At 46.1% G+C, this 72,089-nt stretch overlaps 3 protein-coding genes across 3 annotated transcripts; 2 read left to right on the top strand and 1 right to left on the bottom strand.

Moving 5' to 3' along the window:
• Positions 1–30,568: 30,568 nt before the first annotated feature.
• LOC136525706 (hydroxyproline O-arabinosyltransferase 1-like) lies at positions 30,569–42,508 on the top strand. The gene is made up of 8 exons (XM_066518598.1): positions 30,569–30,826; positions 31,758–31,825; positions 31,902–32,103; positions 32,186–32,283; positions 36,904–36,973; positions 37,072–37,143; positions 37,228–37,341; positions 42,412–42,508. The coding sequence occupies exons 1-8, from the start codon at positions 30,569–30,571 to the stop codon at positions 42,451–42,453; spliced, it is 924 nt and encodes a 307-aa protein (XP_066374695.1). The 3' UTR covers positions 42,454–42,508.
• Positions 42,509–52,554: 10,046 nt separating this feature from the next.
• On the bottom strand, positions 52,555–52,995 carry LOC136525705 (uncharacterized). Its single transcript, XM_066518597.1, has one exon. The coding sequence runs from the start codon at positions 52,993–52,995 to the stop codon at positions 52,555–52,557; it is 441 nt and encodes a 146-aa protein (XP_066374694.1).
• A 3,874-nt stretch (positions 52,996–56,869) lies between these two features.
• On the top strand, positions 56,870–59,841 carry LOC136528127 (putative glycerol-3-phosphate transporter 5). Its single transcript, XM_066521041.1, has 2 exons — positions 56,870–57,937; positions 59,147–59,841. Exons 1-2 carry the CDS (start codon positions 57,043–57,045, stop codon positions 59,656–59,658), a joined length of 1,407 nt encoding a protein of 468 aa, XP_066377138.1. The 5' UTR covers positions 56,870–57,042; the 3' UTR covers positions 59,659–59,841.
• Positions 59,842–72,089: the final 12,248 nt, after the last annotated feature.

The raw sequence follows: 72,089 nt of genomic DNA, 5'->3' as shown, positions 1-72,089 counted from the left end.
CAACTCAAGTTTGAAAAAAATAATTCCTTTTTCTCTTACAGCAAATCCTAGCTATGGCTAACCATTTTGGTACTATACTAGTTGTGATCAGCATTCAGCAGGAAACCCACCAGAGCAAGCAGGGAGAGGACGGAATCAATCAGGTACCTGCTGTCCTGGTCGAGGGAGGGATGCTGCGGCTCGATGGAAGACTTGAGGAGGTGGCTCAGCGCACTACAGCGCCATCACCGGCCATGCCACGCGCACCACAGCGCTGGAAACCCTAGCCACCGTGGGAGGGGGAACAGCGGCGAAAACCCTAGCCACCGAGGGGAACGACGGTGCACAGGGCAGGAGACAGACCAGGGGTTGGAGGCGGATGGAGGGAGGTAGGGCGCAGCGGAGGTAGAGCACAGAGGCAGCGGAGGAAGGGCATAGAGGCGTCGCCCACGGCTAGGGTTCTGCAGTGGGTCCCAGCGGCGGACGACGCTAAGGAAGCTCGGGGGAGGAATGCCAGAGCGCACGGGCCGACAGAGGTGAGAGGAAGCAGAGCTACGGCACGGAGACGGTGGCGGCGGCGGCAGGTTAGGCAGCCTGATGGCGTCCGCAAGGAAGAAGAGAGCGCCCTGACTTAGAAAATTTTCGACCTCCGGCGGGCTCTGGTATATATACCGGAGGTCATTTGTAGGGGCGGCTCTTGAGTTAGCCGCCCCTACAAATAGATTTCTACGGGCGGTTCCTGAGTTAGCCGTCCCTACAAATATTTTTCAATTTATTTTAATTATTAATTCTGTAATTTATTTTAATTTATATATTAGTTTTTTTATTCTATATATATAAATATATGTATATATAAACAATTTTATTATATATATAGATATAATTCTATATTTTCTTCTTTACAAAAACAATATTTTAATATTTTAAAATTTGAATTTCAAAACAACTAATATAATTTTAGGATACTAAATGACCTCAAATGAAAATTTTGTAAACATTAAAGTTGTAGAACTCATCAAGATGTACAACTTATATTTTGGTCATATTTTCATTTGACAAAATTTGAATCAATAAATGGCAACTTCAAATAAGATTTTAAAACCTTAAATGATTTCAAATAAGAAAGTCATGAAATTAAAAGTTGTTGAACACATTACTATCTACAACTTTTATTTTGATCATCTTTTTATTTGACTAAATTTGAACAGTTCAAATTTTGAATTTTAATAAATGGCAACTTCAAACAAGATTTTGAAACCTTAAATCATTTCAACTAGAAATGTCATGAACATAAAAGTTGCTGAACTCATCACTATCTACAACTTTTATTTTGATCATTTCTTTATTTAACAAAGTGTTAGTAAATATTGTTCATAAATCCACATATCACTCATAGTTTCATAAACTATACGAGAGACATGTTGATTTGTGAACAATGTTTACTATCATTTTGTCAGATGAAGAAATAATCAAAATAAAAGTTTTAGATCTTGATGAGTTATACAACTTTGGTATTCATCACTTTTTTAGCTGAAATCATTTGGTGTTTCAAAATCTTGTTAGAACTTGTCATTTTTTAAATTTGAAAATTTGAATTATTCAAACTTTATCGAACGAAAAGAATGACCAAATCAACACAGTAACTTGATAGGGCATGATTTTAGAAAATTTTAGGAAAAAAAATCATCACATTTGAAGTTAGTATGAGGGAGAAAGACTAGTTACAAATTTTTCCCAGAGATTAAAAAGAAAAATCATAACTGTTCATGACGATCAATGATGAACAAGCGTGATTTCTCTTTTTAATCTGTGGCTGAAACTTATAACTAGTTTTTCTCCCTCATACTAACTCCAAATGTGATGATTTTTTCCTAAAATTTTCTAAAATCATGCTCTATCATTTTAGTCTAGTCATCTATCTTTGTCACTAATTTTGAACAATTTAAATTTTGAATTTCAGAAAATGACAACTTCAAACCTGATTTTCAACCACTAAATGATTTCAGCTGTAAAAGTGATGAATATAAAAGTTCTTGAACACATCACTATCTACAACTTTTATTTTGGTCATCTTTTTATTTGACAAAATTTGAACCGTTCAAATTTTAAATTTCAGAAAATGACAGCTTTAACTAAATGATTTCGGCTGTAAAGGTGATGAGTATAAAAGTTGTATAACTCGTCAAGATCTCCTACTTTTATTTTGCCCATTTCTTCATTTCATAAAAGTGTTAAGTGATTTTATAAAGTTTTAGTAGTAATAGAGTGGATGTTGCAATAGGTTCATCTAGATGTTGCAAAGGGTAGTCTCACACATATGCATAAATGTAGTCTCTCACACATACATAAATCTATAGTCTCACACACATACATAAACATATAGTCTCACACACATGCATAAATAAAGTCTTACAAACACACAGACTTACACAAACACTTCACGTTCAACAACTAGCTAGCCCACTGTAACGACTTTTTCCTTGACACCTTTTTTGTTCCCATGGCAGTATGTCTTTGGACGGGTTCTTTTCTACAACACTAATCTTCCTAGGAAAGTCTGTGAATAGCAGAATCTCATCGTAGTTATTGTAAGCTTCAACATCGTCCACACCATCAACTCCGATAATGTGCTGCTTCCCGGAGGCAACCACATGCTTTGCCTTCTTCTTTGAGGGGAGGTTACTTTGTGGGTCAGGCATATAGAAAACTTGTGTGACAGGTGAAGCGAGCACCCAAGGGTCATCTTGGTAGCCTAGATTCTTGAGGTCCAGGACTCTCAATCCGATCTCGTTCAGTTGGTGTTGTTTGATCCAGCGGCATTAAAACAGGGCCACTGTTATATCCCTTCCATAGTCAAGTTCCTATATCTCTTCAATGATGCCAAAGTATTGGATCTTTCGCCCCACTCCATCGAGAGCTTCTATTCAAACGCCGTTGTTTTGGTTCACATATTTTCTATCCTTTGCGTGGGTATAGTACGTATACCCATTGATGTCATAAGCTTTCCAAGATGTCACTTATCTCGATGGCCCCTCCGCCAATCTACTAATGGTAATAGAGTCTATGGTTTCTCTAGGCGGTATATTTTGGTCCTTCAACCATGTAGTTAGTCGTTGCTTGTGTTGTTTCATGACACAATCATCTGAACGACCATTTCTCTCCACCATAATGATAGCCAAGTGTTCATCAATGTATGGTTGCATCAGTTGTGTACTCTACAAGACAGTGTAATGTGCCCGACTCACCACTTTGTAATCATGGTCGATGAACACTTTTCTACCACCGGTGCCCTTCCCAGCCAGCCTACCCTTGTGACGAGAATCGGGTTTACCAATCCCTTTCTGTACTTTTATGTACTCTTGACAGCACTCGATGACTTCTTCAGTACTGTAACCCTCTATCATGGAGCCCTTTGGGTATGCTCGATTATGCATGTATCGACTTAGAACCGACATGAACCGCTCATAGGACCACATTTCATGCAAGTAGCAAGGGCCCAGCGCCTGTATCTGATGAACCATGTGAATTATGAGATATGACATTATATCAAAAAAAGTAGGAGGTAAACACATCTCTAGTTGGTTTTGTGTCTCCACCACAAATGTGCTTCTATTTCTATTTGTCCCATTCGGATTCTTCTTTCCATAGACGACGCATATGTTTTTCACCATTCTGTACACGTGTTCTCCTTTATGACGTCTCTCCTAAGGGGGTTTAATCTCCGGGGTGTTGTCATAAAATCTAAAGAATAATTTGCTACGGTACTTGTGACTTGTCTTTAAGAAGCATCAGTTCCTTAGGTAAACTATCTTCTTGGATGCATCTAGGTGCACCCATGTAGTACAATCTAAGCAAACCAAGCATCCCATCTTCCCTTTGATCTGTCTAGATAAAGCAAACAACATGGGGTAATCATTGGTAGTAACAAATATTATTGCTCTACATATGAAGTTCTCCTTTCAGAACACATCGTACATCAGCTCCCCATGCCTCCGTAGCCTCTCCATTTCTTGCATCAAAGGCTCGAGGAACACATCTATATCAATGCCTGGTTATTTAGGGCCAGAAATAAGAATAGTGAGGAGAAGATACTTTCTCTTCTGACACAACCATGTTGGGATGTTGTACATGGTCAAGATCACTGGCCAAGTGCTGTGGTCGCTCATCCTCTCATTGAAGGGATTCATTCCATCGGTGCTCAAGCCAAACCGTATATTCCTTGGGTCATCGCTGAATTTTTTGTGCTTCTCATTGAACCTTTGCCACTCACTACAATCAGACGGGTGTGCAATCTCATCATCATCCACCTTGCGCTCATCATCCCACCATGTCATGAGTGTGGCTTCTTTAGGGTTTAGGAAGATACGTCTCAAGCGGTCGGTCACTGGTAGGTACCACATTACCAAGGCAGGAATTCTTCTCTACTTTGCATTGTTGTCTAATGGAGTGTCCTCTGGGGGATGAGATTATTGTACCACCTTTTTTGTACCATTCTTATCCCTCTTTTTCCCCGTGGAGGCTTTGTCCCCACCGTAAAGGTCATTGTTCTTGTACCGGCTGGCCCCACACCGGTGAAAGGTCCTAATGGCTAGAGGGGGGTAAATAGCCTAATAAAAATTTCTACAACAACACTTAGCAAACGGGTTAGACAATTATGAGGCGAAGCAAGTGTTGCGCTAGCCTACTAAAATTGCAAGCCACCTACCACAATTCTAGTTTATATAGTTTCTATCCACACAATAGCTATGCCACTATACTAAGTTAGTGCGCTCTCAAATGCTAACTAAAGAGCCACACTAACCAAACCAACAAGCTCTCACAACTAGCTAGACTAAAGAGCTTGACAACTAGTTTGCGGTAATGTAGAGATAATGAGCAAGATGTTTATACCACCGTGTAGAGGAGTGAACCAAACAATCACAAGGATGAATACCAATGAAGACCAATCACCTCGGAATCAAATGATGAACACAATGATTTTTACCGAGGTTCACTTGCTTGCCGGCAAGCTACTCCTCGTTGTGGCGATTCACTCACTTGGAGGTTCACGCGCTAATTGGCATCACACGCCAAACCCTCAATAGGGTGCCGCACAACCAACACAAGATGAGGATCACATAAGCCATGAGCAATTTACTAGAGTACCTTTTGGCTCTCCGCCGGGGAAAGGTCAAGAACCCCTCACAATCACCACGATCGGAGCCGGAGACAATCACCAACCTCCGCTCGACGAACCTCACTGCTCCAAGCCATCTAGGTGGCAGCAACCACCAAGAGTAACAAGTGACTCCCGTAGTGAAACACGAAAACCAAGTGCCTCTAGATGCAAACACTCAAGCAATGCACTTGGATTCACTCCCAATCTCGCAAAGATGATGAATCAATGATGGAGATGAGTGGGAGGACTTTGGCTAAGCTCACAAGGTTCCTATGTCAATGCGAAATGGCCAATTTAGTGAGATAAAGCTGGCCATGGGGCTTAAATAGAAGCCCCCACGAAATAGAGCCGTTGTACCCCTTCACTGGGCACAACACGGGGTGACCGGACGCTCTGGTCATATTGACCGGACGCTGGACCTCAGCGTCCGGTCATGCGATGCGTGCCACGTGTCCCCTCTCTTCAAATGTCGATCGCTCGATCTTAACGGTCATGTGATGACCGGATGCAGTAGCTCAAAGTGACCAGATGCTGAGCCCCAACGTCCGGTCGTTTCCAGTAAGCATCCAGAGACGACTTTTCATGACCGGACGTGTCCGGTCATGCTTGACTAGACTCTCCCAACATCCGGTCACACGGTGACTCTTCTATACGCTGCCACATCAGTAGGACCAGACACACCCCTCCAGTGTCCGGTCACTAAGTGACCCAGCGTCTAGTCAGAGACCGACGCCAGTGTCTTCGCTGCTTCTTCTAACCGGATGCGCCGGTCTTACCGAGACCAGCGTCCGGTCACTTATAGTGACCTCTGTCTTTTCTGTCTAGGGTACCGGTGGCACCATCGAACTATCCGCACTCTATGGGCAAACACTCCATCGGTGAAGTTCCTAACCCTTGGTCAAATGTGCTAACCACCAAGTGTATCACCTTGTGCACATGTGTTAGCATATTTTCACAAATGTTTTCAAGGGTGTTAGCACTCCACTAGATCCTTAATGCATATGCAATGAGTTAGAGCATCTAGTGACACTTTGATAACCATATTTCGATATGAGTTTCACCCCTCTTAATAGTACAGCTATCAATCCTAAATGTGATCACACTCACTAAGTGTCTTGATCACCAAAACAAAATGGCTCCTACCATTTATACCTTTGCCTTGAGCCTTTTATTTTTCTCTTTCTTCTTTTCAAGTCCAAGCACTTGATCATCACCATGGCATCACCATCATCATGTCATGATCTTCATTTGCTTCACCACTTGGAATGTGCTACCTACCTCATGATCACTTGATAAGCTAGGTTAGCACTTAGGGTTTCATCAATTTACCAAAACCAAACTAGAGCTTTCAATCTCCCCCTTTTTGGTAATTGATGACAACCCTTTCACAAATATATGAAATGAAATTCAATTGAATCCATGTTGCTTATCCAAGCATATTTACTATGTGTAAAGGGATATGGACAAGTTTCATGAACCCCAAATGGTAGCAATTTCTCCCCCTACATATGTGCTAAGAGTTTGGATTATAGCTTGCACATATGCTTAGATAGGAAATATAGGAAACAATGTCTACCAAATGATGCTAAGGTATAAAAGATGGACCTTTGAAGTGTGATACCAATCGGAGTGCACCATTATACCATCCTTAGCACCATGGTTAGCTCGATACCACTTAGAAACACTTGGAAATGAAATCACTAGATAACCGATGCATGCTAGATTTTCATTTCATCATTCAAACCTACAACTAGCATACACCACACAAGCATGGATATTGAAATTTAAAACTTATGCCATGCAAGCAAACATATGAAATGCACATTCAATTGAACCATACAAGTTCATGAGCTTGCTCCCCCTACTTGTGTGCTCAAAATTTTAATTGATCCTTTTCCTTTATCATATCTCTTCCCCTATGGCAAATTCTCCCCCTATCACTCATATCTTTGTTTCTCTCTCCCTTTGTCATCAATGACCACAAAGACTTAAATTGTAGATAGGTTAGGATTATCAATGTCAATCAATGGGGTGAGGATCATTTTCCCAAATTTGGTCCAATCTAGATTATTTGCCAACGATTTTTTAACTCAGTTTGATCCAAGGACAAGCTTTTTCACACCTCCAAATAAGGGTTATCTTGTACCATGTCAAGTTAAACACTTAGAGCTCATTTTCTAGATCAAACACTAGGTTTACAAGCCCACAAACATGTCATATGCTACCACTAGATCAAAATAAGCATAGAAGCAATAGTGGTACCATACAATCGTCAAAATCATTTGATTTTCATGAATGAGCCTATTCAATGTGAAAGATGTCTAGATGCACTAAACATGTCCTTAGCAAGGATGTATGTCATGCCAATCAACTTTTACCTTGGATTGCTCGAAGGAGAGGCATGTCATATAAGTGGGGGTGCATCAACACATATTTGAGAAATCCAATATGTTCAACTCATTCCTTAGCTTGCAAAACCTTTTCTCATCCAATGGCTTGGTGAATATATCGGCAAGTTGATCTTCGGTGCCTACACTCTCAATGCAAATGTCCCCTTTTTGTTGGTGATCTCTTATGAAATGGTAGCGGACATCAATGTGCTTTGTTCTTCCATGTTGAACTGGATTGTTGGTCAACTTGATTGCACTCTCATTGTCACATAGCAATGGCACTTTCTTGAACTTGATTCCAAAGTCATTCAAGGTGGCCTTCATCCAAACTATTTGTGCACAACAACTATCGGTGGAAATGTATTCGGCTTTGGCGGTTGATAATGCAACACTATTTTGCTTCTTTGATGACCATAAAACAAGTGATCTTCCCAACAATTGACATGTGCCCAAGGTGCTCTTCCTTTCAACCTTGCATCCCACATAATCCGAGTCAGAGTAACCAACTAGTTCAAACTTTGCTCCTTTGGGATACCACAAACCAACATTTTGTGTATGCTTCAAGTACCTCAATATTCTCTTTGTAGCCTTCAAATGACTTTCTCTTGGTGAGGCTTGAAATCTTGCACACATGCATACACTAAACATGACATCCTGCCTTGATGCGGTCACATAGAGTAGGCTTCTAATCATAGACTGATACAATTTTTGATCCACCATATTTCCACTTGCATCACTATCCAAGTTGCCATTTGTTCCCATTGGTGTGCTAATAACTTTGCTATCACTCATGCCAAACTTCTTGATCATGTCCTTAATATACTTGCCTTGACTTACAAAAGTACCATTCTTCAATTGCTTGATTTGAAGACCAAGGAAGTAACTTAACTCCAATCATGGACATCTTAAACTCATTAGCCATCATCTTTCTAAACTTATCACAAAAGTCTTGATTGGTTGATCCAAATATGATGTCATCAACATAGATTTGCAACACAAATAAATCTTTTCCAATCTTCTTGATGAAAAGAGTGGTGTCAACCTTGCCCATCATGAACCCTTCAGAGAGTAGGAAGTCCCTCAATCTCTTGTACCATGCTCTAGGTGCTTGCTTCAAGCCATATAATTCCTTCTTCAACTTGTACACATGGCCGGGCTTCTTGTCATCTTCAAAACCGGGAGGTTGCTCAACATATACTTCTTTATTGATGTAACCATTGAGAAATGCACTCTTAACATCCATTTGATAGAGCTTGATATTGTGGGCACAAGCATAGGCTAGCAAGATTATAATTGCTTCTAATCTAGCAACCGGGGCATATGTTTCTCCAAAGTCAAGACCTTCAACTTGTGTATAGTCTTGTGCTACCAATCTTGCTTTATTCCTTACTACAATCCCATCTTGATCTTGCTTGTTTCTAAAGACCCATTTGGTTCCAATCACATTGTGTCCCTTTGGTCTCTCTACTAATTCTCATACTTGATTTCTTTTGAAGTTATTCAATTCTTCATGCATAGCATTCACCCAATCAACATCCTTCAATGCTTCATCTATCTTCTTTGGTTCAATGGATGACACAAATGAGAAATGCTCACAAAATGAAGCCAATCTTGATCTTGTTTGTACACCTCTAGAAATATCACCAATTATAGTGTCCAATGGATGATCCCTTGCAATATTGGTTGGTTGGAGCATTGGAACTTGATTGCTTGCATTTACTTGATCATTGGGTTGAGATGATGTACTAGCCACTTGATCTTGTTCATTGCCATGAGAGCCACTTGTACTAACTTGATTTGTATCATCTTGCACATTTGAGTTAGAGAGCACTTGCACTTGATCATCTTCATCATCATTCACTTGCCTAGGCCTCAATTTACCAATATCCATGTTCTTCATGGCATTTGAAGTTGAATGCCTCTAACATCTTCCAAGTTCTCATTCTCTTCTTGTGAACCCTTGGTTTCATCAAATTCAACATCATGAACTTCCTCAAGAGTACCACTATCCAAATTCCAAACTCTATATGCTTTGCTTGTAGTGGAGTAGCTAAGTAGGAATCCTTCATCACATTTCTTGTCAAACTTGCCCAATCTAGTGCCTTTCTTCAAAATATAGCATTTGCAACCAAAGACCCAAAAATATGCAATGTTGGGTTTTCTACCATTCAAGAGTTCATATGGTGTCTTCTCTTTCAATGGGTGACAATAGAGGCGGTTGCTACAATAGCAAACCATGTTGATAGCTTCGGCCCAAAAGGATTGACTCACATTGTACTCACTAAGCATAGACCTTGCCATATCAATGAGTGTTCTATTCTTCCTCTCAACAAGGCCATTTGATTGTGGTGTGTACTTGGCCGAGAATTGATGTCTAATTCTAAATTCATCACACAACTTATCAATTCTAGTGTTCTTGAACTCACTACCATTGTCACTTCTAACTCTCTTGATGGTTGTTTCAAACTCATTGTGAATGCCCTTGACAAATGATTTGAATGTTGCAAACACATCACTTTTGTCCACTAGAAAGAATACCCAAGTGTATCTAGTGTAATCATCCACTATCACAAAGCCATATTTGTTACCACCGATGCTAGTGTATTGTGTTGGCCCAAACAAATCCATATGCAATAACTCAAATACTTTACTAGTGTTCATCATGCTTTTCTTAGGATGGGTGTTTCCAACTTGTTTTCCGGCTTGACGAGCTACAAAGCTTATCCTTCTCAAACACAACATCTTTCTAGCCTCTAACCAAGTCATGCTTAACCAATCTATTCAATTGTTTCATTCCAACATGACCAAGCCTTCTATGCCATAACCAACCCATGCTAGACTTAGTGAACAAACATGTGGATAATTTAGCTTCACTAGCATTGAAATCAACCAAGTATAGATTCTCATATCTAAATCCTTTGAAGATTAAGTTAGAGCCATCTACACTTATGATCTCTATGTCATCTACCCCAAATATGCATTTGAATCCAAGATCACACAATTGAGCCATGGATAACAAATTGAAGTTCAAGCTCTCTACTAGCAACACATTGGAAATACTCATGTCATTGGATATTGTAATCTTACCAAGCCCTTTGACCTTGCCTTTGCCATTGTCACCAAATATGATACTATCATAACCATCATTGCCATTGGTGTTGATTGAGTTGAACATTCTTGCATCACCGGTCATGTGTTGAGTGCACCCACTATCAAGAACCTAATGCCTCCCTACGGCTTTGTAATTGACCTACAAAAGAAGATCAATTCTTTTTAGGTACCCAAACTTGCTTGGGTCCTTGAAGGTTAGTCACTAAGCTCTTTGGTACCCAAATGGCTTTCTTCTTTGAGCCCATCCATGGTTTACCAATGAACTTAGCCTTCACACCATTTGTACCCTTAGTAAGCACATAGAAAGAATCAAGTTTAATGGAGGATACATTAGCATTTTTGCTTTTGTTCTTGCATTCATGCTCTTTATGACCAACTTGCTTGCAACTAGTGCAAAACCGACCATTGTTCTTCACAAAACTAGTCTTGTGAGAAGCAAATGCCACCTTGCCTTTCTTGTTGGTATAGCCCAATCCCTCTTTATAGAGAGAAGCTCTTTGGCTACCCAAGCATATAAGCAAGCGGTCCTCACCGCCATAGGCCTTAGCCAAGGTGTGAGTGAGCTTATTGACCTCCTTCTTGAGGTTCTCATTCTCAACCATTAGTGAGGCATCACAAGTAAAACCATCACTACTAGATGAGGTGGAAGTAGAAGTACTACAAGAAGGGTTAGTGGGAGCAACAATGATAGACATAGATAATGATTCATCAATTATATCACAAGTCAAGCCTACATTGCAAGTTTCAACATGCTTCTTTTTATTTTGCTCATCAAGCAAAGAGGAATGAGCATTTTCAAGCTTCTCATGGGCTTCCTCTAGCCTCTCATGAGATGCATTTAGCTCATCAAAGGTTTGCTTAAGGGCTTTTAGTTCCTTATGCAAGCTTTTGTATTCCCTTCTCTTGATGTCAAAGTGTTCTTTAGCATCTTCTAGCATGTCAAATAGTTCATCCTTAGTAGGTTCATCATCATCACTATCACTTTCATTTTCATTTTTATTATCATGTTCCTCATCACTTCCATCATCACAAGTTTATACCTTAGTGGCCTTAGCCATGAAGCTTGATGGAGTGTCGAAGAGAGAAGGCTTCTCATTGATAGCAATGCTTGCAAGTGCCTTCTTCTTGGTTGTCTTGTCATCATCACTATCATCATCATCACTTGAGGAAACATCACTATCCTAAGTGACCACATATGAACCACCCTTCTTCTTCTTGAAGGTCATCTTGTCCTTCTTCTCTTTCTTTTCCTTCTTGTTCTTCTTGTTGTCATCATCATTGTCGCTATTGTATGGACATTGAGCAACAAGATATCTTTGCTTCCACATTTGAAGCACCTTCTTGACTCTTCCTTATTCTTGGATGAAGATTTCTTTCTTCTAGCATGGTACCCTTTCTTCATCATGAACTTGCCAAATTTCTTGACAAAGAGAGCCATCTTCTCATCATCATCATCATCCCATGAGCCATCATCTTCACTTGATGTATCTTGCTTTGCCTTGCCCTTGGATGATGTGGCCTTGAATTCCACGCTCTTCTTCTTCTCATCCTTCTTCTCATCTTTCTTCTTCTTCTTTTCTTCCTTCTCATCATCATCTCTTTATGTATCATCGGTCATTATATCTCCCAACACTTGGTTTGGTGTCATGGTGTCCAAACCACTCCTCACTAGAATAGTGACCAATGTGCTAAATCTTGAAGGCAAGCATCTCAACAACTTGTGGGAGAAATCCTTGTCCTTCACCTCTTCTCCAAGTGCTTTGAGATCATTAACAAGCACTTGAAGCCTATGAAACATCTCCGGCACACTCTCATCCTCCTTCATCTTGAAGCTTGCAAACTTCTCTTTGAGAATGTATGCCTTTGCACCCTTCATGGCTTGAGTGCCCTCAAATGATTCTTCCAACTTCTTCCAAGCCTCGTGAGCCATCTCAATATTCTTGATTTGCTCAAATGTTCTCTCATCAATTGCATCATGAATGGCACTTAGAGCAATGTCATTGTTTTGGAGAAGCACTTCTTCGGCCACGGTGGGATTCTCCGGATCACCAATCTCAATTTTGGTTTTTACCACCTTCCATACTTTTCTATTGATTGACTTGATATGTGTGGTCATCTTTGATTTCCAATACGGATAATTTGTGCCATCAAATTGGGGTGGCTTCTTGGTGTTGTAGATTTGAGTCATTTTTACACCAAAGGTTGTTAAGCCTCAAATCACAGTGACATCAGCTCTGATACCACTTGAAAGGTCCTAATGGCTAGAGGGGGGTGAATAGCCTAATAAAAATTTCTACAACAACACTTAGCAAATGGGTTAGACAATTATGAGGCGAAGCAAGTGTTGCGCTAGCCTACTAAAATTGCAAGCCACCTACCACAATTCTAGTTTATATAGTTTCTATCCACACAATAGCTATGCCACTACACTAAGTTAGTGCGCTCTCAAATGCTAACTAAAGAGCCACACTAACCAAACCAACAAGCTCTCACAACTAGCTAGACTAAAGAGCTTGACAACTAGTTTGCGGTAATGTAGAGATAATGAGCAAGATGTTTATACCGCCGTGTAGAGGAGTGAACCAAACAATCACAAAGATGAATACCAATGAAGACCAATCACCTCAGAATCAAATGATGAACACAATGATTTTTACCGAGGTTCACTTGCTTGCCGGCAAGCTACTCCTCGTTATGGCGATTCACTCACTTGGAGGTTCACGCGCTAATTGGCATCACACGCCAAACCGTCAATAGGGTGCCGCACAACCAACACAAGATGAGGATCACATAAGCCATGAGCAATTTACTAGAGTACCTTTTGGCTCTCCGCCGGGGAAAGGTCAAGAACCCCTCACAATCACCACGATCGGAGCCGGAGACAATCACCAACCTCCGCTCGACAAACCTCACTGCTCCAAGCCATCTAGGTGGCGGCAACCACCAAGAGTAACAAGTGACTCCTGTAGCGAAACACAAAAACCAAGTGCCTCTAGATGCAAACACTCAAGCAATGCACTTGGATTCACTCCCAATCTCGCAAAGATGATGAATCAATGATGGAGATGAGTGGGAGGACTTTGGCTAAGCTCACAAGGTTGCTATGTCAATGCAAAATGGCCAATTTAGTGAGATAGAGCTGGCCATGGGGCTTAAATAGAAGCCCCCACGAAATAGAGCCGTTGTACCCCTTCACTGGGCACAACACGGGGTGACCGGACGCTCTGGTCATATTGACCGGACGCTGGACCTCAGCGTCTGGTCATGCGATGCGTCCCACGTGTCCCCTCTCTTCAAATGTCGATCGCTCGATCTTAACGGTCATGTGATGACCGGACGCAGTAGCTCAAAGTGACCAGATGCTGAGCCCCAACGTCTGGTCATTTCCAGTAAGCATCCAGAGATGACTTTTCACGACCGGACGTGTCCGGTCATGCTTGACCAGACTCTCCTAGCATCTGGTCACACGGTGACTCTTCTATATGCTGCCACATCAGTAGGACCAGACGCACCCCTCTAGTGTCCGGTCACTAAGTGACCCAGTGTCTGGTCAGAGACCGATGCTAGTGTCTTCACTGCTTCTTCTGACCGGATGCGCCGGTCTTACCGAGACCAACGTCCGGTCACTTATAGTGACCTCTGTCTTTTCTGTCTAGGGCACCGGTGGCACCATCGAACTATCCACACTCTATGGGCGAACACTCCACCGGTGAAGTTCCTAACCCTTGCTCAAATGTGCTAACCACCAAGTGTATCACCTTGTGCACATGTGTTAGCATATTTTCACAAATGTTTTCAAGGGTGTTAGCACTCCACTAGATCCTTAATGCATATGCAATGAGTTAGAGCATCTAGTGGCACTTTGATAACCATATTTCAATATGAGTTTCACCCCTCTTAATAGTACAACTATCAATCCTAAATGTGATCACACTCACTAAGTGTCTTGATCACCAAAACAAAATGGCTCCTACCATTTATACCTTTGCCTTGAGCCTTTTGTTTTTCTCTTTCTTCTTTTCAAGTCCAAGCACTTGATCATCACCATGGCATCACCATCATCATGTCATGATCTTCATTTGCTTCACCACTTGGAATGTGCTACCTACCTCATGATCACTTGATAAGCTAGGTTAGCACTTAGGGTTTCATCAATTTACCAAAACCAAACTAGAGCTTTCAATCTCCCCCTTTTTGGTAATTGATGACAACCCTTTCATAAAGATATGAAATGAAATTCAATTGAATCCATGTTGCTTATCCAAGCATATTTACTATGTGTAAAGGGATATGGACAAGTTTCATGAACCCCAAATGGTAGCAATTTCTCCCCCTACATATGTGCTAAGAGTTTGGATTATAGCTTGCACATATGCTTAGATAGGAAATATAGGAAACAATGTCCAACAAATGATGCTAAGGTATAAAAGATGGACCAGAACATATATACATATATAATTCACAAGGACATTATATGAACATCCAATTCACAAGAAGATACATACATATACATATATAATTCACAAGAACATTATATCTAATAAGACTACAAGTCCAAATCACAAGAACAAATATAATTCATCATTACATTCACATAATCCATAAGTCTGACCGTTCCACAAGTCCGATAACAATACCAATGTCACATTCCATTCACAAGTCCAATCAACAGCCTAAGCCTAGCCTTTCCCACTCATGAAGATGTTGGTACTGAGGATTCCTACCGAATTCGGTCGCTCAGTCATGGTAAATGCCTCTGACGTTTATAATATGGTCCATTATGAAGTTGCAAAGGTCGCCGACAAGCTCCAAGAGGTTGTCATCTTTGTGTGGATCCATTCTAACACCTTTCTCATCTTGCCACTACAAGAAAACAAGTTTAGACATATCTAAAAATAGAGGACATATCTAAACACAGTGGGCATATCTAAACACAGTGGGCATATATGAAAACCGCGAGCATATATGAAAACAGTGAGCATATATAAAAACAGTGAGCATATAAAGGGGTTGAAGAGGTTCAAACTTACCCTATAGGGGTGTCTCCTGTAGATAGTAGTGTTACTCATAATATTGCATACGTAGTATCCACAATGTAAACTCCCAGGTTTCTTCTAGAGGCATTATGTGTTTCGCATATAAAAATGTTAAGTAATGCTTTTAATAGCAACGTAATGGAGTACTTAAGTAAGTTACACTTATCGCACATAGTGTTTTGACACACATGTTATGCTTCCTTTCTAGATCATGCCTCCCTTTGTGAGTATTAACATAGTACATGTACGCCTTGTTCGAATGAATTTAACAAATACAACTTGTTAATATCCAAAAGTGAACGTTACATGGTATATAAGAGGATTGTCGATATGTATACGTCTTGAGAATAGATATGAAGCCTTTGTATGTCATCGGGTCCTTATCTATTGAATCAAAGACCCACGCCATGCCCATCCCGACATCGACGCCTATACAAATCCAGTGGCGGCTGCATGAATTTAATCATAGAAACCGATAAGCTCTTTTGCATCGAACAAAACTATGTTTATTGTTAAAGCTTTAAGTATGTAGTTGGACTTACTCGAAGTTGTATGACAGCCATATAACTTGGTTATTTTAGAGGTATTTAAAAGCAAGGGCTATGCATGCCGCTGTCTTAAGGGCCGCCGCCCTTATTTTCTTGTTCTGGATTTCCTCTTTCTCCTCAACGGTCTTTCTAACAGCTAGCTCATTGCAATCTAGTGACCATTGTTTGGCATAATTTAAGTTTGGCTGTGTTATACATTGAGGGTCTACGTACCTTGATTGCACACTTGGCATTTGCTTTGAAGTGTGCACTTGCATTCTACAAATCACACCGTGGGTTAGTTACAACAAAATGCAAAGATTAGAATCATATTATATCAAGAGGGCAAGGACTTACAGGCACCATGTGCGAACTAGATTCATTTCCATTTCTCCAAGGTGAAACATTGTCTGGACATCATTGAAGTCAAAGGCAATTACCCCTTCTGGGCCTCCAAATGTGTTGGCGGGGAAGTGTGCTTATATGATTTGTATTTTCGTCTGGAGAGCACGCAAGAACCAATCATGGAACCTTTTCATTCCAAGTGGTAGGCGCTAGATGTCTCGATTTGGTAGGAAGGGCTTGTCTCTTTCATAGGTTTTTGGGCAATCCTTTGACCATTTGGTGGCATCAATATTTGGATACCTCTTTTCCGGTTCCTCACAAGTTCATGATCATCAACTCATATTCTAGATATTTTCTAGAGTTAGACAATTTCATCATTGGCAAAAGAGAGAGGAGAGGATAGGAGAGGAGAGTTGGCAAAAAAAACAGCTGCTGCTTCCCAAACATAGAGGAGAGGAAAAGGTGGCCAAAAAAGCAGTTGCTGCTTCCCAAACATAGAGGATAGAAAAGGTGGCCAAGAAAAGCATATATATGCTCACTATGTTTATATATGCTCACTGTTTTTATATATGCAGGCATATACAAAAATAGTGAGCATATATAAAGATAGTGGGCATATATAAAAACACAGTAAGCATATATAAACAGTGAGCAAGAGTAGTATTAATAGTAGGATAGCACTAGTAGTAGTAGGGTAGAAGTAGGAGTAGTAGGAGAGGAGAAGAGGAGAGTAGTAGTAGAAGTAGGAGTAGTAGGAGAGGAGAGGAGAGTAGAAGTACAAGTAGTAGAAGTAGGAGTAGTAGGAGAGGAGAGTAGTAGTAGAAGTAGTAGAAGTAGTAGTAGTAGGAGAGGAGAGGAGAGTAGAAGTAGAAGTAGTAGAAGTAGGAGTAGTAGGAAAGGAGAGGAGAGTAGTAGTAGAAGTAGTAGTAGGAGAGGAGAGGAGAGTAGTAGTAGTAGAAGTAGGAGATGAGGCTCTACAAAGCAGTTGCTGCCTGTCAAAAGAAGCATATATAAACACAGTGGGCATATACAATCACAGTGGGCCTATATAAACACAATGGGCATATATAAAAATGGGGGGGCATATATAATCACAGTGAGCATATATAAACACTGTGGGCATATATAAAAAATAGTGGGTATATACAATCACAGTGAGCATAAATAAAAACAATGGGTATGTATAAAAACAGTGAGCATGTATAATCACAGTAAGCATGTCTAAAAACAATGGGCGTATATAAAAACAGTGAGCATGTATAATCACAGTGAGCATGTCTAAAAACAATGGGCATATATAAAAACAGTGGGCATGTATAATCATAGTGAGCATGTCTAAAAACAGTGTGCATATCTAAAGATAGAGAATTATCCAAGTGCCTACTCCTATAACAACATATATGATAAATGATACAAGTTGGCATGTGCAACATGAGAGCAAAGTCAGAAACCAAAAAAGTACAATGCCATATTCATTCACCCAAACCAGAGTAAACTAGTTGCACATGAAGTGTCTAGCTTATCTAAACTCTCTAGTGGCAAACAACAAAATAGCATATCATATTCTCATTCTAAACACCTCAAGTATCCATTGAAACAAACTGGTACAGAACACAGCCTTAGATTAGATGATCTGATTCACATGCGAAGGCTCTAGTTTATTTGAACTCTTTGTTGTCAATTCTTCCTAACCTCTTAGCTTTGGTTACTGATCGCATAGTTTACGCGTCAAAAATAGAGCACCAAGAAGGAATTGAAGCTAACCATCATCATCATCATTTAGAGCCCAAAGTAAAATAGCTGCACACTAAGTTTGCAATGAATTATCAAGTGTCTACTAAGGTATATATAAAATAAATGATTCTAGTTGGCATGTGTAGCAGATAACATTCAACCACCTCAAGCATCCACCAGAACAAACAAGCAAAGAATGGCTATATATAACATCCACCAGAACAAACTTCATGTTCTTTAACAGCACACACATGGTGCTCAATAAAAATCATTCCTAGCATCCAATGGCTATCAGCTCCATTTCACAAGGCTACCAGCACACACATTCACCAAATGCAAGCACTGCACAAACTCAGTGGAGCTGGAAGGAGGAGAAGGGGTGGGGGATACCTACAGAAGACCTAGCCAAACAAAGGGGTGGTGGGCATGGGGCGGTGGAGGGCTCGCACCGGGGCAAGCCCACTAGGGGAGGCGGCGCCGATGCTGGAGCACACTAGGGTAGGTCGCTGGGGGAGGAGGCACGGACGCCAGAGGACACAACCACCAATGCAGGCCTACCGATGTAGTGCACGCGAACACCAGAGCCACCGAAGGAGGTAGTGCGAATGTCGGTCGAGGTCGAAGATGGGCGGGGAGGCATAGCGTTGGTCGTCGAGGTCGCCAAGGGCTCGATCAAAAACCCTAGCCACCGTGGAGATGTGGCGGTGTCATGGTGGACCGGGGGTGTTGAGCTGTGGCTTGGGGGTACAGAGAGGAGGAGACGCCCGGGCGGCAACGATGGGGCATGGCTGAAAGCCCTAGTTTGGTTTTGGATAATTGATAAAACCTAAGCACTAACCTTTGTCATGAGTGATGATATGAGCTAGGTTGGTGCAATCCAAGTGAGGAGCATGGTGGCACTCAAATGGTGATGTTGATCACATGAAATGATGAGATGACCACATGTGATGATGATCAAGTGCTCAACTTGGAAAAGAAGAAAGAGAAAAACAAAACCCTATGGAGATCAAGGCAAAGCTATAATTAGAGATTTTGTTTTAGTGATCAAAACACTATAGAGAGTGTGATCACATTTAGGATAGATGGTCGTACTATTAATAGCGGGTTTTAACTAGACAATTCGGTCATCTAGTGCCGCTAGGTGTTGGACTTCATGCATTGCATTTAGGCCTAGTGCACATCAGAAAGCAAGCAAAAATATTTATGAAAAATATTTTGGGAATGCTGTGGGGGGTATAACCCCAGGTACCCATGGCAATGAACATGGACCACACTGCCAGGGAAGGTCCAGGCCATAAGATCAAGGCCTATGGTGCTTGGCACTGGTCGGCGTGCACCGCAAGGCAATCAGAAGATATCTTGGCGATGAAGGAAGATCTATTCAGATATGATAGATATCGTATTCCTTGTAAATACTTACCATATAGCCAAATAGATCTAGACATAAACCGACCTATAACCCTACCCTCCAAACTATATAAGGCAGGTAGGGACCCCTTCGAATGCATCTCATATTCAATACAATCCACCAAAGACACAGGACGTAGGGCATTATGTTGATCAGACGACCTGAACCTGTCTAAATCGCTTATCTCTATGCTTGTGTTACCATCTGTTAGATACCGTGAGAAGGGGTACCCTAAGCAAGAACCAAAAAACGACTGCTTAGACTTCGTAAAGATCAAAACCAGCTAAACACCGCTGGCCTCGGCCGATTCTCCGACTCGCCCGAGGCCCCCTCATCGCTGACCTCGGGCGATCCCCCACCGAAGGCCTCGGCCGACCCCCTCTCGTCGCAGGCCTCGGCCGGGCCGCCGACCCTCTGTCTCGCACGAGGCGGGCTCGGCAGCACTCTGCTGCCTCTTCCTTCACCCGTCCCTCTGACAAAACGTCGTGTCGCATTAACTCAGCCAACTGCTGCCCCTAACGTCGGCCGCATGCTCGACACAGTACAGCGGAATGGCCGACGGGACAGGAGGCAGGACTGGGCAGGGGTTACCCGCCACTGTGCCAACCACTATGCACATGGTTGACACCCATGCCTCACTGTGCTGCCAACTCCTGCTCCGAGAACAACGCAGCGTGGGGAGCCACGTCTGGGATACTGTGGCCTCGGAATCAGTACCTAGGACCAATAATTCCCTCCAAGGCCTCGGCAGTTTGTTTCAGGGGCTCGGCAGCCTGAGGATCCATGTCCGCCGAGCCCCCACGATGGCTCAGCCTCGGCATCTGCAGAGCCACGGCTCCCTACGACGTCATCGCACGATGACCAGCACGTCGCCCGCCATGTCCTGCCTCAAGCTGTACTAGAGCCCCACGACGCACAAAGACCAAGTATGACCGGCGCGTCACTTCTACACGACAAGGACGGGGCCACTCCATCGACCATACCACGACAGTGGCCGGCTACAGGGCTCGGACATGCCACCCCATTTATAGATATAGAGCGCTATATAGCAACATATGTACATTTCTGGTTCTCCCTTAGAGTATAAAAGGGAGGGACCAGGGCCATTTCTAGGGAGAGCAACGAGCAGAAAGACGAACACACCGATAGAACTACACACTTCTACGCTGCTTGAGAACAACGCCTCAAGCAGCCCGCACCACCCCCGCCGAGACCTGGGGCTAGCTCCCTCTCTCACCTAGCTTGTAACCCCCTACTACGAACACTCCGGTGCAAGGAATACAAGATTGATCCCTCAGACTGGACGTAGGGCCTCGATCGCCTGAACCAGTATAAACCTTGTGTCTCTTTGCATCACCATCCAGGATAGGGGCACGCAGCACAAATTCACTCGTTGGTTGAGGGACCCCCGGTTCCAAAACACCAACACCATCTGGTTCATATCATGCGCACCTCCATGGATTCATCTACTACCGTGGATATACCCCTCGGTAGACTACCGACCACTTTGGAAGCTGAGCAACACACTCCACTCACTTGTTCACTTGATTTCATCATCTTGAGTGAGATTAGAGAGCCTCTAGTGCATTGCATTGAGTTGCATCATCTTATGGCACTAGTTGGGTGATTTGGGCTGGTTATAAGCTTGTCACTCTTGGTGTTTGCCGACACCTAGATGGCCCGGTGATTGGAGGGTCATTGAGCGGAGTTGGTGATTGTCTCCGGCCTCGATTGGTTGCTTGTGAGGGGTCTTGTGCCTTCCCCGATGGAGCGCCAAAGGCAACTCTAGTAAATTACTTGTGTCATTGAGCTACCTCACTTGTAGGTAGGTTCTTGCGGTGTCCAATTATGTGGACGAGGTTTGTGCAATACCTCTTAGCCACCGAACCACCACGTGTTGGTCGACACAACGAGGACTAGCGTGCCGGCAAGCACGTGAACCTCGGGAGAAAAATTGGTTGTATCTTGCCCTTTGGTATTCTCCCAGTGATTGAATTGGTATTCATCTTGTGATTGGTTCACTCCTCTATGCGACAGTATAATCACCCTACTTACTCTTTTATATTCCTTGCAAACTAGTTGTCAAGCTTTTTAGTGTAATTAGTTTTGAGAGCTTGTCTTGCTTGCTAGTTTAGTATCACCTAGTGGAGCTCTTTAGTGTAGACTTGTTGAGAGCTCTTAGTGAGTAGTGACATAGCCATTGTTTGTGTCTAGTGATCATAGCAACTAGAATTGTTGAATAGGTGGCTTGCAACCCTTGTAGAGCTAGAGCAAAATTGCATTTTGCCATTTAGTGTACTAACTTCTTGCTCTAGCGTATTTGTAGAATTTTTTTAGGCTATTCACCCCCTCTAGCCATTTAGGACCTTTCAAGTGGTATCGGAGCCATGGTCACCGTTAGATTGAAGGCTTAACAACCTCGGTGTCAAATTATGGCTCAAATTGTGTTCAACCATATGGGGGCAAACCACCTTTCTTTGATGGCACATGCTATGATTATTGGAAGAGAAAGATGAAGATGTATATCAGTTCAATCAATGACCAAGTGTGGGATGTGACCGAGAGTGACTATGTGATTCTTGATCCGGACAATCTCACTAACACCAACAAGGCTAACAAGCAATGCAATACAATGGCTCTCAACACCATCTATAATGCCATTGATTCCAAGGTGTTTGAGCAAATCAAGGATTATGAGAAAGCTAATGAAGTGTGGAAGAGATTGGAGGAGACCTATGAGGGCACACCAGTGGTGAAGAGTGCCAAGCTATATGTCATCAAGGACAAGTTGACAAGCTTCAAGATGAAGGATGATGATAGCATTCTAGAGATGTTCCATAGATTGCAAGTAATTGTCAATAACTTGAAGGCATTGGGAGAGAAGATCAATGATGATGATGTCTCTCATCGGTTCTTGATGTGCTTACCTCTTAGATTTGAGACATTGAGATTGATCATCAGTAGAGGAGGATTGAAGCAACTCACCCATAACCAAGTACTAGGTGATGTCATAACACAAGAGACATATCATGTGGAAAGGGAGGGGGTTGACAAGGATGACAAGAAGGAAGATGAAGACAAAAACAAGAAGGGTGTGGCATTCAAGGCTAGCTCATCATCCAAGAATAAGGGCAAGTCGAAGAAAGAAGAATCAAGTGATGATGAAGATGCTAGTGACATTGATGATGAAACAATGGCTCTCTTTGTGCGCAAGTTTGGAAGATTCATGAAGAAGAAGGGCTATGATGCAAGAAAGAGAAGAGACAACAACAGGAGCAAAGAATATGTGAGGAGATACTACAATTGTAAGAGCCCCAATCATGTTATAATGGATTATCCCTACAATAGTGACAATGACGAGGATGAGAAGAAGAAGAACAAGAAGGACAAGAATGAAAAGAAGAAGAAGGAGAAGAAGATGACCTTCCAAAAGAAGAAGAAGGGTGGAGGCTATGTGGTCACTTGGGATAGTGATGGATCTTCAGATAGTGATGGCTCTAGTGATGATAGCAAAAAATCTATTAAGAAAGCACTAGCAAGCATCACCATCAACAAGCCTTCCATCTTTGACACTCTATCGGCATGCCTCATGGCAAAGCCTACCAAGCTAAAATATGATGTGAGTGATGATGATTGAGAAAGTGATGATTGTAGGAGTGATGATGAGACCAAGGAGGAGCTCATGGATATGTGTGAGCAAGTGCACACTTGCTTTGAGATGAAGAAAAATGAGTGCAAAGAATTACACAAGAAGATCAAATCTCTTGAGCAATCCTTTGATGAGCTAAATGCCTCTCATAAGAGTCTAAGGGAAGACCATGACATGCTTGGCAAAGCTCACTCTAAGCTTGAAAAGGCTCACTCCTCTCTTCTCAAGCAAGTCAACGGGGAAGAAGCCAAGAAGGAGCAAGTGATTGTATCATGTGATGTGGGACTAACATGTGATATTATTGATGAATCTTTTTATAAGCCCATTGTTATTGCCCCCACTAACCCTTCTTGTAGCACTACTACTCCCACTTCACCTTTGAGTGATGGTTTCACTTGTGATGCCTCACTAATGGTGGAAAATGAGACCCTCAAGAAGGAGGTGAATGAGCTCACTCGTGCCTTAGGTAATGCCTATAGTGGAGATGCCCGCTTGCTAAAGTGCTTGGTAGCCAAAGGTTTTCTCTCAACAAAGAGGGATTGGGCTATACCCCCAAGAAATACAAGGTGACTTTTGTCACTCCCAAAGCTAGCTTTGTGAAGGGAAATGGTCAGTTTTGCAATAGATGCAAGCAAGCTGGGCATATAGAGCAATATTGTAAGATTATCAAGAACAAGCAACCTAATGTATCCTCAATTAGATTTGATTCTTGTTACATGCTTGTTAAGGGTGCTAATGGTGTGAAGGCTAAGTTCATTGGTACACCAATTGTAGGCCCAAAGAAGAAAGCCATTTGGGTACCAAAGACCTTGGTAACTAACCTTCAAGGACCCAAGCAAGTTTGGGTACCTAAAAAGAATTGATCTTCTTTTATAGGTCAATTTTAAAGCCAGAGAAAGGCATTGGGTGCACACAACACATGATCAGTGATTTAAGAATGTTCAATTCAATCAATGAGAATGAGAGCAATGGGATTGATAGTATCACATTTGGTGACAATGGCAAAGGCAAGGTCAAAGGTCTTGGTAAGATTGCAATATCCAATGACTTGAGGATTTCCAATGCGCTACTAGTAGAGAGTTTGAACTTCAATCTATTGTCGGTAGCTCAACTTTGTGATTTTGGGTTCAAGTGCATATTTGGTGTGGATGATGTAGAGATCATAAGTGTAGATGGCTCTAACTTGATGTTCAAATGATTTAGATATGAGAATCTATACTTGGTTGATTTCAATGCTAGAGAAGCTCAATTATCAACATGTTTGCTCACTAAGTCTAGCATGGGTTGGTTATGGCATAGAAGGCTTGGTCATGTTGGAATGAAATAATTAAACAAGTTGATCAAGTATGACTTAGTTAGAGACTTGAAAGATGTCATGTTTGAGGAGAATAAGCTATGTAGTGCGTATCAAGCCAGGAAGCAAGTTGGTAACACACATCCTAAGAAGAGCATGATGGGCATATCTAAGGCATTTGAGTTGTTGCACATAGATTTATTTGGACCAACCATATACAATAGCATTGGTGGAAACAAATATGGATTTGTGATTGTGGATGATTTCACTAGATATACATGGGTGTTCTTTCTTTTTGACAAGAGTGATGTGTTTGCAACCTTCAAGACATTCATCAAGAGAATTCTCAATGAATTTGAGACCACCATCAAGAAAGTGAGAAGTGATAATGGAAGTGAGTTCAAGAATACAAGAGTTGATAATTTGTGTGATGAATTTAGGATTAGGCATCAATTTTTGGCCAAGTACACTCCACAATCAAATAGCCTTATTGAAAGGAAGAATAGAACACTCATTGATATAGCAAGGTCTATGCTTAGTAAGTACAATATGAGTCATTCATTTTGTGCTGAAGCAATCAACATGGCTTGCTAGGCTTGCTACTATAGCAACCGCCTCTATTGTCACCCAATGATGGAGAAGGCACCATATGAGCTATTGAATGATAGAAAGCCAAATATTGCATACTTTTGAGTTTTTGGTTGCAAATGCTACATATTGAAGAAAGGCACTAGATTAAGCAAGTTCGAGAAGAAATGTGATGAAGGTTTCTTGCTTGGTTACTCCACTACTAGCAAGGCTTATAGAGTTTGGAATTTAGCTAGTGGTACTCTTGAGGAGGTTCATGATATGGAATTTGATGAAACCAATGGTTCCCAAGAAAAAGATGAGAATCTAGATGATGTGAGAGGCACTCAATTGGTCAATACAATGAAGAACATAGATATTGGTGACATAAGGCCTAGAGAGGTGATCAATGTTGAAGATGATAAATATCAAGTGCTCTCTAACTCAAATGTGCAAGCTAGTGGTGTCAGAGTACAAGATCAACATCAAGTCATTAGTTCATCATCTCAACCAAGTGATCAATCAAATGCAAGCAATCAAGTGCAAGTGCTCCAACCAACCAATGTTGTAAGAGATCATCCATTGGACTCTATAATTGGTGATATCTCTAGAGATGTGCAAACAAGATCAAGATTGGTATTATTTTGTGAACACTTCTCATTTGTCTCATCCAATGAACTAAAGAAGATAGATGAAGTTTTGAAGGGTGTTGATTGGGTAAATTCTATGCATGAAGAGCTAAACAATTTCATAAGAAATCAAGTATGTGAGTTAGTTGAGAGGCCTAAGGATCATAATGTGATTGGAACAAAATGGGTCTTTCAGAACAAGCAAGATCAAGATGGAATAGTTGTAAGGAACAAAGCAAGATTAGTGGCTCAAGGTTACACTCAAGTTGAAGGTCTTGACTTTGGAGAAACATATGCCCTGGTTGCAAGATTGGAAGCAATTAGGATCTTGTTAGCCTATGCTTGTGCCCATGACATCAAGTTGTACTAAATGGATGTGAAGAGTGCATTTCTCAATGGGTACATCAATGAGCTTGTGTATGTTGAGCAACCTCCCAGTTTTGAAGATGAGAAGAAGCCCAACCATGTCTACAAGTTGAAAAAGGCTTTGTATGAATTGAAACAAGCACCTAGAGCATGGTATGAGAGATTAAGAGATTTCCTACTCTCTAAGGGGTTCAAGATGTGAAAGGTTGACACCACCCTCTTCACCAATAAGCTTGGCAATGACTTGTTTGTGTTGCAAATCTATGTTGATGACATCATATTTGGATCAACCAATCAAGACTTTTGTGAAGAGTTTGGAAAGATGATGGCTAATGATTTTGAAATGTCCATGATTGGAGAGTTAAGTTACTTCCTTGGTCTTCAAATCAAGCAATTGAAGAATGGTACATTTATGAGTCAAGGCAAGTACATCAAAGACATGCTCAAGAAGTTTGGCATGAATGATAGCAAAGCCATTAGTACACCAATGGGAACAAATGGCAATTTGGATAATGATGCAAGTGGCAATATGGTGAATCAAAAATTGTATCGGTCTATGATTGGAAGCCTACTCTATGTGACCGCATCAAGGCCGGATGTCATGTTTAGTGTATGCATGTGTGCAAGATTTCAAGCCTCACCAAGAGAAAGTCATTTGAAGGCTACAAAGAGAATATTGAAGTACTTGAAGCATACACAAAATATTGGTTTGTGGTATTCCAAAGGAGCAAAGTTTGAGCTAGTTGGTTACTCTGACTCGGATTATGCGGGATGTAAGGTTGAAAGGAAGAGCACCTCGGGCACATGTCAATTGTTGGGAAGATCACTTGTTTCATGGTCATCAAAGAAGCAAAATAGTGTTGCATTATCAACCGCCGAAGCCGAATACATATCCGTCGATAGTTGTTGTGCACAAATACTTTGGATGAAGACCACCTTGAATGACTTTGGAATCAAGTTCAAGAAAGTGCCATTGCTATGTGACAATGAGAGTACAATCAAGTTAACCAATAATCCGGTTCAACATGCAAGAACAAAGCACATTGATGTCCGCCACCATTTCATAAGAGATCACCAACAAAAGGGGACATTTGTATTGAGAGTGTAGGCACCGAAGATCAACTTGCCGATATATTCACCAAGCCATTGGATGAGAAAAGGTTTTGCAAGCTAAGGAATGAGTTGAACATATTAGATTTCTCAAATATGTGTTGATGCACCTCCCCACTTATATGACATGCCTCTCCTTCGAGCAATCCAAGGTAAAACTTGATTGGCATGACATACATCCTTGCTAAGGACATGTTTAGTGTATCTAGTCATCTTTCATATTTAATAGGCTCATTCATGAAAATCAAATGATTTTGATGTTTGTATGGTACCACTATTGCTTCTATGCTTAATTTGGTCTAGTGGTAGCATATGACATGTTTGTGGGCTTGTAAACCTAGTGTTTGATCTAGAAAATGAGCTCTAAGTGTTTAACTCAACATGGTACAAGATAACCCTTATTTAGAGGTGTGAAGAAGCTTGTCCTTGGATCAAACCGAGTTAAATATCTTTGGCAAATGATCTAGATTGGACCAAATTTAGAAAAATGATCCTCAGTCCATTGATTGACATTGATAATCTCAACCTATCTACATTTGGAACCTTTAGGGTCATTGATGACAAAGGGGGAAAAATAGTGTACAAAGATAGTGAAAAAACAACAAAGGGGGAAAGAAAAGATATAAGTGATAGGGGGAAAACTTGACATAGGGGAAGAGATATGTCAAAGGAAAGGGATCAATTAAAATTTTAAGCACGCAAGTAGGGGGAGTAAGCTCATAAACTTGATTGATGCATTTGAATGTGCATTTCATATGTTTGCTTGCATGGCACAAGTTTTAAATTTCAAATATCCATGCTTGTATAGTGTATGCTAGTTGTATGTTTGAATGATAAAAAGAAAAACTAGCATGCATAGGTTAAGTAACTAGACTCATGCTCATATTATGAAAACTAAGACCATTGCTTCTAATATTGATCTCATGGGGTATTCTAGTTTTTATGTATGTCTAGTTACTCATGGTGCTAAGGATGATATATTAGTGCACTCCGATTGGTATCATGCTTCAAAGGTCCATCTTTTATACCTTAGCATCATTTGGTAGACATTATCTCCTATATTTCTCATCTAATCATATGTGCAAGCTACAATCCAAACTCTTAGCACATATGTAGGGGGAGCAATTGTTACCATATGGGATTCATGAAACTTGTCCATATCCTTTTACACTTGGTAAGTATGCTTGGGCAAGCAACATGGATTCAAATGAATTTCAATTCATATCTTTGTGAAGGGGTTGTCATCAATTACCAAAAAGGGGGAGATTGAAAGCTCTAGTTTGATTTTGGTGAATTGATGAAGCCCTAAGTGCTAACCTAGTTTATTAAAGTGATTATGAGATAGGTGGCACATTCCAAGTGGTGAAGCAAATGAAGATCATGACTTGATGATGGTGATGCCATGGTGATGATCAAGTGCTTGGACTTTGAAAAGAAGAATGAGAAAAACAAAAAGCTTAAGGCAAAGGTAAAATTGATAGGAGCTTTTTGGTTTAGTGATCGAGATACTTAGCGAGTGTGATCATATTTAGGATCGATAGCCATACTATTAAGAGGGGTAAAACTCGTATCGAAATACGGTTATCAAAGTGCCACTAGATGCTCTAACTCATTGCATATGTATTTAGGATCTAGTGGAGTGCTAACACCCTTAAAAATATTTTGTGAAAATATGCTAACACATGTGCACAAGGCGATACACATTGTGTTTAGCACTTGGGAGCAAGGGTTCAAAACTTCACCGACGGACAATTCGACGGTGCCACCGGTGCTCTGTACAGAAAAGACAGGGTTTCACAGAGTGTACCGAATGCTGTCCTTGTGGGACCGGACGCGTCCGGTGGCTAAACCTAGGTGTCAGTCAGTCAGCAGAGACTGACCGGACTCTGAGCTTGTCCGATCGCTCAGAGAGCTCTCTGGACTCTCTCTGAGTTACACAGGACGCTGATCACGTGGTGATCGGACTTGGGAGAGCAGCGTCCAGTCAATTATAAAAGAAGATGGTACTCTCGGCCTGAGACTGGACGTAGGTGACCAGACTCTGTCTGAACACTGTTCAGCGTCCGATTATGCTGATGTGGCGGCGCACAGAGAAGACGGAGAGTGATCGGACGCTGGGCTAGTTTGGTCGGGGGTGACCGGACGAGTCCGGTCGCGCGTGGAACCTTACTGGAAACGACCGGACGCCAGTGATGGTGCGTCCGGTCACAACTTAAATGCACTGATGACCATTGAGATCGAGCAATCAACATTTGAAGCAGGGGAGACGTGGCAAAATCTGAGGACCGGACGCTGGGGTCCTGCATCCGGTCAATTCGATCGGTGCGTCCAGTCGCTCCGATTTCTCAGTGAACAGAGAGCCAATGGCTCTATTCGTGGGGGCTCTCTATTTAAGCCCCATGACTGGCTCAAGCTCACTTTCTTGGCCTTTTGCATTGATATAACAACCTTGTGAGCTTAGCTAAAGCCCTCCCACTCATCTCCATCATTGATTCATCATCTTTGTGAGATTGGGAGTGAATCCAAGTGCATTGCTTGAGTGTTTGCATCTAGAGGCACTTGGTGTTCGTGTTTCGCTGCGGGATTCTCTTGTTACTCTCGGTGGTTGCCGCCACCTAGATGGCTTGGAACAGCGAGGATCGTCGAGCGGAGGTTGGTGATTCTCTCCGGCTCTGATCGTGGTGATTGTGAGGGGTTCTTGACCTTTCCTCGGCGGAGAGCCAAAATGTACTCTAGTAAATTGCTCGTGTCTTGTGTAATACTCATCTTATGTTAGTTGTGCGGCACCCTATTAAGGGTTTGACGTGTGATGCCAATTAGCGCGTGAACCTCCAAGTGAGTGAATCGCCACAATGAGGACTAGCTTGCCGGCAAGCAAGTGAACTTCGGTATAAAATCATTGTGTCATCATTTGATTCCGAGGTGATTGGTCTTCATTGGTATTCATTCTTGTGATTGATTGGTTCATTCCTCGACACGACGGTATAACTATCTTACTCTCTCTCTTTACATTACCACAAACTAGTTACCAAGTTATTTAGTGTAGTTAGTTGTGAGAGCTTGTTAGTTTGGTAAGTGTGACTCTTTAGTTAGCCTTTGAGAGCACACTAATTTAGTGTAGTGACATAGCCATTGTGTGAATAGATATTATAGAAACTAGATTTGTGGTAGGTGGCTTGGATTTTTAGTAGGCTAGCGCAACACTTCTTTACTTTATATTTGTCTAACCGGTTTGTTAAGTGTGGTTGTAGAAAATTTTAATACAATGTTCACCCCTCTAGCCACCCCCTCCCGCCGCTTCGGTGCCAGGCGGAGGGCGTTCCACACTGCAGTGACCGCGTCGGGGAACGCGTACAACACATGGCAATGCCGCGTCATGTACCACTGGTTCAAGGAGGCGCGCCGGGCGCTTGGCGGCGGCAAGATGGGTGGGTTCACCAGGGTCCTGCAGTCCGGGAAACCCGACGAGTTCGTCGACGAGATCCCAACATTCGTCGCCGACCCACTCCCCGATGGGGATCAGGTATATTGTTGCTTTTTTGCTTCGCGAAACGGCAAAGTTCATCAGTTCATTGCTTTCTTTGTTGTCTCTCTCTGGTTTGATGTTGCTGGTTAGTTGGGATTGTGGAGAAATGTAACTGTTCTAGTTATACGAAATCGAGAAAATGCCTAGGTTTCTCAAGGAGTCAAGGTGGAATTCCGTGATTTAGTTGATGTTTCAATTTTCAACAGGCACATGGAAGACATTTCAGTTTTCATGGTACCAGTTGACATCTGATTATCCTCGGAAAGAAAAGGATATTTCTTTAAAAAAAATGGATAACTGAGTAGCAGAAAAGTAAGAACCTCACAGTAGTTCTTGGAGTATCTACCATTTAGCGTTTTTTTTTCCTTTTTTTTTGAATTGGCAACAGGGCAACGGAAGCGGAGAGAGTCCCCCACCTGAATTCACTGATTGCCCAATGCTGGCCCGGCGGATATAAAAGCTGTGCTACTTTGTTTTGTAAAAGAATGTGGACAAATGAAATGAGAAAGTAGTGAGGGCTAAGTTGATAGGGAAAAAACAGATTGGCAGCTAGGATCTCATATGGTGAAAAGGCTTGTAATGTCAGCCTTGTAAACATGACTGGACCCTGCTGATACCAGCTTTTCATCATAGTGCGTCTGAAGAAAGTTAAAAATCATCATTGGTGTAGTGCCAGTTGCTAGTAATGATCAGCTGTAGCCATGTCACCATGGTGGCCTATTGTGAACTGCAAGCATTGCTGCTTTTCTGTATTCTGTCCATTGCTCATTATTCGTTGTTGCAAAGTAATTTGATGAATTACCAATTCGAGTTTTGTTAAAAAAGAATTAGCAATTTGAGAGCATACAGGAATTTGTGGCTCAGTTTTACTACTAGAATTTAGATGCTGCTGGAATTTTCTACTAACAGTGTTCATCCTATATCTCAGGGATACATCGTTCTCAATAGGCTATGGGCATTTGTTCAGTGGCTCCAGAAGGCAGACATAAATGAAGAGTAAGTTTATCTGAGAAGCAATAATCACCCTCCAGTGTCCAGACTCAATATCTAGTTAATTTCATACTATGTGCAGCTATATCTTGATGGCAGAGCCAGATCATATAATTGTCAAGCCTATCCCAAACTTGTCGAGAGATGGTCAGGCAGCAGCTTTCCATTTCTTTTATATTGAGCCTAAAAAATATGAGAATGTGTTGCGTAAGTTCTTCCCTGAAGACAAGGGGGCAATCACTAAGATTGATCCTATAGGAAATTCTCCTGTCATTATTGAGAAGGTGAGCTATTTTCTTCTTGAATGTACCCAAAGCATCTACTTGAAATTACAGAACTAATCCTATTACTTTCTCCTTTTGCTAGGACTCTCTTGGAAGGATTGCCCCGACATGGATGAATGTTTCAATAGCAATGAAAAAAGATCCTGACGCTGATAAATCTTTTGGCTGGGTTCTTGAAATGTAACGTCCTGCCAATCAATTTCTTATTGTCTAAAGCTTTTGGTCTGTTTATGCATCCCAAGTTTTATGCTATTTTGTCAGCAGCACCCCTGATGCTTCCGCCGGTGATGCCGCCGATTGGACCGGGCGCTGGTTCTCCTTCGCCAAGGCCCAAGAGACAGACGCGGCCCAACTCCAGGGTGCTCGGGCCCATGTGGCAAGCTTAGTTGTGTATATGAGCCGAACTGCCGGAACCAGACGGGTTAGCGAAGAAGTAAACAGAATACTCACTCTTGTATTACAAGCACTTATCATACAATACTTGTTCTTCTTCCTTGCCCGGTATACATTCGTAGCTGTATCTCACAATTGGTATCAGACTAGGCCGATCTGGATCCCGCGCTGCCGCAGCCGCACGAGCACTTCACCCGGCTCCGCCGCGCTCAGGGTGCCATGGATCCCCACCTGAAGATGGTCCTCGACGAGCTCAATCGCCGGTTCGACGAACAGGACGAGAAGTGGGAGCGGCGCTTCTCCGATCTGGACCGCGACCGTGCCGCTCGCAACTCGACGGTCGACGGCCGCCTCGCCACCCTGGAGGCTGCCTGCTCCGACCTGGACTCGATTCGGCTCGCCCACACCACCGACGACCGCGACAGCCGAGTCACGGCGCTGGAGGTGGCGGCCACGGACATTGGGACTTGGCGGCCGGCGGTACAAGCGCTCGTGGACGATCTCCGACTCGAGGTGAAGCGCATCTCCGACAACTGGGACCCCACGCAGGGCTCCTCGTCCACTCGCCAGCTCGGCCCTTCCTTGTCCCCGTCGTCGGCAGCCGCGCGGCCAGTTACCGGACCGCCCACCGATGGCACCAACGGGCGCAACTCTCCATCGATTCCACGGGGTATTGGATCCGGGGTCATCACGACCTGGAGCCATATCCCGACCAATGGTACGACGTCTACTCCTCTTCATCCTCCGATTTCTTCATCCTTTGTAGGGTTGGATCGTCCTCCTCCCATTATCGTTCCGCCTCGCCCTCCAATTTGGCCGGTTCAGCCCACCTTACCCGCCGCCGGTCAATTTTCCCCCACCACAGCCGAATCCACCTAGCTTTCATCCGCCGTATTCCATTTCACCAAGTTGTCCCCACTCCAACTCAATTTCCCCGCAATTTTCTTCTTCCCTTCCGGCTCCTCCAAATTTTGCCCAGCCCATCCCACCTCATCCGCATTTTTCATCTCCACTTACTGCTCCTCCAAATTTTTCCATTCCTTCTTCTGTTCCACCAATTTGTCAGCCTTATTCTTCCATTATTTCATCGGTTTATCCACCCATTAATTCAGTTTCACTAGTTTTTCCACCACATCCTCCAATTCCTCCCAATTTCGCGCACCACAAGCCTTCAGACCCATCTTCTGCATCCTCTCTGTTAGGTCGCCTTCCTAAGCTTCCCTTCCCCAAATTTGACGGTGACAATCCTCGCTTGTGGCGTCGTCGTTGTGAGAAATATTTTGCTATGTATGGTATGGAGGAGTCTCTGTGGATCAGCGTGTCTGAACATTATCTGGAGGGCCCTGCAGCACGTTGGTTCCAGTCCATCGAGTCCCAAATTCGTTCTGCCACTTGGTCTACTTTCTGTCAATTGTTGCATGATCGTTTCGATCGTGACCAACACGAGCTATTGATCCGTAAGCTGTTTTCCATCCAACAGCTTACCTCTGTCTCTGACTATGTCACCTGTTTTACTGAACTCGTGGATCAGCTATCCGCTTACTCCAACTCTACCAACCCTGTCTATTACACCATGCGCTTTATCGATGGGTTGTTTCCAGAGATTAAAGCAGTTGTGTTGGTTCAGCGTCCGCAAAACCTCGATGCTGCTTGTGTTCTGGCATTGTTGTAGGAGGAGGCGGGGACTACTGCTCCAACCAAGCAGTCTCGTTCTGGTGATTGGTATGCGTCGTCCAAGTTCCAGCATCCTCCTAGGACGCCTTTGCCCCTTCCTCCACCACCCCGTGCTGACAAGGGACCAACCCCAGGTACTGGTCCTGCGGTGGCGGCTCCTGCAGTCAAGCAGTCCTTCCGTGCTGATCCCAAGCTTCAGGTGGTCAAGGCTTATTGGAAGGCTTTGGGTCTCTGTTACAAGTGTGGTGCCAAGTGGAGTAAAGATCATACGTGCTCTCCTGAAGTGTTGTTTGCCGTGGAAGCTCTTTGGGACTCGTTTGATTCCTCTAAAGCTGATTGTTCTAACCTTCTGGAGAAGCTGGTAACAGAGCAGTTATTTGTTGCCATTTCCAAAGCTGCTACTCTTGGTGTGTGTGTTGCCCGTACTATTTGGTTTTCTGGGATAGTCGGTGGCCATCCAGCGATAATCTTGATCGACTCCGGTAGCTCGTCATCCTTTCTCAGTGAATCGTTGGAAGCCCAATTGTCATCAGTAGTGCTCACTCTGCAGTCCGCTCAAGTGCAAGTTGCTGGTGGTGGCCTGTTGCTGAGCTCCGGAATCCTCCGCAATGTGCCGTGGACACTGGACCAATGCACATTCATTTCTAATTTCAGAGTGCTTTCGTTGACAGCCTTTGATGCTATTGTGGGTATGGACTGGCTGGCTGCCTTCAGCCCAATGCACGTTCACTGGCAACAGAAGTGGTTCTCTATTCCCTATCATGGTGCTTCTGTGCTGTTGCAAGGTCTTGATGAGGAGTGCCCCAGTTAGTTGCTTCTTCAGCTCTGCTAGGTTTTGGATTCTAGTGCCACATCTTCTTCTGCTGCTCGAGAGCTACCAGTGGAAATACAAGCTCTAGTTGATTCCTTTCCAGACTTGTTCACTCCACCGGTGGACTTGCCACCTTCCAGAGCATGTAACCACTCTATCCCACTGCTGCCCGGTGCTAGTCCTGTGTACATCCGCCCTTACCGATACCCACCGAGCCTCAAAGATGAAATTGAGCGACAAGTCATTGAGATGCTCTCTCAAGGGATCATACAGCCAAGCTCTAGTTCCTTCTCTTTGCTAGTGCTGTTGGTCAAGAAGAAGGATGGCTCGTACCGGTTCTGTGTGGACTTTAGGCACCTCCATGCTCTCACTGCGAAGTCCAAGTTTCCCGTGCCTGTGTTCGAGGAATTGATGGATGAGTTAGCTCATGCCAGTTGGTTCACTAATCTAGATCTTCGTGCGGGGTTCCATCAGATTTTGCTTCAACCGGGTGAAGAGCACAAGACCGCATTTCAAACCCATCTCGGTCAGTATGAATTCCGAGTTATGGCCTTTGGCTTAACTGAAGCTCCGGGAACCTTTCAAGGTGCTATGAATGTGACATTGGCTCCTGGGCTTCGCCACTTTGTGATAGTCTTTTTCGATGATATTTTGATCTACAGCCGGTCCTATGAGGAGCACGTACAGCATGTAGATCTGGTTTTTCAGTGGCTTGCAGCAGAAAAATGGAAGATTAAGCTCTCCAAGTGCAAGTTTGCTCAAAGGCAAGTTTCTTACTTAGGCCATGTGATCAGCGGCTCCGGTCTATCCACAGATCCGACCAAGGTTCAGGCAATTCAGGATTGGCCGACTCCATCTTCTATCCGTGATCTTCGAGGATTCCTTGGGTTGGCCAGCTATTATCGGAAGTTCGTCCGTAATTTTGGGGTCATCGCCAAGCCATTGACAGATTTGCTCAAAAAGGATTCCCTCTTTGTATGGACTTCCATTCATGAGTCTGCTTTTCTGACCCTCAAGACAGCACTGTCCTCAGCTCCAGTGTTGGCGCTCCCTGATTTTTCCATCCCTTTTGAGATCGAAACTGATGCTTCTAGAGTGGGTGTGGGTGCGGTTCTGCAGCAGCGAGGACATCCTTTAGCTTATATCAGTAAGGCCTTGGGGCCTCGCAATCAAGGTCTGTCTGTCTATGAAAAAGAGTACCTGGCCATTCTTATGGCTATGGATGCTTGGCGACATTACCTGCTGCAAGTCCGAGTTTATTCTGCACACTGACCAGAAGAGTCTCATTCACCTCAATGAGCAGCAGCTACACACGCCATGGCAACAAAAGGTCTTTACATGATTTTTGGGGCTTCGCTACAAGATTGTCTATCGCCGTGGTGAGGAGAATACTGTTGTTGATGCCTTGTCATGAGCGACAAAACTGTTGCAGTGGCGTTGGTCATTGGGCGAGCGGCCAATTCATCAAGTCCTTGTCAAGTGGTCGCACATGTCGGTGTCCCTTGCTACCTGGGAATCCATTGAAGATCTTCGTCGCCAGTTTCCTAGGTCACCAGCGTGGGGACACGCCGGCACTCAAGAGGGGGGGATTGTCAGTAGCACCCCTGATGCTTCCGCCGGTGATGCCGCTGATGGACCGGGCGCTGGTTCTCCTTCGCCGAGCCCAAGAGACAGACGTGGCCCAACTCTAGGGTGCTTGGGCCCATGTGGCAAGCTTAGTTGTGTATATGAGCCGAAGTGCCAGAACCAGACGGGTTAGCGAAGAAGTAAACAGAATACTCACTCTTGTATTACAAGCACTTATCATACAATGCTTGTTCTTCTTCCTTGCCCAGTATACATTCGTAGCTGTATCTCACATATTTCATTCATAATGTGAGTAGGTACCCAATTATTTGTTGTATTGTGTTTCTAGGAAATAGGTATGCCTATGCCGTGGCATCTGCTCTCCATGGAGTGGGCAACATCTTACACAAGGACTTTATGATTCAGGTTTGGAGTTCGGTTAATTATATCATGTGGCCATCCATATCAGGAAGTTGTGCGGTTCTGTTCTTAGATGATAATCTGATTCTGTTTTCACTTTTCAGCCACCTTGGGACTTGGAAGTTGGTGATGCTTTTATTATACATTATACTTATGGGTGTGATTATGACATGATGGTACGTGATTCATATTGTGATGCAGAACTTCAGGGAATCTGACTCGTGATTTTGTTCTTATAGCATGTTCTTCTTTTGCACTAGGGTAAGTCGACTTATGGCAAAATTGGAGAATGGATATTTGACAAGAGATCTTACGAGGATAAATCTCCGCCTAGAAATTTGCCATTACCGCCAAATGGTGTGCCCCAAAGTGTGGTATGGTTCTGCTATGTTTGCAAATATTTGACATTTTGTTTCAATATTTGCGTACCATTTCATTCGGATGTGAAATAATGTTCCTTGGCAATCTATTCTTTCGAGTACTAGTATGAAATTGTTAGTATATTATGGTTCTTTCCTAAAGGCGTGTAGGGTATGGTCCTCGGTATTGCAGTTGACTTGAATGCCCTGCCTTATCTGCGCGTGTAGTTATGAAGGAGCAGCGCACAGACGTCGGGCGAGGCAAAGTCTGCCCTTAGACGTCGGGTGAGGCAAAGTCAGCCCTCGGACGTCGGGTGAGGCAGAGTCTACCCTTAGACGTCGGTCGAGGTGGAGCCAGCCCCCGGACATCAGGCTAGGCGGAGCCAGTCCCCAGACGTCGGGCGAGGCAGAGCCAGCCCCTGAACATCGAGCGAGGTGGAGTCTGCCTTCAGACGTCGGGCGAGGCGGAGCCAGCCCCCGGATGTCGGGCGAGGCGGAGCCAGTCCCCAGACGTCGGGCGAGGGGTCAGGCGAGATGAAGTCTGCCCTTAGACATTGGGCAAGGCAGAGCCAGTCCTCGGAGGTCGAGCGAGATGGAGTCTACCCTTAGATGTCAGGCGAGGTAGAGCCAGTCCTCAGGAGTCAGCTTGAGGCGGGGCCCATGGTCTTGGTGGATGGACAAGGAGTGACCCGGCAAGCGTGTAGTCGTGCTCTTGATCGCGCGGATGAATCAACATTAACGGTCATTAGCTCCTCCTCTTCAGGTACCCTACTATTAGTCCCCAACAGTAGCCCCTGAGCCCCGGGGCGATTCGAGTAGAATTGCCTGGGGGATTTTTTGACTTGCCAATGGGTGCGCACGAGCGTCGGGTGTAGCCCCCAAGACTGTGGAGGAGTAGGATACTCCTTTGGAGGGTTTTTCGAAAGAGCGGATTCGGATAGCCCTGGCCCTCTATTGTTGCCCACGCCGTGCCCTGAAGATGGCGATTTCTTCTTCGCCGAGGTCGGACCCTTCACGGGTATGGTCGTGAGATTTGGTGGTTGTTTAGCCGGATAGCTCAATTGGGATCCTGGTATCCCATTCATGGGGATCTGGTCAGGGTCAGCCTGGCTGAGACTCGATCGTGGGCCAAGACTCCCGTGAAGCTCGTGCACCTAAGTTTTGGCCGCTCGCGGGCCCATCCTTTGTCATAAGGGTGCCTTGGGATGGCCATTGAAACCGTTGATGGGCCAGCCCTCGAACTCCTGGGCCCAGATGGGCTAGAGGAATGTTTTTTTAACCCGTATCCCTTCTGCTGGTAAAGAGTCCTGGTCTGCTTGGGGAGACAAAACGTCCATCGCGCCTTCGGAGGGAAAGGATAGAGATTGCGGGTGCATATCCTGTGACGTGACATGGTGGCGAATCGTGGCAGGCGCGGAGATCCAGGCGGACGGTTGCCTTCCTTGCATCCATCGCCCCTATAAAACCAAAGGGTTCGCCCCTAGGGTTTTGTACTTTGCCTCCTTGCCCTTGCATCTACAACCTCCGCCGCCAATCGCCTAAGCCTCCGGCATCTGTGTCTTAGCCATTGTCGAATTTGCATCCACCCACTCCAATCCTCCAATGGAGCCGTGGTGCCGCTCCGATATCACCCTCCAGCGCCTGGAGGGCCTCGTTTGCCGTGGTCTTCTTTGCGCGTGGACCGCCACCGAGGAGTGGTGGCTGCCCGGCGATGAGGACACGCTGTCGCCGCCCGACGGCTACGTTGTGTCCTTCGCTCACTTCCACCAGCGAGGATTCACCACCCCCGCTCACAAGTTTCTTCGGGGATGCAGGCAGAGGTGGTGGCGGCCGTGACAGGTGGCCCGCACCTCCGGTGGCCCAAATGACAGCTCTTGACATGGGCTGGATGGAGGGGGACATGGCTGAGGTGTCCCCTAGCGTCGTGGCAGTGGTGGAGAGGACCTGTAACACCTCGGGTGTTTAAATATTAAAAACAGGATGTCATCATATACATTGCAAGGCATTTGGTCATATTGCAAACTTTGATATGCATTCACTAAAACAAGTTTACATTTATGTTATGAGTGTTGAATTGTATTGTTTGAATCAAGTTCAAAATTTGGTTTGGATTTGAATTTTCAAGAAAACCCTGATTTTCAGCATTTAAACCCTACCCTGAAAACCCATTTCAAAATTGAAGCACATTTTGGGGTTGAGCCCAAAAGCAAAAGTGTGGAACTTGTCAAGTTATACAAAGTTTGTTTTTGGAGTTTTCAAAGTTGTTATGAAAAATTTGAAGTAATTCGAAAAGGCGTAAATCGTTAAATATTCCCTATTTGAATTTAAAAGTTCATTTCAAAATGTAGACCGAATTAGGGGTTGGTTATAAAAGCAAAGTTGTAGAACTTTTGATTTTGAACAACTTTTATTTTTGGAGATTTTTGAGTTGTTATACAAATTTGGGAGTAATTTGAATTTGAAACCGAATGGCAAATTTGTAAATTCGATGAACAGTGCTCACCGCCCTAGCTACACCGCCGGCGACCTTCGGTTTGCTTCCAGGCGCAGTAGTGGCCGTCTGGCGCGGTGAAGGCCACAGTGCAGCTTCCTTGCACTTCTGAGCCGCTCTATTTAGCCTTGGCCATCGCCGTTTGCCCCCGCTCCCTTGCTCTGTTTTTTCGACGCCACGGCCATAACTCCGCGAGCTCTCACCGTCGCTTTAGCGCACTCTAGCCGCTGCAAAGCTTGTCATAGCTCCGCCTGCTACTTGTGCACCCAACCAACCTGCTTTTGTTGCTTGTCTTCACCGGAAACTCATGGTGCACGCTCTTCTTCCTCGTGGCCGGCAACCTCACCCGCGATCACGTTTTGTCGTGGTCAGCGCGTTGCGGTGAGTCTCTGTCCTTGCCGAGCCATGATTCAGTTTCGCCACGATGCCATGGTGCTTTGTACCTTGATGCTTGATCAAATTGTCCACCGCAGCCACCGGAGCGTCACCGTCGTCGTTGCTTGCTCTGCCGTGACCGCTATGTCCGTCGAACGGTGCCCCCAGTGCTCCTCCGGCCTTGTGCTCTACTCAGTCACGTTTGGGGTGAGCTGCTGATGCTTTCTGGGCCATCAGTTTAAGCTTTACAAGTCTTACCTCGCCAGCGTAGCGTAACCACGCCGTCGTGGCCGCCATGGCCGGCGTAGTGCTCGGTCCAGTCCATAGCTGGTCCAGCTTGTACCCCAAATCGATGCGCCTAGTCGAGGGTAGTGTTTTGGTACCTTGGTCGTCACCGTTGGTCTCGCCGTCGGCGAGATATCGCCGGTCAGCGCGCGTGTCGCTGGAGTCAAAGCCTAAGGTTGATGACATATGGGGTCGGGATGTCAGTGACTGTGTAGTTCAAAAATGGATTTTTCTATTTTCTAAAATGAATGAATAGTGTCTATTTTTGTTATTTCTATATATATTTATTTAGGGCTCCAAAAATTATGAAAATTTTTGTGTGACCTCTCTGTGATGTATGTTATTTAAGAAAAATATGAAATAATGTTTTTCAGTACTTTTTGGATATGAAGAAAATTGCTCAATTAATTAATAAATGGATTTCCATGATTTTTCTAGGCTTATTTATTTATCTAAAAATTATAAAAATTGTTTTGCCACTTAGTTATCATGTGATAAACATTTACAAAAAATTTAAGGTCAATTGGAACAAGTTGATTTATTTCATAATTCTTAATTAATTAATTAATTCATAAAAGCAAATAGTAACCTTTAGTGATTTAGGTTTTGTTTGAATTTTTGATTGAGTGATGTCCTTGGGTCATTAGTTGGTAATGATCTTTGGTAATTGATGTTAGTATTCTGGAAAGGTTTAGTTAGCTTAACTTGTAACTGTACCGCGAAGGAAAGTTGTATTCAAGTTGTTAATTTTTGCATCCATCATCGAGCATCATGTTTCGTATTCCGCATCATGTTAAACATGGCATTGTTACTACATGTAGTGAGCGAAGGTGAAAACGTGGTAGTTAATCAAGTTGTAGAGGAGGTTATTCCATCTGTTGAGGTCGGATCGAATACTTGTGAAACGTCGCAGGAACCAGACTTTTCCGTCAACGAAGGCAAGCCCCGGATGCATTTAAACCTACCTTGTGTTTTACAAATTGATTTCGCTTTTGCTTTTATTTACTGCATTAAGTGATTAGGGGTTAAGTGAAAACCTAATTGGTGCATTACCAACCTTGTTTTTCCATACCTACCTTGTTACCAGTTTTAATTTGTATATGCCTAGTTATGCTTAGCTATGCTTAGAACGATGAAAGTCGGGTGATTACCTGTCACCTATGTGTTTTAAATGGATCTTTGGTTACTTATGTTATCATGAAATATGAGAATGTGAAGTAATAAATCTAGACCGGGCGGACTCGGTGTGTGAGAGCCACAAGACATGGAGGTCTTGTGAGCGGCTTCTTTCCGCCTGTGTCGATTAAGGTCCATACCGTTGTTGAATTGCATGAGGGGAGACTTTGTAGTACTAACCACATACTCCGGTAAGCCTTAACTTGGCGATTCTAGTACGAGAATGGCGACTCGCGCACTGGGAGTGGAGAGATGGCGGGAATAGCGTGTACCCATGTGGCAATGGGCTGGATTGGTGGAGTACTATATTCTCGGGTGGCGTGGACCCGTTCTTGTTTTAGAGGACTAAGGGTAGGTTGGTATATGTAGGTCGGGGACCTGCATATGTCGTGTGGTCTGGAATCCCCAGCTGGGTTTTTAATCTGTTCGAATCGTCGTTGCTCCTCGGTTATGGAGACTCAACTCACTGTTCATCATCGTAGTATTAATAACTGGAACTTGAGGCTGGTTTGAGAAAAGTGTTGGATATGAAGTTTCACGATCTCAATGCAGATCGTGTCAGCTTTGTATATGATATTATGAAGTTTTAAATGTTGATGTATAGAAGGTTATTAAAAAGCTTTTACACAAAATACTTTGTTTATTGCTAAAGCTATACCTTGAATCCCTGAGCCTGCATTCCTAAGTTTATCAGTTTTTATTTTGGTTAAGTCTTGTTGAGTACTTTTGTACTCAGGGTTCGTTGACCCTTGTTGCAGGTGAGCCTCATGAGCAGATCTGTTTTGGATCGTGCTGCATGACTATTGTTCGATCTGACGATGAGAAGTAAATGTGTGGCCCTTGGGCAGGGCAGTTTTATTGTGTGTTTCGTATTATATTATAATGCCACTCTACTATTTTGTTTTGTAATAATCGTCGAACTTAGTTGTGAGGTGTGAAACTACTATTTTGTAAATTATGTTATTGTAAGACTTCCGCTGTTTTTACTCTGGTGTAGATATTTGAATAAATGTTATAATATTGCAATGACTCTGTAATGTGATCCCGCTCGAAAATCGTGGATGATTCAGGGTTTCCCGAGAACACCCGACAGTCTTCTTAAGTTACCGGGAACATATGCATAGATGTCAAAGGTCGTTGGACAGTGACAGGTGCATGTGGGCCCTATAATTTAGGAGGTTCTGCCACAGGACCAGCGGAGGGTCACCCTTGGCCCAGGCGTCGGGAGGCAGCCACTCGCCTGCGCGGGGCGAGCCTCTTCTCCAGTGGGTAGATCCACAAGACCCCACGTCGACACTCTTCTCGCTCGATGATGCTACTGATTGCATAGAGTGGGAGAGTCTCAACAAGGGGATCTCAGCCATGCTGGAAGCTCTAAACCAGGCCAGGGGTGCCTTGCGTGACATCGTCGTTCCCACTGGCCGGTTATTCACATAATCTTGCTTTTTGTCCTCTTCTTTCTTTTTGTATTTTTGTGTTCTGACCATCATCTTTTCTTCAATCCCTTATCGCTCACAGCCTGGGGAAATCCTGGTTCCTTCGCGAGCAAAAGGAAAGCTAGGATTGCCTCGTCGAGGAGGCCTGAATGCGCGGGGATGCGTCCGCCTAGCTTGTTGCCACCCAATAGAGGGTGGCCAAGCTGACTCCCCTAGCCAAGGAGGCGGCCAGTCTTCGGCCACAGGAGGTCGAGGCCCATCGAGACGTGGTGGAGGCTGAGAAGGCATTTGAGGAACTATCAGCGAGGACACGGAGGATGAGGAGGAGGCCACCAGAGTCCAGAAGGAGTGGGACGAGCTGCTCCAGAGGGACACCGAGACCCGCCAGCAGATCCTTGACCTCCTGGCCGAGGCAGAGAAGGAGCGGGAGCTCAAGCTAGGAGCTAAGGAGAGGTTCGCAGCCCTATAGTAGAGGGCAAACCTGGATGCTGAGGCAGTTGCTCGGCTACGAAAGGAGCGAGATGAGCTGTGCCAGACCATGGAGAGGCTCCACTCAGAGCGTGGCGCGGCCCATGGGGAGCATGACGAGGTGTAGTAGAGGATTGGCTCCCTCCATGCCGAGCTCAGAACCACGGCAACCCAAAGGCTGGAGGCTGAGAGTGTCTCTGCTGGGTTGGCCATGGAGCTCGCCGAGGCGCAGAGGAGCCTTTAGGTAGAGAGCGACAAGCATGATCTCCTACATGCTACCCTCGGAGTGGTCTACGATGACCTAAAGGTGGCATGGCCGGAGGGGACCAGCTCGCTTGCGGCCCGTGCCGTAGATATCACGGCGTGGGTGCGCCAGCTCGAGAGGGAAGCTCTTCACTCCGGGATCACCGAAGCCTTCGCCATCTCCCGCTCTCATTATGCGGACAGTATTGACTTGGAGACAATGAGCCTTGGCTTCGCGCCTGGCTACGAAGCCTCTGAGCTGGATGAGATAGAGACGACGATGGTTCCTCTCGCGAGGAACCTGGCGGACAAAGTTGAAGACATAGTTCTCCCCCGGAGGGGGTAGTTAGTCATATAGGTCAGATGGACACTTATTGTAATATGTGAACAAGCACCGACCTTTATGTATCATAAAAACAATTTCGTAACTTCGTTTTATTTGATTGAACTTGTTTTCTTCCCTTTTTATATGCGAAAGAAAGGCTCACATATTGCGACCCTTCTGTTCATTAAGACCGTAGGGCCCGAGGTGTAAGAGGAAAAACTTCGATCATGCTAGTGAGCAAAGACACCATAGCCGCCGAGGCGTAGGTATTTTGCAGTTCAACCAGGCATGCTTAGTTATTCATTTCTATAAACTTTGTCGCTAGGCTTAATGTGAGGAAGAGGTCTGACATGGCGACTGTTTTAGAAAAGGTGTATTTATACCCTTATCAGCCCCTGAGTGAGATCCAACCCTTTGCCATTGCTGGGGTCGGATGTCACTGAATATCGAGGAGAGGATAGCGAAACTTTAGGAGAATGTGTCTCTTGTATTTGCACGTACCCCCTCCCTAGGATCTTAGCTATCATTGTGCGACCATGCGTTAGGTCTCCTTGCCAGTCCAACCTTCCTCGAGCCCCCACGCATGGCGGGGATTCGGTCAAGGGTTGGATCATTTTTGTGACTATCACCTCGTCCATGGTTTCCGCAACTGGAGGGGTTGAGTTAATGTTACTTGCCTCGGTGGCTCGAGTGACGTGCTCGATGAGCGGGTATGTTCGAATGGAATCCGGTTCTGCCGCTTGCGATGGGCTCGGCAAAGTCCTCGTGTGGCATTCCATTGCTCCTTAACCCACCTTCCAATAGATTCCCCCTCCATGGGGATTCTATGGGCTCGACTAGAGGCTAAGATCGAATGAGAAGGTTGAGATGACCTTGTCCGCTTCTAAGCGGGATGGGCACAGGCCGCTGAGGCTCATCTACGTTTCCCCCCTGGATCTTTGTTCGACACGAGGCTGCCTCAGACCCTCCGTGAGCCAGCCTTTGAACCTCGGTCTTTCGATCTAGGATCGGGCGGCTCAAGTCCTTGAGCCCCATGGGATTCGGCAGGGGTCGGCCATGATTCATGCATCAACCCATCCTCAGTTTCCGCAACTAGAGGGGCTAAGCAAACGACACTTGCCTCGATGGCTCGAGCGTTGCGCTCGGCGAGCTTGCTAACGGGCATGTTCGAGTGGAATCCGGGTCCGTCATCCGCTGACGGGGTCGGTAGAGCCCTCATATGGCATTCCTCTACTTCTTAACCCGCCTCTCGGCAGATGCCCGAGCTGTTCGATAGGCTTGGGTGGCCCGTTGGCCTCTCCTCGATGGAGATTCTGTGGGCTTGGCTCGAGATTAGAATCGAACGAGAAAGGTTGAGATGTCCCTATCCGCTCCTGAGCAGGGTCGGGCAAGGTCGCTGGGACCCATCTCGGTTTTTTCCCCTGGCTCTGTTTGACACGAGGCGGCCTTGAGCCCTTCATGGGCTGGCCTTCGAACCTCGGTCGATCACCATTCATATCGAATGAGATGACTACCACTTCACAACGCGACGCGCAACGTTGTGATGTTACCTCGATGGCACGTACGGGATGATTGAATGGACGAATGTATGAATGATCATAGTTTAAGAAAAAATGGGGGTCGGTAATGTTACCTCAATGGCATGAGTGACGGGTTCTGGGAGCTCTTTACCAGATATGTCAGTGCTAGGTTCGGGTCTGACGTTTGTGACGGGGCTGGTGTAACCTACATGAGCCTCCCATTCTTCCATATCTGTCTCTAGGCAGTGGCCCGAGCCATTCTATCGATTTGGGTGACCTGACAGCCTCCCCTCGATGGAGATTCCATAGATAGGCCCCTCCAAATCCCTCCTGAGAAGGTGGAGGTTAAGGTCGGGAGTGCAGAGATAAAGACTCTAATCGCGTTGGTGGACAAAATCATCGTAGCAGCTGGGGCGTAGGGTCCTAGCGGTCCGACCAGGCTTACTCAAAGTTTGCGCCCGCACACCATGCCTCCAGTTTTTTTAAATGTAAGGAGGGGCCAGGCAAAGAGAATGTCTAGCGAATAGACACCCTTGCCAACCCCCGAGCAATTCCCAACCCTCTGCCATTGCTGGGGTCAGAGGCTCTATAATGAAATTAATACGTAAAGTAAGTAAGTGAGGATGCTTATCTTTTGGCAGCGGTCTTGAGCCATCTGATCGACCTGGGCACCGGTTTTACCTTGATGGTAAGAGTGATGGGTTCGGAAGCCTCCCCCGGATATGAGCGTGATCCTGCTTGCTCCTTATCCGTTTCTCGTTAGTGGCCAAGCCGTCCGATCGACTCGCGTTACCTATTGAGACAAGATTTCCCTACGAAAATAGTGGATGAGAACATCCCGCGCAAGAATTTAGTTAGGCAGATAAGCCAAGCATCGAATTTGTGCAAAATGGATGAGCTCTTTGTTATAGCAAACAACCTTTTAGCTCTTCTCCCTCTTTTTGTAAAAGAGGTTTAGTGCATTTCGACCCTTCCCATAGTTAAGGTCATAAAACCTCAGAGTGCAGGTGAGCTAGCTCTGATCACGCTAGTGAGCAAAGGCGCCATAGCCGCTGGGGCGTAGGTGTCTCGTAGTCTACCTAGTTTTACTCAGAGCTTGTTCCTGAAAACCTAGCTCCTAGGACTTAACATGAGAAAAGAGGGCAGGCACAGAGAATGTTTGCAGGATAAATGTACTCATATCAGCCCCTGAGTGAGGGCCGACCCCCTGCTGTTTGCTGGGGTCAGATGTCATGAAGGATCGGGGAGTTTTGATAATGAAACTGATAAGTAAAGAGTGTGCATTTATTAGGGGTAAATGCGACGTAGCTGCTCGATATTCCAGGCATTGGTGAAGACCTCGTCGTCGATGGTTTTTAGCTTGTAGGCGCCTGGATGGAGTACCTCCGTGAGGATGTACGGTCCCTCCCATGGCGGAGAGAGCTTGTGGCGGTCCGTGTTGCTCTAGATGAGGCAGAGGACCAGGTCCCCGACGTTGAAGGCCTGACCCCGCACTCATCGGCTGTGGTACCATCGCAACACCTACTGGTGCTTGGCCGAGCGGAGGAGGGCGATGTCACGAGCTTCATCTAGTTGGTCCATGGCATCCTCGAGGGACACCTTGGCTCCCTGTTCGTCGTACGCCCTGATCCTTGGTGCTCCATAGTCAAGGTCGGTTGGGAGGATGGCCTCAAAACCGTAGACCATGAAGAAGGTTCTATAGTTGATGGCTCGACTGGGGGTTGTCCTCAGGCTCTAGAGTACTGAAGGAAGCTCGGCAACCCATCGTGCGCCAAACTTGTTCAACCGGTTGAAGATTCTAGGCTTAAGGCCCTATAGGACCATGCCGTTTGCACGCTCGACCTGCCCGTTCGTTCAGGGATGCACGACGGCGGCCCAATCGACCCGGATGTGGTATTCATCGTAGAATCGAAGGAACTTTTTGGTGAATTGTGTGACGTTGTCCGTGATGATGGAGTTTGGGACTCCAAAGCGATGGACGAAGTCGAGGAAGAACAGCATGGCCTGCTCGGATTTGATCGCGGAGATCGGCCAAGCTTCTATTCATTTGGTAAATTTGTCTATGGTGACAAGCAAGTTGGTGTAGCCCCCGGGTGTTTTTTTGAGAGGTCCAACCAGATCGAGCCCCCAGACCACGAACGGCCAGGTGATGGGGATCATCTAGAGTGCTTCGGCCGGTAGGTGAGTCTACCAAGCATAGTACTGGCACCCTTCGTAGGTGCATACGATCTGCTCGGCGTCCGCTACAGCGGTGGGCCAGTAGAAGCCCTGTCGGAACACGTTTTTGACTAGGGTTCTAGGTGTGGCATGGTGACCGCAGACCCCACCGTGGATATCATTCAATAAATGTTTCCCTGTTCGATGGGGATGCAGCGCTATAGGATCCTAGTGTGGCTTTGCTTGTTGAGTTCGCCCTCCACAAGAACAAAGGACTTAGCACGACGTGCGAGCCATCGAGCCTCCGTCTTGTCCATCAGTAGTGCGTCACAGAGGAGGTAGTTGAGGTAGAGCATCCTCTAGTCGACCAGAGGGTCGGGCTCTATCGCTGGGTCCTCTTCAAGCTCCATGACTTCGAGGCTGGATGGAGCCGACGGTTGGTCAGCTCTCGGTCCTGGATTGGTCGGACTATCGCCGCCCTGTTCTGACTCCTCGTAGTGAACCAAGGGCTTGTGCTGGTCGCTGGTGAAGACACCCATTGGCACCGGCTCTCGGTCGGATGGTGCTTTCACAAGCGTGTCAGCCACCTCATTGAGATGCCTCGGGATGTGGTTGAGCTCGAGGCCATTGAACTTGTCCTCTAGCCGGTGGACTTCTTGGCAGTATGCGACCATCTTGACGTCATGGCAGTTTGACTACTTCATGACCTGGTCGATGACCAGCTAGGAATCTCCTCGAACATCGAGGCGTCGGGCGCCCAACTCGATGGCAATGCGTAGGCCGTTGATGAGCACCTCACATTCGGCCACATTGTTGGAGGAGGGGAAATGGAGATGGACCATGTACCTCATGCGTACCTCGAGGGGCGACACGAAGACCAGCCCTACACCGGCGCCCTTCTTCAACAGCGATCCGTCGAAGTACATTATCTAGTACTCTTGATCGACGATCGCCGGTGGCATTTGGACCTTGGTCCATTCCACGATGAAATCAGCCAACACCTGGGACTTGATGGCTGTCCGGGAGGCATACGCAATGCCCTGACCCATAAGCTTGAGCGCCCATTTTGCGATTCTTCCCGTGGCATCCTGGTTTTGGACAACCTCTCCAAGGGGAAGGACGTCACGACTGTCACTGGTTGTGACTCGAAGTAGTGGCATAGCTTCCTCCTAGTGATGAGTACGGCATACAGAAGCTTCTGGATTTGGGGGTAGCAGGTCTTTGAGTCGGATAGGACCTCACTGATGAAGTACACAGGGCGCCGTACTTTGAGGGCGTGCCCCTCTTCTTCCCGCTCCACTACCAGGGCGGCGCTGACCACTTGCGTGGTGACCGTGATGAAGAGCACAAGGGGTTCTCCCTCGGTAGGAGGAACCAGGATCGGGACCTTCGTCAGGAGCTGCTTAACCATGTTAAGTGCTTCCTGGGCCTCGGATGTCCATTCGAAGTGATCGGCCTTCTTCAGAAGTTGATAAAGGGGGAGACCTCATTCACCGAGGCATGAGATGAAGCGGTTGAGCGTGGCGAGGCATCCCATAACCACTGTACCCCCTTTATGTTATGAATCAGGTCCATCCTTATGATGGCTGAGATCTTCTCTGGGTTGGCTTCGATGCCACGCTCGGAGATGATGAAACCAAGCAGCATGCCCCTCTGAAAGGTCCTTGTGTGGTTTTAGTAATTGAGTGACAACCTAGGTGGACTAATTGTGATTATATGAGATACACAGGTGATTAGTCCACAGGTACATGTGTGTGTGAGCAACATATGCCATGAAGGTGAAAATGGCTTGGAGATGTTGCAAAGCTCACACATGTGATGATGAAGGAGCTCATTGCAAATGAGACATGACATTGAGTCATGTGATCAAGGTGGAAAAGATCAAGACATGACTTGTCTTGATGGACCGGTTGCAAGCGTGAAGGCAAGTTGAAGGCTTTGGAGCGATGGACCGCGTGGCGGTGAAGCTTGAGCAAGACTTGGCGCCGATGGACGAAGGCAACGGTGAAAAGCAAGTGAGGTCAAGATCAATGAACCAACAAGATCACGTGATGATATGAAGTGGATGATATCATTGTTGATCATGTTGGTGCATGTGTTGCATCGACATTGGAGGAGATGGAATGGAATGCGCAAGGCAAAGGTATAACCTAGGGCATTTCATTTCACCGATCATAGGTGTGTAGAGAAGTTTATGACTGGGTTTAGGATAGATAGCCGTAATATCAAGAGGGGCAAACTTATTTGCATATCGGTCATCTAGTGCCACTCGAGTGATCTAACTTTGCATCGTCGCTAGGATTGAGTGGCGTGGCAAGTTGAGTGGCTAATCCTTTGGAAAATGATTGTGAAAATGCTAACACACATACACATGGTGGTGTACACTTGGTGGTGTTGGCACATTTACAAAGAAAATGAAGTTGGGGTTGATGTGGATCAACTCGGCGATGAAATGCAGGTGAGAAGGGTTAGAAACTCCACCGGCGGAGTGTCACAGAGTGGATCGGACACTGGTCACGTAGTGACCGGACGCTGGGGTCCTGTGTCCGGTCAGTGGCGGCAGAGAGCGTGCAGGCATCGGTCTTCGACCGGACGCTGGCGCCGAAAGTGACCGGACGCTGGCAGGGTGTGTCCGGTCAGGCTGACGTACGGTGACATAGGCGATGCAGAAAGGTTGGAGAAGGATTGGACGCTGATGCTGCGTCCGATCGTGACCGATCGGACATGTCCGGTCGTGACTGGTACCTTACTGAAAACGACCGGACGCTGGGGTTGCTGCGTCCGGTCATCACTTGAGCATTGAGATCACACGACTGAGGTTGAATGGAGGTGACATGTGGTGAGCATCCGTTGACCGGACGCTGAGGTCCTGCGTCCGGTCAATACAATTGGAGCGTCCGGTCGTCCCGAGTTTTGCCTAGTGAAGGGGTAACGGCTAGTTTAGCCTGTGGGGCTATAAATAGAAGGTGGTCTCAGCCATGGCTGGTGCTGAGCACCTCAGGGGACTTTGTGTCCATGCTTGAGAGTGCTTGGGAGCCCTCCATCTCACATATACTTGATAGTGATCATCCGATTGTGTGAGAGAGCGATTCTAGTGCGATTGCATCGTGAGGTTGCATCGAGTGGCACTAGGTGATTGAGTTGCAAGCCGGTGGTGCTTGTTACTCTTGGAGGTTGCCACCTCCTAGATGGTTTGGTGGTGGTCTCCGTCGAAGCCCGCAAGAAGCTTGTGCGGTGCTCTGGAGAGGAGCTTTGTGAGGGGCATTGTGCTCGCCCCGCGGGAGCCACGAAGAGCAACTCTAGTTGAGCGTGTCATTGAGCTACACTCACTTTCGGGGTAGGTTCTTGCAGTGCCCGATGTGCGGGCTTTGCGGGTGATGCCAATTAGCCGCCGAACCACCAAGTGAGCGATCGACACAACGGGGATGTAGCGTGTTGGCAAGCACGTGAACCTCGGGAGAAAATCACCGTGTCAACCTTGTTCTTCCTGTTGGTTTGCAATCCCCTTACACAAGCTTATGATTACTTTTTATACATTATGCTTGTGTAGTTGCTCTTGTAATTAGTTAGCTTGTGTAGCTCACTAGTTACCTTCTTGCTTGTGTAGCATAGAAGTAGCTCCTTTGCGTGGCTAATTTGGTTTGTGTAACCCTGTAAGTCACATTGCTTAGTTTGTGTAGCTAAGTATTTGCGCTCTCTAATTTGGCATTGGTTGCCTTGTCATTGAGCATTGCTAATGAGCTTAGTTGGCTTTGTGCTTTTGCTTACTAGCATGTGTAGGAGCTCCCTTGTTGCTTAAAGTACTAGTGGCATATGTTTGTGTGACCTTGCTTCTAGAATTGATTAGGTGAGCTCTAGCTAGCCCGGCACCTTAGTTACTTAATTAGGATCTTTGTTAGGTGCTGAGAACATTGATAGAGGGGTGTAGTTTTGGCTAGACCGATTTTTTTAATTCCGTACTTGTTTCGGTTAGCCGACATGATTAATTTTAGAAATGACTATTCACCTCCCCTCTAGTCCACCATCTCGACCCTACACCCTCGGGACCCCGAGAACACACTTCTCAAGATTGAGTTTGATGTCATTTGCTTAGACTTTTGCAAAGGTCTGCTCAAGATCGGCTACGAGGTGGTCAGCCCGTTTGGATTTGACCACGATGTCGTCAACATAGGCCTCAACGGTCCGCCCGATGAGGTCTCCGAAGCACTTGAGCAAACAGTGCTGGTATGTAGCCCAAGTGTTCTTTAGACCGAACGGCATTGTGACATAGCAGATCGATCCAAAGGGGGTGATGAAAGATGTCGCAAGCTGGTCGAACCCTTTCATCGCAATTTGATGGTACCAAGAGTATGCATCAAGGAAGCAGAGGGTTTCGCACCCCGAGGTAGAGTCAACTATCTAGTCTATGCGCGGCAAAGGAAACAGATCCTTTGGGCATGCTTTGTTGAGACCCATATAGTCAACACACATCCTCCATTTCCCACTCTTCTTTTGTACAAGAACGGGATTGGCTAACCACTTTGAGTGGTACACTTCCTTGATGAATCCGGCCACCAAAAGCTTTGTGATCTCCTCGCCGATGGTCCCGCGTTTCCCCTCGTTGAAGCGACGCAGGCGTTGTTTCACTGGCTTGGAGCCTAGGCGGATCTTTAAGGCATGCTCGGTGACTTCCCTCGGAATGCCTGGCATGTCTGAGGGTTTCCATGCGAAGATGTCTTTGTTGGTGCGGAGGAAGCCGACGAGCGCGCTTTCCTATTCGGAGGAAATAGTGGTACCAATGCGCACAATTTTTCCCTCAGTGCTCCCGAGGTCTATGAGGACTTCCTTAGAGCCTTTCACTGGCTCGAAGGCCCCGGTCGACCTTTTGGGGTCGGGTGCTTCTTTGGTGACCTCTTTTCTGATGTTCGCGATCTCTCCGAAGGCTACGATCGCTGCGGCGTGATCGCAGCACTCGACTTCGCACTCGTAGGCGCGCTGAAAGGATATGCCGACAGTGATGACCCTGCCTAAGCCCGACATTTTTAGCTTGAGGTAAGTGTAGTTGGGGACAGCCATAAACTTCACGTAGCATGGTCGCCCTAGGATGGCGTGGTAAGTTCCGTGGAACCCCACCACTTCAAAAGCAAGAGTCTCCGTCCTGTAGTTGGATGGACCCCCAAAGGTGACGTGCAGATTGATCTGCCCAAGCGGCATGGCCTACTTCCCAAGCACGATGCCATGAAAGGGTACTCCGGTTAGCCAGATGCACGCTCGGTCAACGCCCATAGCGTCAAGTGTTTCGACGTACATGATGTTGAGGCCACTGCCTCCATCCATTAGTACTTTGGTGAGCCTCTTTGTGTCGATGGTTGGGTCGACCACGAGCGGGTATCTCCCTGGCTACGGGATGCTGTCCAGATGATCGGTCTAATCAAAGGTTATGGCAGACTCTGACCACCGGAGGAAGGCCGGCGTGGCTGGTTCGGTCGCATAGACCTCGCAGTGCGTGATCTTCTAGTGGCGCTTGGAGTCGTAAGCCTCCGATCCTCCGAAGATCATGAGGCAGCCATCCAGTGTTGGAAAGCCGTCGTCCTTCCCCTTGGCGTCATCCGTGGTAGGGTTGGAGTCCTTCCCATGCTCCCCTTTGTTGGAGGCTCTGGACAAGAACCCCTTCATGAGGGTGTAGTCCTTGTACAGATACTTGACGGGGAAGGCATGGTTTGAGCATGGCCCCTCGAGTAGTTTTTCAAAGTGGTTTGGTGTGCCCTCCACGGGCTTCCGACCACCCCTACGGTCAGTGGTGGCCACGATAGAGCCCTCGCATCGTTGCTTCTTGTTCTTCTATTTGGTGGGATGATTGGAGGTGCCTTCGCTAGCATCCTCGTCCCACCTCGCCTTGCCATTGAGGTGATCGAAGATCACTCTGACCGCTTCTTTGCCCAAGGCATGGCTGGTGGCAATGTCAAGGAGTTCCTTGGTGGTTCATGAACCCTTGCATCCCAGCTTATGAACCAGAGATTCACAGGTGGTCCTAGAGAGGAAAGCCCCTATAATGTCAACGTCGGTGACGTTAGGTAGCTCGTTGCACTGCCGGGAGAAATGTCGGATGTACCCACGGTGGGTCTCATCGGCCTTCTGTCAGGAGTTTTTGAGGTCCTATGGGTTCCTAGGGCGCTTGTATGTGCCTAAGAAGTTTTCCACGAAGATCTCCTTCAGGTTCGCCCAACTCTAGATTCTGTTGGGCGGCTGGTGTTCCAACCATGTCCGTGCCGAATTGGCCTAGAACAGTGGAAGGTTGCGGATAATGAAGTCGTCATTATACGCGCCATTGGCTTGGCAGGCAAGCTGATAATCCTCGAGCCATAGTCCGGGGTTCGTCTCCCCAGAGTAATTCGGGATGTTGGTTAGTGGCCGGTACCTTGGCGGGAAGGCAACGTTGAGGATGTGTCGGCCGAAGGCCTGAGGCCCTAGTAGGCTAGGGCTCGGGCTTCAGTCCTCGCCGCTGTCATAGCGTCTGCCATGGCGAGGGTGATATCCATGGCTAGCTCCCTCTCTCAGATCATCATGGGTACGCCTGCGAGCGTTGAGGGTGTTGCGTGCGTCACGGTTGCGGCCGAGGCGCTGATGCACCAGGATCGCGGCATGCTCCCATCACTTTTGTGGCGCCTGGTGGACCGATGTGTCCCTGCTGGGACGCTCTAAGAGCGTGCGCTGGCTGGTGTCGAGCTTGTGTCACCGAGACAACGAGCTCTCGGCCTGCTACGCCACCGCATGCTCGAGCAGCGTGCGAATCTTGCGGTGGGCCTAACGATCCTCGGGCGTCGCGGCCTCTGGAAGGCCATGGAGCAAGGCTGCGGCGGCGGCGATGTTTTGGCTTGCCCAGGCGAAGTGAGGGAGGGCTTCATCGTCTGCGATGATCCTCTGGTTCATGTCGCGGGCCATGGCGCATGCACGCCCACCGTCTCCATGGTGCTCTATCTCCTGATTGAGCTCCGTGCATTCCTGCTCGAGCTAGAGTAGCGCTTTCTCGATCTCTCAGTGTTGGGCTTTCAGCTGCTCCACCAGCATGCGTGGCGGGTCCGCTGTCTCTCTCTTGGACTCGTCGAAGAGGTCGTTTGTTGGGGTAGCCTCCCCCTCATGGATGCTTTCGACATGCCCCTCGGGGGTACTCGTCATGAAGCATTCACGAGAGGGGTGATGGCTTCCCCTACTAGAGTCAGAGCCAGAGGGCGACTCTAGCTCCTTTGCCAGGAGGTCGTGGAAAGATTCCACGACGTGTTCAATTACCCCCACGAATTCATCGTTCGTGGGAGGTGGAACCATGCATTGTGCCACAAGGTGGCTAACGGTCGTCACGGCGTTGCGGAGACCAAACGGAAGCACTGTCGGGGTGTTCTGTATGAGGTGTTTTGGAGAGAGGGGTTCCCCTCCGGCAAGCCACGCCATGTCATTGGCGTCAGAGAAGGTGAGGCGGCGCGGGTCCTCCCTGGACGGCTGGGGTCCCAGGGAGACACCGAGCTGGCACTTAAGCCTCTCGTAGTCGAGGCCGATGAAGGGGAGAGGTTGGATTGCGGCGTTAGCTAATGCCAACTCTCCTCCCACCGTGATGATGAAGTTCAGGTCACCAAAGCGCACCTGTGCGCCTAGGAACCAGCTGATACCGTGGCTAGCCATCTGTGGCCCGATGTTAATGTCGGAACGCACAAAGGTCCCCTATCTGGCGCGGCAACTGTCGGTGTTTTGAGTAAACACCAACGAGTAAATTTGTTTATTGCGCGTCTGGCCCGGATGGTGTGCTAAAAAGACACAAAGTTTATACTGGTTCGGGTAGAATGTCCCTACGTCTAGTTCATGGCTACTGCTCGTGTTATTAGCACTGAAAAGTTCGTAGTAGGGGTTACAAATGGGCGAGAGAGGGACATGTCCCAAGTCTCTGATGAAAAGGTCGAATAGATGCTGAGAGCTTGGTTGCTGCTCAGCTGTGTGTGATGTGATGCGTGGTGCCTTGCATCGATCGGTCCTCTTAGTGGGGTGCCCTGCCTTTCCTTTTATAGACCAAGGGGAAACAATGATTACAGATGGGAGAAAAAAGAGAAACTAGAGGCAAAGGAGGTCCTTCAAAGATGTCGGGCCTTCCTTTTGATCTGAGCAAGCTCCGCTGATACGACAGACGGTGTCAGGGATAGCTCCATGCTGGGTGCATATCCGCTGATCCTGATAGGGCCGCGCTGGGCGTCTGTCCGTTGATGATGCCATGTTCTGGCTTTGTCAGCAAGTGGTCACGTCCCATCCTGCCCTGGCGAGCGGCGCGACGGACCAGGGTGCTGATCCGCGACCCTAAGGGGAGCAGACGACATAGTGATCGTATGTCCGTTACTGTAGATGATGCGAGTTTCCTCTTGGACCGTAGTGGTTATCGTATGCTTCCGTCAGGATCCGTGCTCGAGAGCAAATGGCGGCGCCCACAATGTTGTAAGACTAATGTCGGCGCCTACAACACTATTAGGACTCTGACATGCCTAGAAGGGCTTAAAGCGTCAGTCTTGTCATATACTGATGGTACTTTCCTGTATGCGTGCAGGGTATGGTTCTCGGTATTGCGGTTGACTTGAGTGTCCTGCCTTATCTATGCGCGTAGTTATGAAGGAGCAGTGCGCAGACGTCGGGCGAGGCGGAGTCTGCCTTTAGACGTCGGGCGAGGCGGAGCCAGCCCCCGGACGTCGGGCGAGGCGGAGCCAGCCCTCTGGGGTCGGCCGAGACGGAGTTTGCCCTTAGACGTCGAGCAAAGCGCAGCCAGTCCTCGAGGGTCGGACGAGACGGAGTCTGTCCTTAGACGTCGGGCGAGGCGGAGCCAATCCTCGGGAGTCAACTTGAGGCGGGGCCCATGGTCTTGGTGGACGGACGAGGCGCGGATAAATGACTGTCATTAGCTCCTGCTCTTTAGGCCGTCCCCGACATTTGGAAACTTGGATTTGGAAGTGCGAAGTCTGAATCTGAACATTCTTTGCCTCCTCTTCTTCACACTTCAGAAAATTAGAACTCCTCCATCTTGTGCACTGTGCAACAGCTAATCAGGAGTAGTCTCCGAAGAAAAAAGGCTGGAAAATTTCAGGTTTCAAAGAAGTGCAACGGAGTCAAAGCTCCTTGCTTGTCGCACCAGGGTCGTCGTCGTCTTTACTCGTCTCCCTCGATGCCAGATCTCACCTCCCCCTTTCCTCCCATGCCCTCAAACCTCTCTCCTCAGTAGCATCCGCCGCTCCGATGGAAGTCGCGGGGGCCGCGCCCGCGCGGGGCCTCGGGCGGCACGAGTACGCGGTGCTGGCGCTCACCTTCGCGTCCTACGCGTCGTTCCACGCCTCCCGCAAGCCGCAGAGCATCGTCAAGGCCGTGCTCTCCGCGGACTGGGCCCCCTTCTCGGGTGCCCGGGGCCCGCACCGCCTCGGCGAGCTCGACGTCGCCTTCCTCTCCTCCTACGCGCTCGCCATGTTCGCCGCGGGCCACCTCGCCGACCGCGCCGACCTCCGCCGCCTCCTCGGCACGGCCATGCTCGCGTCCGGCGCCGCGTGCGCCGCGCTCGGCGCCGCCTACTTCCTCGACGTCCACGCGCTCGCCTTCTTCGTGGCCGCGCAGGTTGCCAGCGGCGTCGTCCAGTCCGCCGGGTGGCCCTGCGTGGTCGCCGTCGTCGGGAACTGGTTCGGCCACGCCTCCAAGCGCGGCACCATCATGGGGGTGTGGAACTCGCACACCTCCGTCGGGAACATCGCCGGCTCGGTCCTCGCCGCGGCCGTGCTCGAGTTCGGATGGGGCTGGTCCTTCTTGGTTCCTGCGGTCGGCATCGCCGCGCTCGGAGTTGTCGTGCTGGTGTTCTTGGTCGCGCACCCGAGCGAGGCTGGCTTGGAGGTGGAGATAATGGAGGTTGAGATGAATGGGGATGGTGGGGAGGAGGTAGGGCTGCTTGGGGAGGATAAGAAAGAGGTTGAAGGGAATGAGGATGACGAGTTCGAGCTGGAAATGGGATCACAATTGCCGAGAGCAATCGGGTTCGTGGAGGCATGGAAACTGCCTGGCGTGGCGCCATATGCATTCTGCCTATTTTTCTCCAAGCTCGTTGCCTACACCTTCCTCTACTGGTTGCCATTCTATATCAGAAATAATGGTATGTGCTCATTTGTTCATACATTTATTTTTGTATTTATCACATTAACAATGGTAGTATATGTGCTTGTTACTTGATCATAGTTCGCACTCAAATCTGATGGTACTGTATTTCCAAGGATTGGGCTGTGAAAATATCAGTCAATGAATTCTGTTCTTGCCAGCAATTGCAGTTTCATGTTTCAGACCAGATAGATGATTCTTATGGTTTCAATCAGTTGAATTGGTAGATACTGTTATGATCCTTAGATCATTGGGGGATAACCATTGCCAGGAAGATGGCCGGGCAAAGTCGGCGTGGAGGGAGACTAGAGTATTTGGGGGAATTGGATTGTTTGTTCTTTCTTCATTGCTTTTCTTCCTCTCCTTGGTACATCACCTCCCTTTATATAGAGAGGAATCCTGGCCACCTAAGGAAGGCCCAGTCATATCCGATCCTATCTCTAATTGACCCAAATCTAATCCTATCTCTAACTGATCAAATCCCTCTAATTGATCCTGTGGCCCCTGGGCCCCTAATCGATGCCCCATAACAGATACAATCACCAAACAGTCTGAATTTGTTTTTCTATGAAACCTTGTTTTATATATTGTGAGTTGGAACAGAGTCACCTTCAGTTATTTTTTGGTCTCCTTTTTTTTAAGCATAGCAAATCTGTTGATAATATGAACCAGCTTTAGCTTGTTCTTAAGTTTATAATAAGATGCCAACCTAGAGGGTTTGAGGAATGGACAAGATAATAATAGGCTGATTCCACTAAAATCATAGGAATGAACTCATGATGCATTACCTCATCTAGAGAGAAGAATGAGGTTGTTCCACAAACCAAACACCCCATTACTGTTGATAACATTCTTTAGCTTGCATGTTGAACTGTTTTAATTGGTGATCGAAATTTCAAATGAATTGTACTTGTGTACATCTATTATGATGGGTGCCTAATTTTCTTGCAAGAGATAGTAGAGTTTGGCACGAGTAACTTTCAACATACCTGTAGTAGAGTTTGGCACGAGTAACTTTCAACATACCTGTCCTTCCATTCCAAGGTTAAATCTTGAAATGTATAACTTCAGAAATTAGAGGATTGCTTTTGCTTGGATGTATTGCTTCTGTAGAATTCATTTGTGGAGTATAGTCATTTTCAATTTAGCATGAAACGTCATGGAGTTGTTACTTTTGCTTGATGCCAACCTATTTTTAATTTTGCAGCCGTAGCAGGTCAGTTCTTGTCACACAAGGCTTCAGGAATTTTATCAATTGTATTCGACATTGGAGGCGTCTTAGGAGGGATTTCAGCTGGTTTTCTTTCGGATGCCATAGGTGCCCGTGCAATAACATCAGTTCTGTTCCTCTTGCTGTCGATCCCAGCACTCATTGTGTACCGGACATATGGAAGCATATCCATGCACCACAACATTGGTCTCATGTTCCTGTCTGGTTACTTTGTGAATGGTCCATACTCTCTCATCACCACAGCTGTAGCAACTGATCTTGGCACCCAAGACGCGGTCAAGGGAAATTCACGGGCGCTGGCGACAGTTTCTGCGATAATTGATGGCACTGGTTCTGTTGGTGCAGCTCTGGGCCCCTTGCTTACGGGTTACATTTCAACTAGAGGATGGAATAGTGTATTTTTCATGTTGATTGTTTCCATATCACTTGCCATCCTGTTTTTGATACGGCTGGCAAAGGATGAGATAGTAACCAAGCTTAGCACATGAAATTAAAGTAGTACTAATATATGTTGAATTGGGGATGCTTCAGATGTCAGATTGTAGGTACTTAGCAGGAGCTTAGTTAGGCCATTTCTTGGGTCATGTATTTAGATTGGTTGTTTGTTGTTACCAGTAGACATGCACGTGTCTATAAAAAAATAATAAGCAATAGAGGAATAGTAATGCTTTTTTCAACAATTCTTCATCATCGTCCTCCCCCTTGTCATGTTCATCTTCAGAAAACTGCAATGAGAAAATTGATGCATTTAAATTTGTGAAAATATAAAGTTTCATATTAAAAACTCTAATGCTAATCCTTATGTGCTCAATGCAAAGGCATATTTATAGTATAGAACATAAAATTCATTTTAGAACTTGTGATCATTCGGTACAAAATATTTAAATTGCTTCTTAATTTCAAGATGGTCAAATCCTAGAAACAGACCTAGAGCAATTTTAACTAATGCATCAAGAAAACACGCCCTGCAATCGAATACTCCTAGAAATGCATTGGCACCGGTTAGACTACCAGACTGTGATGTACTCCCTCAATTCCAAATTCGAAGACGTTTTAGCTTTTCAAGATGTATTATTTTTATTATGTATGTAGACACAGTGTATATCTAAATGCATAGCAAAAACTATGTATATAGGAAAGGCAAAACATCTTATAATTTGGAATGGGGGGAGTACCTAAAAACATGAAACCGATTCTTCCTAATTGCAGTAGTTGAGCAACCTATCAACCCAACCATCATACCCCAATCATCAAAGGGGATGCCAAATTAGTGCGGGAAGGGCCCATCGAGCGTACGAGAAGCCGGGAAGGGGCCACCAAGCGTGGGAGAAGCCTCGATGGCGAGCGACGCTGGTTATCCAATAGTAGTGACCTAAGTTTCTAGGATAGAGAGCGACTAAATTTGAAGAGGAAACGTTGGAGATGTTTGTTTGCCCAATAATAGCTATATTTAATTTTGCAAAATGTTTTAGCTCGACACTTGGAGTTGCTCTTAGTAGGTTAGCTCAAGGGGGCCGGTAACGATGCCAAGACGACCTAGTAGTATAAGACCGGAACTTAGCCGTCACCCGGCTACTGGATATGGAAACCTTGGAGGATAAAACAGTGCATACTCCTCATGTATCACAAGGACTCCGATCTGACGTGGCTACAAATCCGCAGATAGATATCTACATGATATAAATAGCTAGATATTGTATGGGGATAATCAGCATCACATTGCTTAGGAAACCATAGACAAATATTGCAGTAACTCTTTTCCTTCGAGATAATACAAGAAATAAGCATCGACATTCACTGATATGTGGGGCTATTATCCGAACAGGGGACCGAACCATGATAAAATCCTCGATTGTTCTTTGTTGCGGACCTTCACTGATATGTGGATTCCTACCAAACCACAATTTCTGCCGGAACAAAGCATTGACATTTATAATGTCATGTCACTTCTGTAACTAAGTAAACTTACTCGTTGGATCACGTGAAAAATACATCAAGCCCATGGATTTTGACGGCAATCAAGTCCTCTGGCAATTACACTACAACTATGAAAGGCTTTATTTTGGAGTTGTATTGCAATATTTGCTTTATTAGTGCTAGATTATGAATTGAGAAGTAAAGAGATACTCCATAGATATCAAAACTAAATGACCCATGAGTTTGTTATTTGAGGGCGTGCTCCTAAGATATCAAAATTAATTTAGTCTTATCCATGTTGTCAGCATGTTGGTTCAACGATTTCTGATTATTAATTTTCTTCATAACTCAAGCTTGATGCATTATTCATAGTTTATTCAAGATTCCTAAACATTTATATTTGCTATACAACTTTGTTTTAATACAATACTATGGATTTGATTGAGGATACTTGACATTAATATGCACTCCGGCTCTACATCATGTGTCCTATAAATAGAACTGCACAGTGCAAACATGACTCACAACATAAGCTGTAGTGGTACATGATGTCTCCAAAAGCAATGCTTCAACTCGTGGTTTTTCTTTAGTCTTTACCACGTTTACCGCTCATCAAGCTTGGGGGTGAGAAAGGCTGTTATCAACAGAGAGATTTAGTTAAGCGCGACTGTGACAAAACCATCAAAATTAATGAGCCCTACAAGCCTCCAACTGCTGAGTGCATTGGTGCTGTCAAACTATCTGACATGGTTTGCATTTGCCGTATTCTCACCCCTGACGACGAGAAGGAAATAAGCGTACCTAAGCTTCTTCGACTTGCAGAGGAGTGCAATAGACCAGTGCCAGTGGGAAGTAAATGTGGATGTAAGTATTTGATAGTATTCATGTTCTTATTATTACAAAAATGTTTGGTACAATATAGATGTGAAATCTGATATGAACTTTGTTTCTTAGCTCAAACCGTTGGACATTGACTATATATCCCTCACTACCAAGGGCAGATCTATGGGAGTTCATGATGCAGAAACCCAAGGAAGAATAATAAGAATAACCTTGTACTTTGTTTGCTTTCATGCCATGCTTTATTCATGGCAAAGTAATGAATAAAAATGTTATAAGTGTTTCTAAATGAGTGAATTGCAGCAACCGTACAATAACTTTATAGGTGGATACAGATTGGTCCAGCAAAATATGTCACTTTGACTTTTCACAAGTCAAATATTTTTAATTTTGACCGAATTTATTGAGAAAGTACATAACATCTAGACAAAAAATTAATTCCATTAACCACCATAAATATATTTTGAGAGTGTATTTATTTGGTATTATATATGTTAATTTTTAAAAGCTTGATCACAATTAAAAACTTAACTTAGAACAAATCTAAAAGTAACATATAATTTGTAACGCGAAGCTAAATACATGACCACCCTCCCGCGCGTCTCCCTCTCCCTCCTGCACCGTACCAGTGCCGGAGACGAAGAAGACGACGACGGCGACTAGGGTTCCGGCGACCTCCCTCTCCGGCCTCTCCCCCTCTTTCTTCTCCAATTCCGGCGGCCATAGAAGGGGGTTCGGGGGTGAAAGGTCCTAATGGCTAGAGGGGGTAAATAGCCTATTAAAAATTTCTACAACAACACTTAGCAAACCGATTAGATAATTATAAGGCGAAACAAGTGTTGCGCTAGCCTACTAAAAATGCAAGCCACCTACCACACTTCTAGTTTCTATAGTTTCTAACCACACAATGGCTATGTCACTATACTAAATTAGTGTGCTCTCAAAGGCTAACTAAAGAGCCACACTAACCAAACTAACAAGCTCTCACAACTAGCTACACTAAAGAGCTTGATAACTAGGTTGCGGTAACGTAAAGAGAGTGAGCAAGATGGTTATACCGCCGAGTCGAGGAGTAAACCAATCAATCACAAGAATAAATACCAATGAAGACCAATCACCATAGAATCAAATGATGATATAATGATTTTTTACCGAGGTTCACTTGTTTGCCGGTAAGCTAGTCCTTGTTGTGGCGATTCACTCACTTAGAGGTTCACGCGCTAATTGGCATCACACACCAAACCCTCAATATGGTGCCGCACAACCAACACAACATGAGGATCACACAAGCCACGAGCAATTCACTAGAGTACCTTTTGACTCTGCGCCGGGGAAAGGTCAAGAACCCCTTACAATCACTACAATCGGAGCCGGAGACAATCACCAACCTCCGCTCGACGATCCTCGCTGCTCCAAGCCGTCTAGGTGGCAGCAACCACCAAGAGTAACAAGCGAATCCCATAGCGAAACACGAACACCAAGTGCCTCTAGATGCAAATGCTCAAGCAATGCACTTGGATTCACTCCCAATCTCACAAAGATGAATCAATGATGAAGATGAGTGGGAGGGCTTTGGCTAAGCTCACAAGATTGCTATGTCAATGCAAATGGCCAAGATAGTGAGTTAGAGCTAGCCATGGGGCTTCAATAGAAGCCCCCATAAAATAGAGCCGTTGTACCCCTTCACTGGGCACAACTCGGGGTGACCGGACGCACCGATCAGATCGACCGGACGTAGGACCCCAGCGTCCGATCGCCCGATGCTTGCCACGTGTCATCGACTTCAAACGCTGATCGCCCGATTTCAACAGTCATCAGTACATTTAAGTAGTGACCGAACACGCTGCTCAAAGTGACCGGACGCACCAACGCCAGCGTCCGGTCGTTTCCAGTAAGGTACCAGAATCGAAAAATCACGACCGGACGCGTCCGGTCCTGCCCGACCAGACTCACCCAGCGTCCGATCACTCAACGTCTCCTCTGTGCGCTGCCACGTCAATGGGACCGGACGCACCTAGCCAGCGTCCGGTGACGAAGTGACCCAGCGTCCGGTCAAAGACCGACGCCAGCGTCTTCACTGCTTCCACTGACCGGGCGCTCCGGTCCAGTTAAGACCAGCGTCCGGTGCTTTCTGTGAGATCCTGTCTTTTCTGTACAGGGCGCCGGTGGCACCGTCGGACTGTCCGCACTCTACGAGCGGACACTCCGCCGGTGAAGTTTCTTACCCTTGCTCAAATATGTCAACCACCAAGTGTATCACCTTGTGCACATATGTTAGCATATTTTCACAAACAATTTCAAGGGTATTAGCACTCCACTATAATCTAAATGCATATACAATGAGTTAGAACATCTAGTGGCACTTTGATAACCGCATTTCGATGCGAGTTTTACCCCTCTTAATAGTACGGCTATCGATCCTAAATGTAATCATACTCACTAAGTGTCTCGATCACCAAAACAAAATGGCTCCTACCATTTATACATTTGCCTTGAGCCTTTTCTTTTTCTTTTTCTTCTTTTCAAGTCCAAGCACTTGATCATCACCATGGCATCAGCATCATCATGTCATGATCTTCATTTGCTTCACCACTTGGAATGTGTTACCTATCTCATGATCACTTGATAAACTAGGTTAGCACTTAAGGTTTCATCAATTCACCAAAACCAAACTAGAGCTTTCAGGGGAGAGGCCAGGAGGTGGGGACGACGGCGGGCAGCTTTAGAGCCTTGGCAGCAGTGGAGGCTCTACATCATGTGTCCTATAAATAGAAGTGCACAGTGCAAACATGACTCACAACATAAGCTATATATGTGCTAGAAAAGAAGTTATAGTTGGTCCTTATATCATCAACGCTAGCTGTAGTGGTATATGATCTCTCCAAAAGTAATGCTTAAACTCCTGGTTTTTTCTTAAGTCTTTACCATGTTTACGGCTCATCGAGCTTTGGGTGAGAAAGACTGTTATCATGAGAGGGATTTGGTTAAGCATGAGTGCATCAAAACCATCCTAATTAATCAGCCCTCCAACCCTCCAACCCCTTAGTGCGTTCGTGCTATCAAACTATCTGACATTGTTTGCGTTTACCATATTCTCACCCCTGCAGACGAGATCGAAATAAGCGTACGTAAGCTTCTTCGTCTTGCAGGGGAGTACAACAGACCAGTGCCACCAACGGGAAGTAATTGTGGATGTAAGTATTTGATAGTATGCATGTTCTTATTGTTAGAAAAATGTTTAGTACAATATAGATGTGAAATCTGATATGAATTTTTTTTCTCAGCTCAAACCGTTGGACATTGACTATATATCCCTCACTACCAAGGGCAGATCTGTGGGACTTCATGATACAGAAACCCAAGGAAGAATAAAAAAATAACCCTGTACTTTGTTTGCTTTCATGCCATGCCTTATTCATGACAAAGTAATGAATAAAAATGTCATAAGTATTTCTACTTTATAGGTGGATGCACATTGGTCCAGCAAAATATGTCACTTTGCCTTTTCACAAGTCAAATGTTTTTAATTTTGAACGAATTTATCAAAAAAAGTACATAACATCTAAACATAAAATTAATTCCATAACCACCATAAATTAATTCCATTACCTCCGACCAGATCCGGACGCCTTGTCCGCGCACGCGCGCTCCAGCTCGGCGGCCACCCATCTCACGTTCATCCCGCGTTCCCGGCGCCGACGACGCCTCCTCTCCACCAGTGTCACCGGCATCTTGTCACGAACAGGCCTCCGGCTATACTTCGAGTTGGGCTGCACTAGCTGTACCGGCATGTAAGTCGGCCTACGAGCCGCATGGGTGTATCTACTGGGCTTGGCCCATTTCTTTCATTGCATTGACATTAAACTCGCTGTGTGGGAGGATGGGTGGACAGCGAGGAAGATAAACCAAATTCCCAAATCCTCTTTCTCCTCCTCTTGCTTGCTCGAGATGGCGCCATCGCCGTGCTCACCGCCGCGTGTGCACGTCGGCAACCTTCTCCTATCTGGTTAGGGTCATCACATTTGGTACTAGAGCCTTCCGATCCATCGCTAATACTGGTTCGTAAAATTCCGTCGCCGACGGTTGAATCCAGAGAAGCCGCGCGGTCATACACCAAATCCCCCATCTCCGTCGCCAGATCCGTCCTCGCCGCCATTCAACTCGTCCACTACCTCCTTCCCCTACCTCCACCGACGCCGATTCCACTGCGCCAACAAGTTTTCCACCTTGCCGATCCATTTTCCTTCCACCCCAATCATTTCGCCACCACCGCCCCCGATCGATTCCCAACTCCCAGTCGATCCGCCACCACCTCCATCCCAACTCCCAGTAGATCCACCACCACCTTCATCCCAGCTACCCCACTCGCTGGTGCGCAAACCCAAACCACCAACCCTCACCACCCGAATGGCAACCACAGAGGAAAAGCTCGATGCGCTCAGCGCAAAGATGAAGTCCATGCTCCTGCTCATGGAGTCCTTCAACCGTTGGTGTCCTGAGGTCGATCACTCATCCACCGAGCTAACCATGGAGATCAAGACTCTCACGTCGCGCGTGGAGGCGTTGGAAGCGAACAACGCTCCACCATTGGCAACGAAGCGCGAGGAAGAGGGGCGGGCCATGGGCCACGGTGCTGCAACTTCACCACAGAGGACTGATGAGGGGACTCTGGTCCTCACTCATCCCCTGGCCAATGGTCAGTCATCCACCCCCAATTTGCCAGTTCATTATCATACTGCGCCTACCCACAATGAATGTCGCTTGCCTAAGGCCCAGTTTCCCAAATTTGATGGGTCTCATCCAAAAGTCTAGAAAGAAAAAGCAGAAAAATACTTTGACATGTTCAATGTCCTAGTGCATCGCTGGGCTCAGTATGGCACCCTTCATTTCAAAGGGCATGCTGCTCTATGGTTACAAACCTATGAAGCACAGCATGGGGTGGATAACTAGGTTGAACTCTGTATTGCTATTGAGTCTAAATTTGGGAAAGATCTCTATCACAACTCTATGCTGGAACTACTGAGCATTAAACAAACCTCTGATGTTCAGGACTATTATGATAGATTCCAAACTGTCATGCATAAAGTGCTGGTGCATAACAATCAATTAGATGATGTTTTCTTTGTTAGCAAATTTCTCTAGGGGTTGCATCCTGACATAAAAGCTGCTATTGTTTTACATAAGCCAAGAACAGTTGATGTGGCTTTGTCACTGGCTCTTATGCAGGCCGATGTGTTGGATCTCAACCCAAACATTTTGGCAAGCGCCATTATCGCGACTACAACAAGTATCAAGGCAAGCCACCTCAAGCAGCGCCACCTGGTATTCTGGGTGCCCCTCCAACTGAAGAAACTAAACCCAAGTGGGAAGATAAATGGACCACACTCAGAGCTTAGCGCCGTGCCCAAGGTTTATGCATGAAGTGTGGCGACAAATGGGGCAGGAATCATAAATGCCCCGAGAAAGTGTCCCTACATATCCTAGAGGAAGTCATGGAACTTTTTCCAAAAGCCATCAAATCTGAGCCAACCTCTGATGAATCCAGCGACAACGAGATATTTTCCTTGTCTCAAGCTACAACAGTGGGTGTGCAAGGCAGGAAAACCACCAAAATCACTGGGTTGGTCAATAGTCAAGAAATTCTTATCTTGATTGACTCGGGCAGTTCTAGATGTTTCCTCAGTGAGAAGACTGCTGACACCTTAAAGTGTGCTCTTACATCAGCTCCTCCTGTATCTATCACAGTGGCCAATGGTGAAAAGCTTCTAAGTCAGCAGTAGGTCCTCAACTTCACTTGGTGGACACAGGGTCATACTTTCTCCACCAATGTTAGAATCCTTCCATTACCTTACTATGACATGGTGTTAGGTATGGATTGGCTAGAGAGATTTAGTCCCATGTGTATCCACTGGAAGAGAAAATTGTTGCGGTTCACTTATGCTGGGCAGAGAATTTGTCTAAAAGGAGTTAAGGACAAACTGTCTACCTGTCACAAGCTAAAGGCAAGGAAACTTAAGGGTCTACTTAGGAAAGGGGGAGTGGCTCAAATGATTCATCTATGTCAAACCCAACCCAACCCACCCACTGAATCCATTCCAGCACCAATCCAGACTCTGGTTGACAGCCATGCCCACCTTTTCAAAGAACCTGATTCCCTTCCACCAACAAGAGCGTTTGATCACCACATTGAATTGATACCAGGTGTCAAACCTGTCAACATTAAGCCTTATAGATATTCACCTTCCTAGAAAGACGAAATTGAGCACCAAATACAGGAAATGCTAACCAATGGAATTATTAAGCCCAGCCATAGCCCCTTTGCCTCCCCAGTTCTTTTGGTGAAGAAGAAAGATGGCAGCTGGCGTTTCTGTGTGGATTGCAGATAGCTGAACAACATCACTGTCAAGGACAAGTACCCCCTACTAGTTGTTGATGAACTCTTGGATGAACTCAATGGAGCAGCCTGGTTCACAAAACTGGGTATGCGCTCTAGCTATCATCAAATCAGACTACAACCAGCTAATGAAGAGAAAACAACATTTAAAACCCATAGTGGGCATTGGGAATTTTGGGTGATGCCCTTCGGGCTCACTAACGCTCCTGCAACATTTCAGGCTCTAATGAACACCATTTTCAAGCCTCTGCTCTGCAAGTGTGTACTGGTATTTGTGGATGACATCTTGATCTACAGTCCAACGCTCGACGCCCACTTGGAACATTTGTAAGAGGTTTTTAATATCCTTCAGCAGCATCAGTTCTTCCTTAAGAGATCCAAGTGCTCCTTTGCCCAACAGAATTTGGAGTATCTGGGACACATCATCAGTGCTCAAGGAGTGGCCACAGACCCCAAGAAAATTGAAGCGGTGGCCAATTGGCCCACTCCAACAGATCTCAAGCAGCTACGGGGTTTCCTCGGGTTATCCGGTTACTACCGCAAATTCATCAAGAATTATGGCTTGATCAGTAGACCATTAACTGATCTTCTCAAGAAGGACGTTCTCTTTCACTGGACCCCAACTACAACTGAGTTTTGAGGCTCTCAAGTAGGCTTTGATCTCAGCCCCTGTCCTGGTGTTACCAGATTTCAGCAAGCCATTCACAATTGAGACAGATGCTTCCTCCACAGGAGTGGGTGTTGTGCTTTCCCAGGACAACCACCCTATGGCTTACATTAGCAAGGCACTTGGACCCAAAGCTCAAGGACTATCTACATATGAAAAAGAATGCATGGCAGTAATCTTGGCAGTTACCAAATGGAAATCTTATCTGCAACACCAAGAGTTCACTATAGCCACTGATCATAAAAGCCTAATCCATTTGGGAAAACAAAAGTTACAGGAAGGGATGCAGCACAAAGCCTTTCTCAAGCTTCTTGGTCTGTAGTACAAGATATTGTACAAGAAAGGGTTAGAAAACAAGGCTGCTGATGCCTTATCTCGGCAAGCTAAACCTAGCATAGTGGCAGCCATATCTACCAGTACACCCAGATGGCTAGAGATCATAGTGGAAGGTTATACCAAGGATGATCAAATGAAGCAACTGCTCACATAACTCAGCATTACTGGGTCAAATGATAAAGGCTTCTCATTATCTGATGGTCTCATCAAATATAAAAATAGAATTTGGCTAGGCAATGACACAGAAGCACACCGGGCAGTGTTACTGGCACTCCATTCTAGTGGTCTGGGAGGACACAGTGGTATTACTGCCACTTATCACAAGGTTCGAGCCCTGTTTGCCTGGCCCAATTTGAAGCAGTCTGTCACTAACTACATCAACACTTGCAAGGTATGTGCCCAGGCTAAACCTGAACATTATCATTTGCCAGGTTTATTGCAACCATTGCCTGTTCCCCAACACGCTTGGCACACTATCAGCCTTGATTTCATCGAGGGTCTACCCAAGTCCAAGCACTTTGACACTATCTTGGTCATTGTCAACAAACTGACCAAATATGCCCACTTTATATGCCTCAGCCATCCATACACTGCCCTTTCTGTTGCTCAAACCTTCATTTCCAATGTCTACAAATTGCACGGCATGCCCTCTGTGATCATCTCAGATAGAGATCGCCTCTTCACCAGTGCCCTATGGCAAGAGCTCTTCAAACTTACTGACACTACACCCAACATGAGCTCGCCCTATCATCCACAGACCGACGGTCAAACAAAACGCTTAAACCAGTGCCTAGAAACCTATCTTCGTTGTATGGTCCACTCCTGTCCTCACAAATGGGCTCAATGGGTTCCTTTAGCCGAGTTTTGGTATAATACCACATACCACTCTGCCCATGGTCATACTCCCTTTGAGGCTTTATACGGGTACCCACCCAAGCACTTCGGCATTACACTTACAGATGCTTGTTCAGCTCCTGATTTGGAGGATTGGCTCCAGTCCCGTAATATAATGTTGCAGCATATCCAGCACAACCTGGCTCGAGCTCAACAGGCATGAAACATCAAGCTGACAAGAATTGTCAAGAAGGAACCTTCGCTATGGGTGATTGGGTATATGTCAAGCTACAACCCTACATACAACAATCTGTTGCCCATCGTACCAACCAGAAACTAAGTTATAAGTACTTCGGGCCATATCTGGTGCTCCAAATCGTGGGTAAAGTAGCATACAAGCTTCAGTTACCTGCCACTAGTCAAATTCATCCTGTTTTGCATGTGTCACAGTTAAAGAAGGCTCTACCTCCGAACACCACCCTGTTGACTGATGACGAGCTTCAACTTCTCTACATGCTGGAAAGGCTTCCATCGTCCCAGGCATTGGATAAGCGTCTTCATCTGGTGGGTCACCGGGTGGTGCCGGTTGCTTTGTTGCAGTGTGAATCATGTCCAGTGCATTGGGCTACCTGGGAGCATGCCACTGCTGTACCGGTGTCGCTGCTTCAGTCATCTGATTCTACACCGCGAGGGCGTGCTGCACCTTAAGGAGGGGGAGATGTCACGAACAGGTCTCCGGCTATACTTCGAGTTAGGCTGCACTAGCTGTACCGGCCTGTAAGTCGGCCTGTGAGCCGCATGGGTGTATCTACTAGGCTTGGCACATTTCTTTCGTTGCATTGACATTAAACTCGCTGTGTGGGAGGATGGGTGGACAGCGAGGAAGATAAACCAAATTCCCAAATCCTCTTTCTCCTCCTGTTGCTTGCTCGAGACGGCGCCATCACCGTGCTCACCGCCACGCGTGCACGCTGGCAACCTTCTCTTATCTAGTTAGGGTCGTCACACATCTTGGAGTCGATCACCCTAAACACCGTCATGGTGCCAGGACAGCCGCCCGCTCCTATGTCATCGGCTTGCACGATGCAGAACATGCTTCTCCCAAGGTAGACTAGCTTGGCGCTTCGCGTCTCCCCGCCGTGCGCGCGTGGCGTGATCACCGGTATGGGGTCCGACACCCGGTGTGTCTTCTGCTCCAGTCTGGGAGCAACGCCCGAGCCCAGGACGACATCGAGTTCGTGCGTGTGCAGATGCCCATCGTTCGGCGACACCTCGAACCACAGGTCGTGGTCCTTGGCGTACACGGCGCGCTCTTCCCACGGTAGCCGCGCCGACCCGGGCAGCACGATCCATGCCGCACCGCCCCGGCGGTGGCCATCGAGGAGGAACATCTTGCCTTTCTTCGTCGAGGCTAGGAGGCCACGGTGCAGCGAGTACGCGGCGAGCGTCAGGATGCAGTCGTGGAACGGAGGCCACGGCAGGGATGTCCACCCGACACGCGTGTCTCTCACCGCCGCCGCCGTCAAGCGAAGGATGATGCACCATGGATCCTCGGTGAGCATGTCAGCGGCGTAGATCTTGCCGGAGACCTCAACTAGGCCATACTCGGTCGATGGCGATGGAGGGCCGGTGGACACTTCCCATGTGCTCGCGTCGATGATGACGCTCTCGGCTTCGACGACGCCGGCGTTCCTATCAGTGATGCTCACGACCGTCGATCTGGCCTTGAGAAAAGCCATGTCCGGAGCCGCCTTGAAGCGCAGAACGGGCGGTTCTTCGAATTCTTCACTGGAGACCGAGATGTCGTGCTAGGAGCACGCCAAGTCGACACAGTGCATGGCGTACGTGGAGACAACATTGTGGCCGTGGCCTTGGCCATGCTCCTGCATGACTAGATAAAAGTGCCTTCTTCCTCTTGCGGCCACCGTCGT

The sequence above is a fragment of the Miscanthus floridulus genome, chromosome 19 (assembly GCF_019320115.1).
Source record: "Miscanthus floridulus cultivar M001 chromosome 19, ASM1932011v1, whole genome shotgun sequence".
NCBI classification, from domain to species: domain Eukaryota; kingdom Viridiplantae; phylum Streptophyta; class Magnoliopsida; order Poales; family Poaceae; genus Miscanthus; species Miscanthus floridulus.
The sequence above is the reverse complement of the archived record's forward strand: the minus strand, read 5'-3'. Positions and strand labels throughout refer to the sequence as shown.

What these genes read in the sequence shown, in the direction of transcription:
- LOC136525706 (XM_066518598.1), top strand. Translation starts at nt 30,569, where the DNA reads ATGTTCACCCCTCTAGCCACCCCCTCCCGCCGCTTCGGTGCCAGGCGG. An exon ending in CACTCCCCGATGGGGATCAG is followed by an intron (nt 30,827 to 31,757) that starts GTATATTGTTGC and finishes CCTATATCTCAG; the next exon opens with GGATACATCGTTCTCAATAG. An exon ending in GGTGTGATTATGACATGATG is followed by an intron (nt 37,144 to 37,227) that starts GTACGTGATTCA and finishes CTTTTGCACTAG; the next exon opens with GGTAAGTCGACTTATGGCAA.
- LOC136528127 (XM_066521041.1), top strand. Translation starts at nt 57,043, where the DNA reads ATGGAAGTCGCGGGGGCCGCGCCCGCGCGGGGCCTCGGGCGGCACGAG. An exon ending in ATTCTATATCAGAAATAATG is followed by an intron (nt 57,938 to 59,146) that starts GTATGTGCTCAT and finishes TTAATTTTGCAG; the next exon opens with CCGTAGCAGGTCAGTTCTTG.
- LOC136525705 (XM_066518597.1), bottom strand. Translation starts at nt 52,995, where the DNA reads ATGCCGCTTGGGCAGATCAATCTGCACGTCACCTTTGGGGGTCCATCC.